A 70,109-nucleotide genomic window follows, 5' to 3' on the forward strand; every position below is an offset into this window, starting at 1 on the left:
TCGGTTTTAACAGTAGGAATGATAATGTGTTTGTTCGTATACCAATTATTGTGCGGGAATTCGGTTTTAACAGTAGGAATGATAATGTGTTTCTACAATTAAAAGTCCAATGCATGCTGTCTGTGTTTAGTATTTTGGGCCTCTGCTTTGTTTCTCATCCTTCATTGTCTCTGTGATCCTGTGATTGTTCAAAGATCCATTGGTTTCTTTCCTTTTTTTTGGGGTTTCAATATTGTCTCTATAATTCCGTAATTATTCAAAGGTTCCTTGCTGTCTCTGTGATTCTGGTTTAACCTAGTGATCTTGATTCTTTATCAAATGTTGTTAGACATTCGACATGTTTTTTTGTCGGTTGCTTTCTTTCTTTTTTACGTTTTCAATTTCCCAAATGGTGTTTTCATTAGGTTTTTCTGGGAGTGGACTCTCTCATCCTCCCCAAAGTGCTTTAATGAGCGTTGTTGATAAGTGCGCTCTATTAGCGAACCGGAAATATTTCACGAAAAATCGCAACTTACATATTTAAGAAAATGAGTCGGCTTTTAACAATACATGCACAGCTTACATATTCAGAAAAATTCAGGAATATTTACATTCAACCTGTTAGAGTTTTTAAGATTTTTGACAATATTGTTGCTCGGCCTGCAATCTAAAAAGGATTTTTTTTTAAAACATAAATATTGACGCTATATTTAATATTTGATCTGTGTGTTGCTTTTGTTTTCTTCTGTTTCTTGGGGAAACAAAATATATTTGCCGCCACATTTTTTGTAATTAGGAACGTGCAACTTCATTCTGTTAATTGTACAATGTGTTTTTATGTCAGCTGAATTTAATGTATATAAAAGCTAAACTGCTTATTTTACCAACTCCATTCACCCATCTATCCTTGTGTTCATTCATGATTGTGTTGAATTTACGCCACATTATTTCTTTCGTTGCTATCGAGTAGCCTGGTGTTCTAGGAGGAACTGGCATTCACCTTCTGTGTACATTGTCTTTATACCACTTGAATATTGGGGATAGACTACACTTTTCAAACACCATAGTATCACAAAAAAATTGTCATATGGGTTTTTCAGTTACTGGTTTCTGGTTGTTTATTCTAAAAACAGGGAATAATTTTGGGAGTTAATTTTTTGAGACGTAGCTCTAAATTTGTGGTTTTCTTTTTGCTGATTTTCGAAGTAGTTGCGGGAAGCGGTTCTTTTGAACCAGTTCCACACACACACACCCCACTTCCCCGTGTTTCCCCTTTCCCCAATCTCTCGAACCTTCTCCCTCATTTCTCTTCTTTGTTTCTTCTCCCCCCATCTCTGCAACTCTCCTTCCCGGAGCACAAACGCACCACACCCACACCCCACCGAAAAATGATATGCTGCCGCCGCCTCACAAATTATTCCCCCGACGAACGATGCATGGATTGGCTCTTCTGCCTTAACTCCTCCACACACCCTCTGTTTCTTCAACCTTTATTCTTCTTCTTCTTCAACCTCAAGATCTTTGCTTTTCCTGCAAACCCGACCCGAATCTTCGAAACCCATTTTCAGATATGCCTCGAAACCCGTAACCAGCTTCTCAAATTTGAACCATAGACGACGACGTTTTGCTACCATTTTGAGAGCGAGTCACAGAAAGTCTCCTTACCAGGTTCTGGGCGTGTCTTCTTCTACAACTGATGTCGAGATTAAAGGGGCTTATCGCAAACTTGCTCTTAAGTATCACCCCGATGTTAACAAAGAGGTAATTAACAGGTTACAGATTCAAACCCATAATTTATTTTTTGTGTGGATGTGGAATTGCTAGTGCTTTAGCTGCAAATTGAAGGTTTTTAATTTCTGGTTAGTTTGTTTTCCTAATTTATTTGTCTGTTTTATGCCCATAATTTAATTTATGTTTTATGTCCTGATTCGATTTGATTTCGAACTCGAATCCGAACTCGATCGAGTGCAAATTCTACTGGGAATTTGGGTTCTGGGATATTGAAAATTAGAAGGAGATAAAAAAAAAAAATAGGATACTTGTTGGACCCGTAGGAACCGGCCCGTTTTATACGGGCCGAGTTAGGTCTGGTTTTCAGTTTGAAAATAGTAAAATCAGCCCCTGCCCATTGTATTTTCAAGTAGGTCCGATCTGGTCCCTTCAATCTTGGGCCCGGCCTAGCCCATGCCCACCCCTAGTGTTCTCTTATTTACATCTAAATTTGAATAGTTTATTATATCATAAAGGAAAAATGAAAAGAGAATATAAGATGATATTGAAGAAGGCCTAGAAGGCCTAGCAAAGCATCTGCCTGCTAGCTTGATTCAAATACCACAACCTCGGTTAATTGTTTAGGTGAGGTGTTCTATTTATATGAAAATCTTTGAGTCTTGAATATTTTAGGCATTGCGTCAGCAACTTGAGATGATTGTAAAGCAGTACATATAGCGTTGATGCCTTTTACTTGACACGCGTATTTGTTTCGTTGGAATTAAACTTGCAATGTACATATTTATGCCAATGAAAAGTCAAGGCCTTTGGAGCCTGATATTCTTTGTTAGGGTTTCTTTACAAAATTAGGGAGCTATCATGTCCATTTATGCTTCTATTTAGTAAGATTGGGTTAAGAAAGATTTCTAATGTGTTTTCTAAGTTTTTTTGGAGTTGCATTCATTTCTTGGAAGACCACGTTAAGAAGCATTTTGTCAATTGATGCCTTATGGAAAATTTTCATTATTTAATCCTCCTTTTGTTTTAGTTTCGTGTTAGCACATGGCGTATTTTGCTTTACTTGCTGGTTATTTGATGTGCCATCAAATTTGAGTATTATGTGGAAATGATTCATAGTTGTTGCAGATTATAGCAGTACTTCGTTTTGATTTGTAACCAAACTTTATACTTTATCTTTGTCTTGGGTTGCAGTATGACATTTAACGTTGAATTTGTAAGACAATTTAGCAAGTTTTTCAGAAACTTACTATTCCTGCCAAGTGCTCAAGTATTATGTCTTCTGCTTTTCTACTTTCCATTTTATGTGTTTTTCCTTCATGTAGGTTGATTACTTGAAACTATGATATTGATGACACAATACAATCTACAAATAAATGTTTCTTATAGCATGCATATCTATATAACAAGCAAAGTTCTATATATAACAAGCAAAGTTTGACTTCATTAGTTCTCAAGTACTACAACATCTTTTTAGTTGCTTTATGTGGAAACTATTCATTCCTGTTATGACTAATACATTCAATGTAAGCTTGGACACATTTTATAGTTAAAAACTATAAAATTGCATTGTTTGTGGACTTCAAGAGAAGAAAAAAAAACTTGTATTTGGTAAGAATAAGAAAAGGATAATGCTAGGGAGACTCTCAAATTGGCTTTATGGACTTTGTACCACCTTATGTCTCATAGTTAAACGTCAATTTATGTGTCAACATTATAAAATATTGCACATTCAGGTGGCAAACTATGATGCACAGACACAGATACGGTGACATGCGACACAACGACATGAGGACACGGCAAATCTCAAAAAACAAGAGCATGGACACGGCGATTAAAATGTAATATTTTTTTTTGGATATATTACATGTATTAAAAACCATACTAATATTCCTCTATTATCTTTATCAAAATTTCAAAATATGCCCAATCCAAATACACAATACCCAATTAAATTTTCAAGAGAACTCAATTTATTTTTGGAAGAGAAATCAGAGCTTGGTGGGCAACGGATGTGGTTAGAAAGTTGAGAGATTTTGGAGAGTAAAGCAGGCTATCCTTTAATTTTTTTTTTTTTTTTAGAGTACATCAACTAAGGAGAGGGGGAGTTCGGCTAAGCCACATAATGGGCAGCCTAATTTGGTATCGAATTTGCCATCCAAATTCAATGTGGATGACGAATTCGATATTAAATTGGTTTACACTAAGAAGAAGGGGATTATTTTATTTATTTTTTAGATGACTTGGCTCAAAGTTAATCGTTTTGGCTAAGTTTTTAAAAAATAAAGGGAATTTTCATGAAAATGGCTTGAGCTAAGTTTATTTTAATAAAAAAAAAACATGCTATAACCTTATTTAAATGAAAAGGACTTAAAATTTTAATGAAATACCCTTAGAATTTAATAAAAATGACAAAAGAATTTAAATTTTAATGAAAAAGACATAATTTTAATATTAAATTTTTTTTTTAAAAAAATTCTAACATGCGGACCTACGAGTCCTCACACAAGCTATTTATGAAACTTACAACATTGTTTGTGAAACTTTATGACATTGTTTATGAAACTTAATATACTATTTATGAAAACTTACGACACTATTTATGAAACTTATTACACTGTTTATGAAACTTAATGGTACTACATTCTTCCCTTTCATCTTCTTGAATTTTCTTGGCACATTCTCACCTTCCAAACGTAATTTCTTCTTCTAATTTTCTTTGATACTCATCAGATTTTCTTTGTATCTCTTCAATTTCTTAATTTTCTACACCAATTACTTAATTTTCTTATATTGTCCATCCATCTACGGCTTCCTTTTCTCCTCCACTTACAATCTTAACTTTCTACATCACGTATTATTATGTAAGTGGTGAAATTTTTTATTTTTTAACACAAGAATCTCACAATTTGTATAAAAACGTGGTGTATCATCTCATGTTTTAGGCATATTGAAAAATCTTTCGTCATCTTGATTGCCATTGAAAAACAACCCCACAAAAATAAAACTGAAAAATTTAATTCAATTTGAAGTCTTTCACTTATTCTAAACAAAAAATAAATAAAAATAATAATAATAATGTCTTATTGATAGCGGACAATGGAGAAAAAAGAATGGAAAGGAAGTGTGGTGCGCGCCAACTCATGTGGTTTTTTATGTTTTTTATTTATTTATTATTTTATCCTTATCCTCAAATAAAAGTCACTGGATGGTTGTTGTTGTTGTTTTTTTTAATTATATTTTATTTATTTATTTATTAAAATGTAAAGATTTAAGGTTCTTTTTATTAGTTTAGAAGGACAATACTTGGGTACTGATTAGTCAGTACCCAATTTTACTGATTACCAATAAAAATTTGACACCTATCCATTTTGTGTTATTTCGAACTACTACAATTTCTGTAACCAAACGCCTCTTATCCTCCTAAGGTTCTGCAATGGAGATTTGGAGAAATTCCAGACTCTTCCAACCTCTGCCTCCGTCGACCACATCCACGTATCCTCCTCCTTCGTCTCTCTTCCGTCAAATCCGCGACCATCTTTTTCTCGATGCAACCATGGTGGCAAGGAGAGGAAGCGGCGCCGAGTCACGACCAAAGAGTGAGCAGGTGCGTAAGTGCTGCCATGGCGAAGGAGGTTGGGTATGAGTGGGCAGGGTTTAGTTCGACGGAGGAGAGATTGATTGAGAAATTTGGGTTGGATTTGATGCAATGGGATCTGCGGCATGGCCTGAGTAGGACAGAGGAGAGAAACTGGTTGTTTGGTTACAGGAGCAATATTCTTAGAGTTGTTGTTTGGTTATAGGTTTAGAGGGAGCTTTAAATGAAACATGGCTTTATTTGATTGGGGTAATTTCAGTATATTGGGTCCTCCCCGGTGAGGACCCAAGTATTTTCCTTTCACCGTGTCCAACCCGGGAGTGTCTTGACCGTTGATAAATATTTCAAGAGTAAAGCAGGTCAATGTGTAATATTATAATATACAATTCAAGTAGTATGATCAAAGCCTTAGAACCTTGGACAGAAATATATGCATATGTTAATTGTCGATGTATGATTAAAATCTAATGGTCTTCTTTTTATATGCATGATTCAGTCAGTCGAAATATAAGTGTCGGCCGTTTAAGTTCACGCCGTCGAGGAGGGCAAGTTCTGGCACATGTACAATATGAAGATGAAGTTGATGATGAGGATACTATTACTCTGCTTCCTCAGCTGCTTCTGGTTTCAGCTGTCCTTTGCTCAAAATGCTACCACTGATCCATCTGAAGGTTCTCTCTCTCTCTCTCTCCCCCCCTACACACACACACTTTGCCACTGATCCGTCTGAAGGTTCTCTTCCTTCCACCACACCCCCCCCCCCCCCCCCCTCCTCCTCCTCCTCTCTTACACACACCTACTTCGCCACATTTAAGTGTTCTTGACCAGGAGCTGGCCTTTTTTCCCTCAACAAAATGCTACCACTGATCTATCTGAAGGTTCTCTCTCTCTCTCTCTCTCTCTCTCTCCCCCTCCCTCCCTCCCTATACGCATACACACTTTGCCCCATATAAGTGTTTTTGACCAGGAACTGGGCTTCTTTCCCTCAACAAAATGATATTTTTAGTGTTTTTCGACTATATGAAATGAAGTTTCAAGGAACTTATTTGTAAAGCCTTTTTTTCTTCCCATACACAAAACATCCATATTAAGGGTAATTTTCCTTTGTAATAATCAATTTGATGGTGTGATATAATATAATACACACAAGGACTGAATTAACTGAGAGTGCAGTGAGGGCGTTGAACTCAATATTTGAACAATGGGACACACAAGCAGTGCCGGGGCTGTGGAATATCAGTGGAGAACCCTGCAGTGGATCTGCCATCAACGGCACCGGCTTTGAGAGCGAAATTAACAACCCAGCCATCGCTTGCGACTGTACTTACGACAATGGTACTACATGCCACATCACCAAACTGTATGTTAAACTAATCTCTTTATGAACAGGATTTCTATGCCAATGCTAATTTTCCGCTAGCTATACCTATATGTATATATACACACACACACACCTATACATATATATATATATATGTATATATATATATATATATATTAGTCAATAATTTGATTGCGCCCACTCCATTTTATAAAGTTCTAAATGTTCAATCTTTTTGCTTTCCAGGAGAGTGCAAGCTCAGTACAAAAGAGGGGTGTTTCCTGAAGAATTTTTGGCTCTCAGATATCTCGCAGTTTTGTATGATTTTTTTCAAACTCCCTTCTCTGTTTTTGGTTCATCAAAATTATCAATTGGAAATTAAAAATATGGTGATGTCGTAAGATTAAGAGTTAATGATTACATTTTGTTTCAATTTTTGTAGGAAAATCGATCAGAATTATTTCAAAGGTCCCCTACCGGCATTCATTGGCAATATGTCTGCATTGATTACATTGTAAGCAGTGAGAGAAAATTTGTTTAAGTACTCATACTTCGGATGAGACTCGTCGCAATTTGTATACTTCATTTTAAATATCATAATCTACAGTTATGTTCTTTACACCTTTTCTCTATTATTTACACAGTAATCTACACAAAACCATTATGTTTTTATTGAATAATGCAGTACTAGTTTCTTGTAATGTAATGTAATGGTGCTTATCTTTAGTTAACTGATATCTCTATTCAGGTCAATTGCCCACAATTCATTCTCTGGGCCCATCCCCAAGGAGCTTGGAAACCTTACGGAGCTAAATATACTGTAAGCCATGAAAAATTAGAAAGCGTACAGTAAAATTTTGTGTCATAAACATTAGATACAGAACCTTCTATCACTCTTCAATAATTGCTTTCGAGTAATTGTTAGCTTGTTCAACATGACTTGCAGGGCCATCGGATCAAATAATTTCTCCGGAACACTCCCTCTAGAACTTGGTAATTTAGTCAAGCTCCAGGAAATGTAAGTGGTTCGTTAAATCATCAAATTTGAATTGCATGTTAGTTCCTTATGCATAAGCAACATTTGCCAAGCTCACCAGTACGCAAATCTTGTAAGAACGGCTCTTAAATCGTATTTTAGATTTGTTTGTTTATCTAGTACTTTGAGATTGCTTTTCTTGGATGAGCTTATTATAAGTCAACTTTGTGAATTTTAGTTGGGCATCGGACAGTCTTTTCTCAGGAAAGATACCTGATTTCATAGGGAATTGGACACAACTCACTTCTTTGTAAGCACAGAAAAATTTGATCTTATGCAGTTTATGGAAGCAGACCTGAGATGGATAATTTGTTCACAAGCTTCTTATATGTTTCTGTAGGCGATTTCGAGGGAACTCTTTCGAAGGCCCAATTCCAACCAGCTTTTCTCAACTGACCTCATTGAACTCTCTGTAAGTACAAATGTTTCATAAATTTTAATTCTCTCTCTTTCTCCGAAGACGGGATTTCAGTTATTTTGCATATAATGATGTAGGCAAATCAGTGATATATACAACGGGAGCTCCTCTCTTGATTTCATAAAAAAAATGAAGAACTTGACTGATTTGTAAGTGAAGATTCTTGTCGATCCATATACTTTCATCCAACTTTTTCCTTTTTCCTTTTGATATCTTACTCCATCTACTTTTTATCAAATTTTATGTGAATAACAGAAAACTACGAAACGCATTAATCACTGGTACCGTCCCTTCTGATATTGTACGTACCACCGCATAAGAGCTTGAGTCCCAACGAGGCCAATTAGTTTTCTTTCATCCTGATTGCTCTGCTCAACTTATCGTTGGTGTTGCAGGGATCTGAGTTTCAACAATTTGACAGGCCAACTCCCAAGTTCTTTGTACAACTTGAATTCTCTTACATCCTTGTAATCCCCGTCCTTATTATTATATTTTGCTTGCCTTATCATACATAAGTTATCAAATCTGTAACATTCCCTACTTTGATTGAAGGTCTGGACTAATCCTTCTAGATTTTGTGCACAGATGACCTTTTTCTTGCTCATCTCTTTTTCTTTTCTGGGTGCCTTCTACTATAATCGAAATGGCCAGGTTTCTTGGAAACAATAGTCTGTCCGGACCTCTTCCGAGCCAAAAAAGCAATCTACTTCAGACTATGTAAGTCCTCGTTTCTTAAAAGTAGTCATATAGAATGTACTGAGTCTACTAACACTAAAACCAGTACTTTGTACGTGTGTGTGCACGTGCATGTATGTGTATGTGCATTTTGTAAGCATTCTAATCCTTTGTCTTACACAAGTTCTTATAACTTTCATGCATTTTGTGTCTTCTGATTCTATTTTGTTATTTGCAGAGATTTGTCTTACAATTTTTTATCAGGAAGCTTTCCCCAATGGGTGACAACAATATCACAATTGTATGTCTTTTTATCTTTCACCTTCATTTTATAGTTTAAATCCCAAGAATATGTTCGAACAAAAAATATCACTGCGATTAGTTCTCACAGTGCTACTTGCCTATTAAGTTTTGATCTTGTACATGGAATTTTCATTTGAAAGAGATATATTTCTTCACATGTTGATTGATTAATGATTTTATGCAGGAACTTAGTGGTCAACAACTTCACATTTGACAGTTCAAACATAACGTGAGTTGAAGTTTCTGTCGCCGGTTTTTCGACAAGCAATACTATCACTACTCTTCCACTATATGTTTCTATCTGGATAATTAATAATTGTTCTCTGTGTTTGCAGTACTCTTCCTGGATTGAATTGCCTCCAGAGAAATTTTCCATGCAATCGAGATACCCCACGATGTAATCTGCTTTTATGTCACCCAACATTAACTGTTTTAACGCAACGTCATGTTAGAGGAGAAGGCATTGCTTCTCTAGTTATGCATGCATATGGATATAGATTGCAAGCATGTTTTCATAAGTTCAGTAATAAGCATAACTGGTCAGAAATATGTTACTGAAAAACATTAGTATGAGTCTTCAATTTGAAGTTTCATCGCTAATCATGGGTAGATTCTGGTATTACATGAAACTTACAGATGCAAACTTCTCAATCAACTGTGGTGGATCGCAAATGATGGGACGTGATGGCATATTGTATGAGGCTGAAGACTCACTCTTGGTCCAGCAACATTCATTGTAACCAGTACAGAGAAATGGGCTGTCAGCAATGTCGGTATGTTTTCTGACGGAGTGTACCGATTGTTTCTGGAAAAGACCGTTGAACAAGTCACCGGAACAGATGTGACCCCGGAGCTTTTCCAGACTTCAAGATTGTCCCCAGGATCACTGAGATACTTTGGCCTGGGTCTTGAGAATGGACCTTACACTATAACATTGCACTTTGCAGAGACGGTTTTTGATAGGGACATTCAGCAAACTTGGGAAAGTCTAGGATGGCGTGTATTTGATATCTATATTCAGGTAAGGCTGCTTATGAAAAAAAAAAAAATCTGACTTATTTGAAGTGAAGACTCATTGGGTAGGTTTTCGATATTTTAAGCTACTTTAAACTTATAAAGGGCACATTTTATTTTGTTGATTTGAAAATGTATCCATGTCTAGTTTAATGAAAGAAATTTAATATGTTAGTAAGCCTAATATCTTTTTTATTTTTTTGAAAAATGTACCCATGTTTTGGTACAATAACTTTTTGGTTAGTTTTGATGAACGTACCCATGTATTTATGTATGTTTGTATACACACAATATATTAGAGAGTATACTTTATCCTTTAATGTTTTTAATCTATAAATTATGGTTTTTTATTTAAAATCTCATTAAGATAAACAACTACAAATATCAATTTTTAATTTAAAATAAAATAACCTACATAAAAATATATTATCACATTGATGTCAGAGACTTTAATAAAAAACTAAAAACTACCAAGGTTTCAGTCAAAGATCATTGGTAGTTAGAGACTGCATCCAAAGTCTTCCATGATTTAAAGGAGACTAGAATTATTACCTAGCTCTTCATTTGGTTGCTAGGGTACCCGCAAGATAAAGGACTTTGACATATCCAAGGAGGTAGGTGGGGTTAACGTAGGAATTATGAAAAGATTCAATGTTAGCGTGTCAGAGAATTATCTCGAAATTCATCTGTTCTGGGCTGGTAAAGGGACTTGTTGCATACCAGGTCATTACGGCTCACTAATAGCAGCCGTCCATTCTGCTTCAGGTATAATTTGTGTTAACTAGTAGAGACTTCCTGTGAATTGTTTAAATGTATTTTTCTGCTGTTAATTGACACTGAAGAATTGGTCTGTTTCATTGCTCATATTTTATACCAACAGTTTCCGGGCTTCCACCAACTACTCCAGGAAAGAAGAGCAGGACTGGGTTGATAGTTGGTATTGCAGTTCCTCTTGGAGTTGTGAGCTTGCTATTAATATTTGCGATCCTATATATGAGGAGGAAAAAATCAGAAAAAGAGGACCACGAAGGTAAACGACCATATTATTAGTGGTATCCAATTCAGGTTTCCCTGCTTTGACATTAACACACACAAGTAAGAATGCTTTCACGAAAGTAAAACTTATGTCACACTGTTTCGTGAATGTGCAGATATTCTAGGATTAGGCCCTCGACCAAATACTTTTAGTTATGCTGAGTTGAGAGCTGCAACCGAATATTTTAATCCTTCAAATAAGTTAGGAGAGGGAGGATATGGCCCTGTTTATAAGGTGAAATCCGTATTACATCAGTATCATATACTTGAAGAAATGACAAGAGAAAGGGAGAGAGCGAGCGAGTGAGCGAGAGAAGAAAATAAAGCTTCCTTTTTATTTCTTTCATGTCACTAAATTGTGTTTCTGTGTACATTGTAGGGTACACTTTTTGATGGGAGAGTTGTGGCTGTGAAGCAACTTTCAGTAGCATCTCACCAAGGGAAGAGTCAATTTGTATCTGAAATTGCTACCATATCTACTGTGCAACATCGGAATCTAGTGAAACTGTATGGATGCTGCATCGAAGGCAGCCACCGCATTTTGGTTTATGAGTATCTTGAAAACAAGAGCCTTGATCAAGCACTTTTTGGTACAAACCTATCTACTTTTAGGTTGCATAGAAACAACATTGTCTGCAGTTTCAAGCACTCTAAAATTGTTAAGAAATATTTTTGATTGGATGTGTTCACTAATATTTCAGGAACAAGTAACTTGCACCTTGACTGGCCTACTCGATTCAATATATTGTTGGGAACAGCAAGGGGACTTGCTTACCTTCATGAGGAGTCAAGGCCAAGGGTTGTACACCGAGATGTCAAAGCGAGTAATATTTTGCTCGATGCAGAACTCTCCCCAAAAATATCAGATTTTGGACTGGCAAAGCTTTATGATGACGAGAAAACCCACATCAGCACCCGGGTTGCAGGGACAATGTAAGCCATCCTTTATTGTTTTTCTAGAGGATACATACATTATGGCCACACACATTTATACTTGCATGAAATTTTAACACGCATGTTAATAATGCCTCTAATGATCTCAAGCAACATTGTGCAACCATTTGATTATCTTGCATTACAGAGGCTATTTGGCATCGGAGTATGCATTGTTTGGACATTTGACAGAGAAGGCCGATGTGTTTGGTTTTGGAGTCGTTGTTTTGGAGATCCTCAGCGGGAGACCAAACTCTTACAATAACTTGGATCAAGAAAAGATTTATCTTCTTGAATGGGTAGGAATTGCATTCGCCTAGCTTCGTTTAGGCATTGTTGTGAAAAACTTATTTATACTTTCCTTTGACCGTGGCATAATGTTTTTCAGGTATGGACTCTACATGAAAACGACCAAACTCTAGGGCTGGTGGATCCGAGATTGACAGAGTTTGATGAAATTAAAGCAACTAGATTGATAAAAGTAGCTCTCGTGTGCACGCAGGGATCACCGATGGCGAGGCCATCTATGTCACGTGTGGTTGCAATGCTCTCTGGAGACATTGACATAGGCACTGTCATGTCGAAGCCAAGCTATTTGACAGATTATGATTTTAAAGATGTAACAACATTGTCAACAGGTAGATTTTTGGTGGAGGATGATACCCCATCAACTGCATCCAAGGATAGTAATGTTCACCTCAACTATCAGCCGGGAGGCAGCAATGCAAGTGGTACTAACACTCCTTGGATTGACCCTGCGTCATCTGTAAACGTCACTCAATCACTGCTCGCTGGCGTTAGAGGAGAAGGAAGGTGATAAATATTGGGAAATGATTTCCACATGCTTCTTTTATCCCTTTGTGCGCCCTTGTACTTGTTTTGGACCCTTTCCTTTTATATAATACACATTTTAATAATTAATTGTAATTGTACTTTAACTTTGGCTTTTGGTTGTGGGCAGGGGACTGGCATGCCAGATTTGAACATATCTTAGATGGATGTATATTCTACTTATTCATACAAAATGTTTACAGATATGTTCATGAACCACCACCACTCAATGGAGATCCCACCACTAAAATTTAAGAATGTGTTCAGAGAATTCAGATAATTTAATAAGGCCTTTTTGGGTCTATAAATTGAGCCTTGATGTTGATGATCCAGTTGCAGAATACAAAAGAAAAGGCAAATTTTTTATTTGTCACCTAAACTTTTTTTCAAATTTCAATTTGTTACATTTTTTTTAAAAATAATTTATAAGGGGAGAATTCCGAACCTCATGTGGAAACTCAATAACCTATTTATTAGAATATAGAACCACATGCAATACAAAAACAATCTCAAAATTATAAGTATATTTGTTATAGAGTGTTACAATCTTTTCATGATTTAGGTCTAACATCCATAACATTTTGTACTCTCGGATCCAAATATGAGCTTTCCTCCCTGAAAAATTAGGCAACAATTGAAATGATTTGGAGCCTAAGTTTTTAGGAGGGGAAAGTTCATGTTTGGAGTTAAAAGGAGAACAATGTCGTGTATGTTAAGCTTGATCATGAAGGGACTAAAACAGCTTTATATAAGAGGCATGTGCAAGTGTAATACTCTGTATTTTAAAAAGTGGATATATAGAGGGAGATTTTGGATGCGGTCTTTAGCTATGAATATTTTTTGATTGAAACCTTGTTTGTTTTTAATTTTTGATCAAGGTCCCTGAAATTAATGTGATAATGTATTTCTATGTACGTAACTATATTTTTTAAATTAAAAATTAGAAATTTTAGTTGTTTATATAAATGAGATTTTAAATAAAAAACCATAATTTGTGGGAATAAAAATATTAAAATATAAATATACTATTGTGTGTGTTTATATATATAAACATGGGTACATTCATCAAAATTAACCAAAAAAATTATTGTATCAAAACATGGGTACATTGTGACATCCCACATCGCCCAGGGGAGTGATCCTTAAATGTATATTCTCATCCCTACCTAGCACGAGGCCTTTTGGGAGCTCACTGGCTTCGGGTTCCATGGGAACTCTGAAGTTAAGCGAGTAGCGCGCGAGAGCATTCCCAGGATGAGTGACCCATCGGGAAGTTCTCGTGTGAGTTCCCAGAAACAAAATCGTGAGGGCGTGGTCGGAGCCCAAAGCGGACAATATCGTGCTACGATGGTGGAGCGGGCCCAGGAAGTGATCCGCCCCGGGCCGAGATGTGACAACATTCTTCAAAATCACGAAAAAAAAAAAAGTATTAGGCTTAATAACGTTAGTAAATTTCTTCGATTAAACTTGACATGGATACATTTTAAAATTAAAGAAAAAAGAATGTACCCATATAAGTGTCAAGGTACTTTTAATTTGTGTCTTACGCTAAAGTTTGATCTACCAAGTTCTTTTTTTTCATTAGTTAACAAATACATATATGTTTCACTTTATTTGTAGATTGATTTATTAGGCTTTGTATTTCTCATTTGCGTGCCACTAGCAACTAAATACTTTGCTACTCTTTTAGTTTTAGTTTGAGGTGTGATTATAACCATGGGTTTTGGAGCTTTTAATTCACCATCATCTGGATATCCTACCAATTTGTAGAGTTACCATATGTTTTGTTCCAACAAGCTTACCATAAGATAAACTTTAACGTGGCCTTAGACATGCATCCACCTTACATGATAATTTTTGTTCATGATTAGCTCAACACATGTTGCTTTGCTATTGGAACACATATCATTATTAATGATTAGTTTAACAAATGTTGTCTTGCTATTCGAACACATATTATGGCTAAGAGCATCTTCAAAGGAGATGTCAAATTTTAAACATAAATTTTGAATTTGACGGCATATATGACATTTTGACATCTTTCAAAATTTTGCTCTCCACCCGGTATGTCAAATTAAATATTATTTTATTACACTATTTTCTTTTCTTTTATTTATTAAACTATTATTTTATCACCCATTTTGACATCTTTCAAAACCCCCGGATTTCTTCACTTCACACCTTCAGTCATGGAAGCTCTGCAAGCTTCCCTCCCGCAAGTCCCTCACACCCAATTTGAACCCAACGCTGATAAAATCAAATGCAACCTCACCAAGAAAGGCTTCCCTCCCGCAAGTCCCTCACACCCAATGCGAACCCGACACTAATACAATCAATATTGAATGAATTGATGCCCATTGCAAGCTTCTCTCGGAGATGCCCGACTGTTTCTCCGGCGAAGGCCATCGTCCAGTCGATGCCGATTGAGCCAAGTCGACGTCCTGCTGCTTCTCCAGAAACCGTGCCGAATTGAGATCCATCGAACCAAGTCAAAGCCCAAGCCTAGATTGATATCTGTTTCTCCGACAGCTGGGAAGATGGGGAACGAAGCGACAACTTAAGTTTGCAGCGGGGCTGCTGCTTTCTGGTTGATCCACAGGGATCTGGACTATTAAGATCCGGCCCATCTTCGTTTGCCTTCAGTTTCAGTGTTTCCCATAAAAAAATTAATAAAAAAATATTTGAAGCTGCTATCAAATTTGACAGCAACCTCTTTGCTACCAATCCATGTCAGCACCACATAGGAATTGGCATTTCGGTTGGACAATATTAGTGTAGTCCTTTATTACTGTTATAGCTTATGTGGACATTTTGACATCTCCTTTAGAGATGCTCTAATAATTTGCACAATACTTGGTGGATTTCTATTAGGACACTAGGGAGCTTTTATCCTCAAGTTTGATTGTACATGTTGTGAGAAGGAAGATCTCATATGATCCCTATAAAGGAAGGGGCAAGAACTAGAAGAAGGACATGAGGAAAAAAAGGGAGAACACCACACCAGCAAGAACACACTAGCAAAAGGAATGTTCTCTTTCTCATACCATTCCTCTTTCATCATCCATTTCTTTTACCTTATGTAAACGCTTTAAGTCATCTTTCATTGTATTTGTAAGTCTCTTGTATATAGTGAAATACAAATGAAAGCAAACCCCAATGTATGTAGTCACTTTGGCGAACCACTCCAATATTGTGTGTTTATGTGAAAGTGTTATCAAGTTCTAGTGAAACACCATTATCCAACTCCGTGAAGCACCACCAAATATCCCTCTATTTTGCAACGAGAATCCTGAGAAAGAAATCACATACAAATCCCAGAAAATGCATAAGAGCTTACCCAACAAATCTCTCCACTAAACTCATCATCACTTTCTTCTAGTTATCAAGTGAAAGAATTTCAAGAACGAGAAATTCGTCATATCTGTTTTGCAGATCAAATTACCATTTTCTATAGTTCAAATAAAAAAGCCGTCTTCAAGAAAGTTGTTCGTTAACTCGTTATATACAACATATCTAAATATGAGATCCATTGGAGCCGTATAACTTCAGAAACTCAGGTATAATCAGTGACTGCTCAGCACTCGTCTATCAACCAGTCAGGCCTGTTGTGAGCTTCGAAACTACATTTTCTCTTGCTCATATCAAAATACTTTCTTCATAGAAATTGTTCCTTATCCTCTCTACCTTAACATATCAAAGTCTCAGAAAGATCTAACGGTCCATTCATTCCAGATTATCAAAATACTATTACAGCCTTGAAAATCCGCAGAAAACCTTGGAGTCATGTTTGGAGCTTAAAAATTCAACTTACTGTGATCAAATAAAAACACTTCCTTCACAAAAATTGTTCCTTATCATCTCTTCTATAAAATATCCAAAAAGCTCGACAACCTAATCTTTATGTTGGCCTATACATCAGTTTAAGCAGCTTATATACGTTTGAGCAGGCCTTCTCAGCCAGCCACTTTGGCCTACATCTCCATTTTATGTTGCTCACCAATTATACTCCTGTTACATATGCACATTTTCAGCTATATTATAGAAGATAAGGGGTTGAAGAAAAACATAAAAGAAGAAAAGAGAAAGAGAGGTGTCGGGGGAGTTGTGAGAGGCAAGGAAAAGAAAAGAAAAGAGTGAGCAACAAGTGAATAAAAATGAAAACAACTGAGAGAGAGAGAGAGAGAGAGAGAGAGAGAAGAGTGTTGTTTTGTAGTTTGTCATCTGTGATAAGAGAAAGAAGGGGGTGTTTGTGGGAAGTGAAGGTGTGAGAATAGCCTACCGGAAGGTAAAGAACTGGAAGAAAAGAAGGAAAATAAAGAGGTTTTGGAAGGTTGGGAGAGAGTTGAAAAGAAAGAAAGTGGTGAGAGGAAGTTGATTAATGAGAAAAAAAATGTGAGTAGGTGTGGGTAAAAGGGTTTTGAATCTGATCCACACTATAAATAAAGAACATGAAAGGAGAAATATACGAAAGAGTTCAAATTGAAATAATGAAATTTTAAGGAAAACAACATGATGGTAAGATAATCTTTTACCTACTTAGCTTTAATCCTTACTCTTATCATTTTATTTGACGTGAATGACGCGGTGTGTTTGGATTGCTAAATGAATTATTGTTTTACACTTTACATTTGCATGATTATAGCATGAGAATATTGGCTTTGATATGGTGCTTTACATATGCATAAGCATTCATGCAAAGCAAGACAAAGAGTGGAAAGATCTCATCTATAAATATCCAAGCTAGGGTTCCCTCTAAGGAGATATAACTCATATATGATATCTCATCTAACGCGTACATGCTCATGCAACTCATGCATGGAACTACACGGGATTTGATTCTCCCTCTTTGACGAGGAAATATGTAGGCAATCATTTTCGAATTTAGTTACATCCCCCAAACAATTCTCCTATTTATCAGTGTTCAAGAGATTCCAACAATTATTCCTTCACCATTGATATTGGAATAATTACACGTTTTACATAAGTAACGCTCACAAAACCACACATTTACACAATTATCTCCAAATGAAAGAAAAAACAAGAGATAGGTGAATTGATCCATAAAATAAGCAGTTCAATTTACATTGCTACTCTCTTGTAACTTATTAGAGCTTCTTTGCAGATCAATCATAGTGATTTCTTCATTGCTTTCATCAGATATTTCTAAAGTTCTACTATAGTAGTCCAGTTGACAGAACAAATAGCAAGTGCGATTTTATTCGTTGCCTTGAATGTGTTGTAAAGATAATACCACCAACTAAGGATGGCAATTGATTCTTGTAATAACATACTATAAAAGTAAAGGTATGGATAAAAAAGAAAATGCGTCCTTTGAAAGATATAAAACAAACCTGAAATTCAACGAATTGTTCTTTTACAAAGCGCAACACCAGACTTGATTTCCCAGCTCCAACATCCCCAAGAAGCACCTGAAGAAGAACATCAAACATCACTGTGGTGATCACGACATGCAATACCCGAAGAAAAATAATTTATGAAAAAATAAACCTATTCATCACATAATGCTACAATACATATGCCTGCATATCCATAATTCCTATGTTTACGGAACATCTTTCGATAAATCACAACCTTCATTTTAAAATGGACTTTTGTATTTGTATTTTGCTTGTGAGTATGGTCTTGGTTAAAATTTAGCATTCTAGCATTTACTTCTATGATATCATATAGCAAGAAAGCTATGAGACCTGAGTCACAGTATATTGTATTCTCGGAGACCCTCAAAATACCAGAGCTAGACCGAGATAAACAACACGAAAGAGTAAAACTTCTGCTTTACATGTACACTAACATTTGCATGTGCAAAGCTCTCTATCCTCCTTTCCCTTCTTTTCTTCTTCACCTTTCGGTTCTTTCTCCTTAATCTAAGGAGATTGTTGTTTTGTTGTTAGTGGTTGCCATCATCATCACATTCAAATCAACTTTAGTTAAAATAATTAACTTTAATAATTGTAATAGGAAGGTCCGACCTTTGGGTCAACATTTGTAGGCTATATCTACGAAAAAAGTACTAAAAAAGTTTAAACACAAAACCCCCAAAATTATAAAATCAAAATATAATGTACTACCCCTTTTCTCCCGTTTTTCTCTCACCCTCCATTTCTGCAAATCACCTACCTCCCTCTCGCCCTATATACTCCCTACCTCTCTCATAATATCAAAACTCTCAAACCCAATTCAGTGCCCCATTACCTAGTTTTTTTTTTTTTTGTATATCTTTTTCAACTAAACCCTAAACCCTAAACCCTAAACCCTAAACCCTAAACCCTAAACAATCTCCTGCTGCAAGCAACATAACGTCCACTTTGCAGATTTTTGTGGAACCACTTTGCAGGTTTTGTGGAACCACTTTGGTAGTTTTGGGGAACCACTTTAAAAATTCAAATCTTAAAGCACCTGATGATCAGATTTACTGGAAATTCAAAACTTCAATAGGTATCCCTCCTTACCACAGATATGTAGTTTTAAAAATAAAACCAAAAGGAATAATTCCAATTAACATATACTTGAAAACTACCATAGTAATATTGATTATTTAAACTACTTTTTAAATATACCCAGCAAGGTAACTTTTCGGTTTGACAAAAATTTAAAACCTACGAATGGATATATCAAAATCAATTTGTAAGTATGATAAAAGTCCCTATGACAGTATCAAAGCAACTATAATCACAAAGAAGTTGGGAGATTACTTTCTGATTATCAAAACCACTATTGGATTTATGCAGACATAAAATCTCACAATATTATTACCACAACCTTATGCATAATAGGAACAACACTATAATCATCTGCCTACCAGAAATTAACTCTTCTACAGCAGCAAGTTTAACTCTTATACGGACAGAAAGAAGCAGGATACATAAGGAGCAAAACAATTTTCTTACTTCTACATCAAAGCAAAAGAACAACGCAAAAGAACAACCATTATATAGGTATGCCATTATCATCTGGGGAACAAATCCAATTGGCAGCTTTTACGTACCTACAAGTATAAGCAAAGTTTGGAATTCACAAAAAATACTGGGCAAATACTAAGGCTGCCATTTGAAAAAGCTAAACAACAACAAACTTTGACAAAATAACTACAACTAAATTCAGATGACATTCGATATATGAAGACAATCTGAGAAATCAAAGGCTCTAAAATCAATACCATATTTCATGAGCCTTTTATTGATAGTGAACCCAGCAGTAGAACCAGGATAAAAATTTGATTTAGAACCTTGCTATCTTTGTCCTTGTAAATATGATATTTTGGCATCGGCAATATATCACCCAAAAAAAAAACAAATATATCTGAACTCAAAGAAAATTTAGAACGAAAATGAAAAAGCAAATTATGAACGTTTAGAAGCTAATTTCATTTGCAATTAAAGCAACCAAGCTCTCTCAACATCAAGATTCAGAACCCCCCAAGAACCCAGAAATTTGATGAAAATTCTTCTAATCACTCAATTGGATTAGACAAAATCATGAATTTTTCTAAAGGCCAATATATTAAATCACAAATTTGAAGCAGATTTTGACATGCAATAAGTCAATAAGATAGGAATCGCTTCAGACTAACCTCGATGGCAGGGCCTCCGGAATCGCCTGATCTGAACCAACCAAAAAAAAATCTATTAACATGATCTTCAACCTAACTATAAAGAGGAGCTTTATAACATCAACATGCCAAAACAACCAAGCCCAACAAATTAACGAACTAATTTTTCTTATCCAATAATAGCATACATATTATCAAATTATCAATCAATAATTCACATATCGTTAAGGGTTAAACAAATATATGAAGACTGAAAATTTACTCACACATCTAATATATCCTTGCATTTCTATTTGAATTCAGAGTACGTGGAAATCACGTCAACAAATCAAAGCCCTAAATTTTTATCATCCTGAACTGGAAAAATCTGTAAAATCTAAAATTTTTGACTAAAAATGCTAACTTAGGAATATGAGGAAATTTGCAAATTAGCTAAACAACGCTATTATTTATCCAATCAAAGGCAAATTGGAATGGTGCAGAACTAACACTACAAAATTCGTTAAACTAAACAATGGGTAGAATGTTTATAAGATTTATATTTTTTACAAAATTAATCTTCTAAAAAGGCAAAAAACACAACTTTTTTGTTAAGCAATGGCATGGATTATAAATGCCAAAGATTAGATGCTGGTAGGCGTCAGATTACCACTTTCACCGAAGATGCGAAACCCCTCATTGCCGACGTGGCGGGGTGGATCCTCCGCCCCAAAATCTGAACCAACACAAAGATTAGGCAGTAAATCACATAATAGTAAATTAATCAAGTGTTTTATATAATGAAAGTTCATAAATTGCAGAAGTAGAGGGTGTATCATAGCTGATGAGCTTCCAGCTCCCACTTTTGCCTTAAAATTCCCAACATCTTTGATTCTTTCACACAAAATCACACTGAACGCAAACTAAAATCAGAAACAAAATAGGATCTAAGCACTGAAAATTTCAGTGAAAGCACTGAGAGAGATGAGGAGGAATAACAAATGATTTACTGGAAATATGGAAAAAAAAAAAATCAGATCAAAATTCGGACAGAAATAAACAATACGAATTAGGGCTTTGGGAGGGGGGACGAGCCTGTTTGGCGGATTGGAGCGGGGATCGGATCGACGATGCGATGTGTAAAAAATGAGCGTTGAGGGAGCGGAGCAGCAGCAGCCAACACTTTTATGCAGAACTTACTTGGAAACCAGATCAAACCAACCCTTAAAAAGTGTCATCTCTAACCGAATGGTCCAGAGGTCGAAAATAGCTCGAAAATTATCTCTAACCGAACGCTAGGTCAGAGGGTTCTGGAATCTGAGAGAGTCTCCCAGAATCGGAGAGGGCTAGAGGATTGGAGGGCTGGCTGGTCAGAAATACTGGAATCCTGTCGATTATAACCAACAGGAATGCTTAAGGACAAAAAAAATTCAAATGCAACGGCTAGCTGACGTCAGCTAGCCGTTGCATTTGAATTTTTTTTCTTTTATAGTTTTATTATTATTTTTTATTTACAAAATTTTTCCTATAACTTCTATTTTTAATATTTTTTTTAAATTATATTTTTTCCTATAACTTTTATTTTACAAAATTTGTTTCATTTTTTTTTTTAATTCTATTTTTTCCTATAACTTCTATTTCACATAATTGCTTTATTTTATTTTAAATTCTATTTTTATCCTATAACTTCTATTTCACAAAATTTGTTTTATATTTTTTTCCAATAACTTCCTAAGCCATTATACAACATTAAATTAAATTAAATAACATGAAACAACATTAAACAATATGAAATAATATTAAATAACATTAACCAACATACAAATTATACAACATAAAAAAAAAATTTAACAACATGAAACTTAAACAACATTTTAAAAAACATTTAATAACATAAATTTAAACGCCTACTCCATGCTTTTTTTGGCCCAAAGATGTGCAACAAGATCATGTTGTAGGTACTTGTTTGTGGCACGATAACGTATCATTCTATAGCGCCTCATGTACTCATTCATAGAGATACTACCAATTCTTGGATTGAAAAGCCAATTAGGCCCATCATATATTTTTGCATGAGCCCTTCTTGACCCATTTGGATCTTCTTGGTCTTCATCGGACTCTCCATCAATATACTCATCTCGATCATCCTTCACTATCATATTGTGTAATATGATGCAAGACATCATGATGGAGTCCAAATTTTCTTGACTCCACCCTCTTGCCGGTTCGCTAATAATCTTCCACCGTGCTTGTAGAATACCGAAAGCTCTCTCAACATCTTTCCGGTATGCCTCTTGGTGTAAGATAAACAACTTTTCTGCGTCATTCCTAGGGTTTGGAATTGCTTAGACAAGTCTCGCCCACTTTGGGTAGATGTCATCTACCAACTAATACCTCATATTGTATTAACGGTTGTTGATGTAGTAGTGAAGTTGAGGTGCTTTACCTTCCATCAAGTTATTGAAGAGGGGTGAACGCCTAAGAATTGTAATGTCATTTTGGGATCCAGGGACTCCAAAGAAAGCATGTCAAATCCATGTGTCATATGAGGCAACCGCCTCTAACACAACAGTTGGCTTTCTCGACCTTCCGCTAAAGCCTCATTGCCATCCGGTGGGACAGTTCTTCCAATCCCAATGCATGCAGTCTAATGACCCTATCATGCCTGGAAACACACGGTCTTCAGCTTTGCGAAGGAGCCGATTCAAATCTTTTTGATTTGGCTCGTGGAGGTACTCGTCTTTGTGAACCTGAACAATTGTGTCACAGAATTGTTGAAGAGTATCAAGGCATGTAGACTCAGACATACCATGGGTTTCATCCATCGAATCAGCTGGGGAGCCATAGGCCATCATTCGAAGTGCAATAGTATCCTTCTGATGAGGTGAGAAACTAGGGCGGCCTGCTCTGTCCAGCTTCTGTCGAAAGTATGGATTGACTTGCTGGACATCACGAAGTAAACGCTCGAAGACATGACGCCTCATCCAGAAGCGACGTCTGAAATCCTCTTCTGTGTACACCGAGTTGGGGTTGAAGTAGTTGTTCATCAGATTGGCATGCGACATCGCTCTGTTTTGTGGTTTGTAAGAGCGACCAGCAATAGAGCCACCCCATTGAGGTTGTTCCTCAGTTGGTTGACACACCATGGCCACAGCCATGACTATTGTCATGTTTTGTTTGTTGCGCCTTACTTGAACTTCTTCATCACACTCCTCATCTTCTCGTCTCATTTGCGCCCATTTTGCTTCCAATTTGGCATTAGATGAGGACCCCTAGTTGGAATTCATTGCAAACTTGAATTGAAAGAGATTGAATTGAAATAGATTGAATTCAAAGTTGTGTGAATTATAGCCCAATATCCACCCTATTTATAGCAAAAGAAAAATTCAAATCCAACGGCTAGCTGATGTCATGCTGACGTCACTTAGCCGTTTTTTTTAATTTAAGTTGTAGTTTTTAAATAATAAATTATGTTTGGCCCTCGGTTGGAGACCGTTTTTTGTGGCAGGGCTAAAACGAGTCATCTGGCCCTCTGGCCCTCGGTTGGAGACGGAGGCAAATATGACCATGTACTGTTCATTAAAATATTAATATCTAGGAGAATCTTGAAGGACCAGAGGGCTAAAATGAGCCCTCTGGCCAACCATCGGTTGTAGATGGCCTAAGTTTCAAGGTTTTTACCCTGGAATCCAGGCAAAACCCAGATCATATTCTAAATGGGTTTATCAAAAATAATAATTTAATTAGAAATGCTTATTCTTGTAAATTGTCGTTGCAATAATACAATAATACTCAAAATGATGTAGTGGGTGTACGGATTAAAGAAGGTTTTAGGTGAACGTGATCAGCCCACCCATGTGTCTAATAGATTTAAATAATAAAATGGTATTTGATGTGGTATGTGATGTGATGTGACATGTGTCTAATCCAATTCCTTTCCAGACAGTGAGATGGTGGGTATATATTACACTCTGTATTTGCACCCTGCCATGAATGGTTAAAGTTTCAATCTAACATTTAAATAATGAATGTAGTGGTTAGGAATTATTAAAGATAGAGTAATTACCCTTCTAAGGTGAAATCAAGCCTAAATCTGATGGGTTTTTTTTGTAAATAAGGTGAAATCAAGGGCCAATCTGTCCCATACCCTACAGACAAAATTACCCTTCCAACCCAGCGCAAATTTCATGAGTTTCTTGTAAATAAGGTAAAATTGAGGGGCAAAAATTTAACTGTAGCTGAATAAACAGTAAATCCTACCTCAATTTTAGAATAGATAACTAGAAAGTGTAGTCCGCGCATTGCTGCAGGAAATGTGATTCACACATTATTGCGGGATTGAAAATTGGATGACATATTTTGATGAACTAAGTTAGAAAACGACTACGTGTGCAAACAATGCAAACAACTAAATTAGACACAAGCCAACTAATTTTGAATTTAACCAAATCAGAAAAACAATCACGATCGAACTAATCTCTACTTCCCATATGAAGTAGAAGATGTCCTTTGTTTCGCATCTGTGAACAGCGCAGTTTTCACCCTCTACAAACAAAAAGATGGAAGTAAAACTGTTTAACAACATTATAAAAAATATACATACAGGATTATATATGTATTTGCACATAAAGTATAAAGATTTACTAACAGATTAGAGGTTAAATTTAACAAAATAAGTAATTATGAATTGAAATCAAACTATATCATAGTTGTTAAAAAATACTTTTGGCTAAATCTTACAAATGGAAAGAAAATGTCGCTTTCTTATCAACTAATCAATTGTCTCAGCTGTAGAAAAAAAAATTGATTTCAAAGTGTCCTTTACCACTAATTGTTCAAAATGCCCACCAATTGTTTCGGGAAAAACTGAACAAAAAAAAAACACCGAAAAAAATTTGAAATTTCGGTTCGGTTTCGACAAAAAACCGAACCGTTTCAAACCCAACCCAACCCTAGTGGAAAGGATGAACAATGAGTTGAGGAGAGAGAGAGGGAAGAAGCAGTGAAAACCCATGCGTCCCATTTTGTTCTCCGTTTGACGGCAAAGCAAACTTGCAAAATTGAAATAACATCAAAATAGGCGGAGGTAAAATCGGATCTACACTGTAGAAGTAACAATTATTTGAGTCTAAAAGGACATAACGGAAATTAAAACGAAAGTTACTCTTTTAGTATATATATAATTTGTGTCCTCTGTAGAATTGTGGCAACCATTTGTTGTTTGTGTACCAAACCCTTTATGACTAAACATAATTACAAAAATCATGTTGTAAATATATAACTTTGCAAACTAAAGTTAAAAACGAAATGACGACTGAAAATATTATATTATTTCAAAGGATCCTTCATTTTAACAATTTTTTTCATAAATTACAAGCCGTTTACAAATTGAACATTTTAAAGTTAAATTTTGATTTCTTTCTTAAACGAAATTTTGATTTCTTTCTTAAACGAGCCCGGAAGTTTACCTCCCAATTCGTCAACTTTGTCCATTGACTCGTTGTCTTTTGATTACGAGATAATTTAATGCCATCCACATTATTAAATATCATGTCGTCGAGAAAAATTAAATAATTATTTTGAGAATTGACAAGAAAAGTGGTCCAGCCCAAAGCAAATGCATGTTAACGTGAACCAGCCCAAAGCAAATGCATATTGACAAGAAAATTTAAAAAGTTACTTTGAGAATGGAGAAGAAAAGTTATGCAAACGGTGCGAACCACCTTGCTAATGTTGAATTATAATCCTGATTTGGTCAAGAGAAGTAGTCCAAAGTAAAGGCATATTGAAAGTTGTAAAATTGTGTGGACATTAGGCAAAGCCTAAGTTGGTGTGCATTAATGCGTAAGACTATATATGTAATGGTGTGAACAATTCATGCTAATGTTGAATTATAAACCTGGTTTAGTCAAGAAAAATGATCCAGCCCAAAGCAAATGCATGTTGAAAGTTGTAAAATTGTGTGGACATTAGGCAAAGCCTAAGTTGGTGTGCATTAACGCGTAAGACTATATATGTAATGGTGTGAACAATTCATGCTAATGTTGAATTATAAACCTGGTTTAGTCAAGAAAAATGATCCAGCCCAAAGCAAATGCATGTTGAAAGTTGTAAAATTGTGTGGACATTAGGCAAAGCCTAAGTAGATAAAATTGTTAATTGTTGAAGGAAAGAAATCAGTGGAAGCAAAAGAATAATGTTAGCGACACTAAATTTGTAGGCAAATTTTAGAAATTAAAGGACATAGAAATTTATGATTAGTTTATTACTTAAACGTTGATAAACATGTTCATTCTTATTGGTGACACATTATTTAATTTTAAATTTTGTCTCTAAATTTAATTTATTTAACATTACTCACGTCAAAATACATAAACAAACTTTTCGTCCTTATAGAAAAACGTCGTCTGCATTTTAATTATCCTAGTTGCTGAATAAACAAATTGCTGGTTTCAAGAATAAACAGACTGTCATCGACTCAGACCAATTATACCACTAGGCTCTTAGTAGGAGAGAAAGAGAGAGGGGATGAATTTCAGAACTAGTGGGCGAGGCAGCCGCCATCTCTGATCTCTTCCTTCCAGTTTTCTGCTTGCTTCTGCTTCTGCTCCTCCTTCTGCTTCAACAGCAGGTCGGCTCCCTCTCTCCTCTCTCTCTCTCTCTCCATATGATATGCACCTATAAAATACAGGAGATCAACTGCTAGCTAGCTGGCTCTCTCTTTCGAAATGTTAAAGTTCATCCTTAACTGTGATCAACAGATGCATTCGAAAGCAGTATATTTCCCTATCCTTTTTCTTGCTTAAAAAAAATAAAAAATAAAAAAAATATTGCGTGGTTTGTCAATGTCTAATAATTATTTGCATATTTTATATAAGAATTACTCTCAGTTTATTATCTTAAAGTTTTTTGGTTTTTAATATTTGGTGTATAAAATTTTTTTTATCCCAGAATTATACCTCAGTTCTTAATTTTCAAGCAGTCTTATACATTTGTTAAGTTGTCTGTTAAGTCATCTTTTAACTGGTAACGTGATGACCATATGAACAATGATTGAGCGTATCATTAAAGATCCACGTCGAAATTACAAAAAACTAAAATTAAAAAAACATTAAAAAAAAAATTAAAAATAGAAAAAGGTGGGGATAATTGCTTCCTCTCCCCCGTCCCTTTTTCTCTCTTCTGCAATTAGTTCTTCTGTGGATCTGGGTGCGACGAAGGTGCAACTTTGGTGGTTATGGCGGGTTGCAGCAGGTGGTCAGGCAAGCGCGAGGTTGCGACGGGTCGAGCAGCAACAGGTGTGGGTCTTGGTGGTTCGGGGTTGGCTGGGTGGTTCAGGCAGAAAAGAAATGGTTGGGATCTGGGTTGGTGAGTCTGGCGTGCCTTCGGCTTTGTCCTGCTCCGCCGCGGCTTGGATTAAGGAAGAAGTGATGAAAACCCAATGAGTGGGATTTGGCCCTGGAGTGAAGAGATGAGCGGGATTTCTCTGGCCTTCACCTTCGTTCCCAAATTTCTGCAATTTTTTTTAAGGGCAACGGAAAACGCACGATGGAAATTGGTTTTGGAAAAAATAAAGTGGGCAAAATCCATGGACAAAGAATTCTAATTCTTCGGAGCAAATCGGATCGATAGGTTTATCATCAGGCACGCTTTATTTTCCCTTTCAATTCCTCCGTTGGTGGCCGAATTGATCTCCGCCCACCCATTGCTAGTGGCAGCTAGACGAAGGGTGACGGTTACGAGGTCCGAAAACCTTTGTTGAGGGTTATGAGGTCGCGAGGGCAAGGGTTGCTGGGGATACGGGATTTTAGGGAGAGAAGAGAAAGAAAGATAGCAGGCTGCTGCATCATTGCTCAATTTTTTCTTTTTTTGGGTTTTAATTTATTTTTAATATTCACGTGGACCTTTATTGATGCGTAATGTCTAGTTATTGTTCTTATAGGTATCATGTCACTAGTTAAAGGCTGACTTAACAATCAGTTTAACGAATGTATGAGACTGCTAAAAAATTAAGACTTAAGGTATAATTATGGGATAAAAAAAAAATTCATATACTAAATGTTAAAAATCACAAAATTTTAAAATAGTAAACCGAGATCATCCATTTATATAATATCTTATCCGTGATTAAACTTATTGAACATTTTGGAAAACTCATCAACTCTGACCGCAAGTTGATCGCGTTGCATGTGCAACCTACGTGTCATACACCAAAGGTCACTTACGCCCAACGTCACTCTTTGGATTTTTTTTTATGTTTGAAAATCTGTGAACTGTGTTTGTTCATCGTACATTATACGGTCAATTTTCGTTAAGTACTGATTGTATTTCATTTTAAATAAAAAATAAAAAATAATTTTTGACCGCATGAAATACGATGAACGAACACGATTTATGAATTTCCAGGAGAATCCGAATTCCACTTAAGCAGTATATGTGTCTCCCTTGCCTTTCCTACCCAATGCGTATTACTGGTTAATAAAACCTGTCAATTTTATTTTATGCTAAGAGAGATGAGCTTATTGATACGATTGCGAGGATGAGTATGAGTCTTTGATATGAACAATTTTTTTTTCTTTTCCTAACATTGAAAAGGAGAAAATTAAAGTACTAGGCTAGTTTGTGAATTATGACTTGATTGTAGTTTTAGTATACAAATTTAAGATCTATTATAAGTAGTATTTAAGTTCGACAAATGTTAAGCATTAGTCTTTCGTGCTAAGAATTTTGGCCAAAGTTCCGAGGAATACCTTTAAGAAGAATAAATTAGAGAATTGCACGTATGCTGCTTTTAATAAAAATTCTCATAGAATTAACGTCAATAACCAGTGTTTCATATTTTGTTGAATACATGCATAGGTATAATGAATTTTTAGATTATCGACTAAAGCTACAATTTAGGGCGAGCCTTGGCACAATGCAAAATTTGCTTCTTTGTGATCGAAAGGTTACAGGTTCGAATCGTAAAAATAGTTTATTTGCTTATAATCGACGTTCTTTTCCCATCCTCCCAAATCAAGAATCCTTTTTGGCTTAGAGTCGCCCATTTTAGACCAAAGTTACAATTCGATTTTGTCATACATAATAATGTGATTAGTTTAAGATATTGTCACGATGACATCCTCGTTAGATTTCATATCAAGATCACCAACTAACAAGGAATTAATCCTTTGTTCTTTCGCTATGGATAAAAATCCCTCTCCGTAATTAGTAGTTGACCGAGTAAGAATGTTGATCCGTAAGTCAATCCCTTGATATTTCAACCAGAAAAATATTAACAATCTAGAATTGTACATGAATATTTCAACTTAATGTCTAATACTACAATATACAATTCAACTAATACGGTCAAAGCCTTAGCCAACTCCAGGTGGGAAATTAAAAAGGTGTTGGCCGCCATTTGATCATACAACTTGGACAAAATTTAAGTATATACGCACACGTTGTCAATATATGACTAAAATCTAATGGTCTTCTTTTTACATGCAAGACTCAGCCAGTTGGAATATAAGGGTTGGCCGTTTAGTTTCAATCCGTCGAGGAGAGCAAGTTCTTCACATGTACAATATGAAGATGAAGTTGATGAGGATACTATTACTCTGCTTCCTCAGCTGCTTCTGTTTTCAGCTGTCCTTTGTTCAAAATGCTACCACTGACCCATCTGAAGGTTCTCTCTATCTTTCTCTCTCTCTCTCTCTCTCTCTCTCTCCCTCCCTAAAAAATGATATTTAAGTGTTTTTCGACTATATGAAATGAAGTTTCTGAGGAAGTTATTTGCAAAGCCATTTTTCTTCCCATATACAAAACATCCAATTTAAGGGTAATTTTCCTTTGTAATAATCAGTTTGATCTCTCATTTGATTCGAGATAGTCTGGTAAGTGGTAACACAAGTCAAATCATGGTGTGATATAATATAATACACACAAGGACTGAATTAACTGAGAGTGCAGTGAGGGCGTTGAACTCAATATTGGAACAATGGGACACACAAGCAATGTCGGGGCTGTGGAATATCAGCGGAGAACCCTGCAGTGGATCTGCCTTCAACGGCACCGATTTTGAGAACCCCAATAACAACCCAGCCATCGTTTGCAACTGTACTTACGACAACAATGCTACATGCCACATCACCAAACTGTATGTTAAACTACTTTCTCTTTATGAACAAGATTTCTCTGACAATGCTGATTTTTCGCTAGCTATACCTATATATATATTCGTCAATAATTTGACTGTGCCACTCCATTTTATAAAGTTCTAAATGGTCAATCTTTTTGCTTTCCAGGAGAGTGCAAGCCCTGTACAAACGAGGGGAGTTTCATGAAGAACTTTTGGCTCTAAGATATCTCGCGGTTTTGTATGAATTTTTTCCAACTCCCTTCTCTGTTTTTGGTTCATCAAAATTATCAATTGGAAATTAAAAATATGGTGACGTCGTAAGATTAAGAGTTAATGATTACATTTCGTTACAATTTTTGTAGGAAAATTGATAAGAATTATTTCAAAGGTCCCCTACCGGCATTTGTTGGCAATATGTCTGCATTGATTGAATTGTAAGTAGTGAGAGAAAATTTGTTTTAAGTATCATACTTCTGACTCGTCGCAATTTGTATACTTCATTTTGAATATCATAATCTACAGTTATGTTCTTTACACCTTTTCTCTATTGTTTACACCGTAATCTCACAAACCATTATGTTTTTATTGAATAATGCAGTACTAGTTTCTTGTGTAATGTAATGGTGCTTATCTTTAGTTGACTGATATCTCCATTCAGGCAAATTGGCCACAATTCATTCTCTGGGCCCATCCCCAAGGAGCTTGGAAACCTTAAGGAGCTAAGTATACTGTAAGCCATGAAAAATGAGAAAGCGTACAGTAAAATTTTGTGTCATAAATATTAGATACAGAACCTTCTGTCACTCTTCAATAATTGCTTTCAAGTAATTGTTTGCCTGTTCAACATGACTTGCAGGGGCTTCGGATCAAATAATTTCTCCGGAACACTCCCTCCAGAACTTGGTAATTTAGTCAAGCTCCAGCAAATGTAAGTGGTTCGTTAAATCATCATATTTGAATTACATGTTAGTTCCTTATGCATAAGCAAAAATTGCACATTATGTATAAGATGGGTATTAATCAGTTGCCTTATGATTTTCACAGTTACATGGACAGCTGTGGAGTCAGTGGTGAAATTCCTTCAACATTTGCCAAGCTAACCAGTATGCAAATCTTGTAAGAACGGCTCTTAAATCGTATTTTAGATTTGTTCGTTTATCTAGTACTTTGAGATTGCTTTTCTTGGATGAGCTTATTATAAGTCAACTTTGTGAATTTTAGTTGGACATCGGACAGTCTTTTCTCAGGAAAGATACCTGATTTCATAGGGAATTGGACACAACTCATTTCCTTGTAAGCACAGAAAATTTTGATCTTATGCAGTTTATGAAAGCAGACCTGAGATGGATAACTTGTTCACAAGCTTCTTATATGTTGTAGGCGATTTCAAGGGAACTCTTTGGAAGGCCCAATACCAACCAGCTTTTCTCAACTGACCTCATTGAAATCTCTGTAAGTACAAATGCTTCATAAATTGTAATCTTTCTCTTTCTCCGAAGACGGGATTTCAGTTATTTTGCATATAATGATGTAGGCATATCAGTGATATATACGATGGGAGCTCCTCTCTTGATTTCATAAAAAAAATGAAGAACTTGACTGAATTGTAAGTGAAGATTCTTGTTGATCCATATACTTTCATCCAACTTTTTCCTTTTTCCTTTTGATATCTTACTCCATCTACTTTTTATCAAATTTGATGTGAATAACAGAAAACTACGAAATGCATTAATCACTGGTACCATCCCATCTGATATTGGAGAATATCAAAGTCTACAGATACTGTACGTACCAGCGCATATAAGCTTGAGCCCTAACGAGCCAATTAGTTTTCTTTCATTCTGATTGCTCCTCTCAACTTATCGGTGGTGTTGCAGGGATCTGAGTTTCAACAATTTGACAGGCCAACTCCCAAGTTCTTTGTTCACCATGAGTTCTCTTACATCCTTGTAATCCCCGTTCTTATTATTATATTTTGCTTGCCTCATCATACATAAGTTATCAAATCTTTAACATTCCCTACTTTGATTGAAGATCTGGACTAATCCTTATAGATTTTGTGCACATCTGACCTTTTTCTTGCTCATCTCTCTTTCTTTTCTGGGTGCCTTCTACTATAATCGAAATGGCCAGGTTTCTTGGAAACAATAGTCTGTCTGGACCTCTTCCGAGCCAAAAGAGCAATCCACTTCAGACTATGTAAGTCCTCATTTCTTAAAAGTAGTCCTATAGAATGTACTGAGTCTACTGACACTGAAACCAATACTTTGTACATGTGTGCGCACGTGCATGTATGTGTCTGTGCATTTTGTAAGCATTCTAATCCTTTATCTTACACAAGTTGAAGTTCTTATAACTTTCATGTATTTTGTGTCTTCTGATTCTATTTTGTTATTAGCAGAGATTTGTCTTACAATTTTTTATCAGGAAGCTTTCCCCAGTGGGTGACCACAATATCGCAACTGTACGTCTCCTTTTATCTTTCATCTTCATTTTACAGTTTAAATCCCCAGAATATGTTCGGACAAAAAATATCACTACGATTCGTTCTCACAGTGCTACTTGCCTATTAAGTTTTGATCATGTACGTGGAATGTTCATTTGACAGAGATATATTTCTTCACATGTTAATTGATTAATGATTTTATGCAGGAACTTAGTGGTCAACAACTTCACATTTGACAAAAAAAACATAACGTGAGTTGAAGTTTCTGTTGCCGGTTTTTAGACAAGCAATACTATCACTACTCTTCCACTATATGTTTCTATCTGGATAACTAATAATTGTTCTCTATGTTCGCAGTACTCTTCCTGGATTGAATTGCCTCCAGAGAAATTTTCCATGCAATCGAAATACCCCACGATGTAATCTGCTTTTATGTCACCCAACATTTACTGTTTTAACTCAACGTCATGTTGGAGGAGAAGGCATTGCTTCTCTAGTTATGTATACATATGGATATAGATTGCCATCATGTTTTCATAAGTTCAGTAATAAGCATAACTGGTCAGAAATGTGACTGAAAAACATTAGTATGAGTCTTCAATTTGAAGTTTCATCGCTAATCATGGATAGATTCTGGTATTACATGAAACTTACAGATGCAAACTTCTCAATCAATTGTGGTGGACCGCAAATGAAGGGACGTGATGGCATATTGTATGAGGCTGAAGACTCTGCTCTTGGTCCAGCAACATTCAATGTAACCAGTATAGAGAAATGGGCCGTCAGCAATGTCGGTATGTTTTCTGATGGAGTGAACCGATCGTTTCTGAAAAATACCCTTGAAGAAGTAACCGGAACAGATGTGACCCCCGAGCTTTTCAAGACTTCAAGATTGTCCCCAGGATCACTGAGATACTATGGCCTGGGTCTTGAGAATGGACCTTACAATGTAACATTGCACTTTGCAGAGACGGTTTTTGAGAGGCGCATTCAGCAAACTTGGGCAAGTCTAGGACGGCGTGTGTTTGATATTTATATTCAGGTAAGGCTGCTTATGGGAAAAGAAAAAAAAAAAAAATCTAACTTATTTGAAGTAAAGAGTAAAGACTCATTGGGCAGGTTTTCGATATTTTAAGCTACTTTAACTAAAGATAATGATTTAAGGAAAAATTTGGATGCGGTTTCTAGTTACTAATGTTTATTAACTGAGACCTTATTAGTTTTTAGATTTTGATCAAAGTTTCTAGCATTAATTTATTAATGAATTTGCATGTTAGTTACATAACATTTTAAAATAAAAATTAATAATTGATTTAGGGTTTTAATACTCACACCCTTATTAAACTCCTGATTATTTTCAATTCAAAAAAGTTCCAAAATAAAAATTAGAATAAGTCTGTACCCATTAACTTTTTATAAAAATATTTTAAACATTTTAATCTTAAATGTACCCATTTATATATTTTTCAATTTTTTCTAATCTTAAATGTACCTATTCTTAGATATATCAATTTGTTACATATAAATGTACCCTTTTTTAATATAAAAATGTACCCCTTTTCATATAAAATCCATTCAATTTTTTTCTAATCCATTTTTAAAATCTATAAATTTTGTTGATTTGAAAATGTATCCATGTGTAGTTTAATAGAAGAAATTTAATATGTTATTAAGCCAAATTTTTTTTTTTCCTGAAAAATGTACCCATGTTTTGGTACAATAATTTTTTGGTTAGTTTTGATGAATGTACCCAAGTATGTATGTATGTATGTATGTATGTATGTATGTGTATATATATAAACACAATATATTAGAGAATATACTTTATCATGTATTGTTTTTAATCGCATAAATTATGGTTTTTATTTAAAATCTCATTAATATAAACAACTACAAATATCAATTTAAGCCACTAGGAATAGCCTAGTGGTAATGGTGTGGGTAAGGGGTGGGATAGAATAAGTCCCAGGTTCGAGGCCTGGTGTGGGTGGGGTGGATAAAAAAAAAAACTAAATTAAAAAAGCAATTTTTAATTTAAAATATAATAACCTACATAAAAATATATTATTACTTAATAGCAGAGATTTTATTCAAAAACTGAAAATCATCAAGATTTCAATTAAATGACATTGGTAATTAGGAGTTGCATTCAAAATGTCCCATAATTTAAAGGAGACTAGAATTATTACCTAGCTCTTCATTTGGTTGCTAGGGTACCCGCATGATGAAGGACTTTGACATATCCAAGGAGGCAGGTGGGGCTGAAATAGGAATTATGAAAAGATTCAATGTTAGCGTGTCAGAGAATTATCTTGAAATTCATTTGTTGTGGGCTGGTAAAGGGACTTGTTGCATACCTTCAGCAGGTGATTACGGCCCACTAATAGCAGCCGTCCATGCTGCTTCAGGTACAATTTGTGTTAACTAGTAGAGATTTCCTATGAATGGTTTAAATGTAAATTTCTGCTGTTAATTGACATTGAAGAATTCGTCTACTTTATCGCTCAGATTTTACACCAACGGTTTCTGGGCTTCCACCAACTACTCCAAGAAAGAAGAGCAGGAATGGGTTGATAATTGGTATTGCAGTTCCTGTTGGAGTTGGGAGCTTGCTATTAATATTTGCGACTTTATATATGTGGAGGAAAAAATCAGAAAAAGAGGACGATGAAGGTAAACGATCATATTATTAGTGGTATCCAATTCAGGTTTCTCTGTTCTGGCATTAACACACACAAGTAAGAATGCTTTCACGAAAGTAAAACTTATGTCACACTGTTTCGTGAATGTGCAGATATTCTAGGATTAGGCCCTCGGCCAAATACTTTCAGTTATGCTGAGTTGAGAGCTGCAACCGAAGATTTTAATCCTTCAAATAAGTTAGGAGAGGGAGGATATGGCCCTGTTTATAAGGTGAAATCTGTGTTACATCAATATCATGTACTTGAAGTAATGACAAGAGAAAGGGAGGGAGAGCGAGCGAGTGAGAGAAGAAAATTAAGCTTCTTTTTTCTTTTCTTTCATGTCACTAAATTGTGTTTATGTGTACATTGTAGGGTACACTTTCTGATGGTAGAGTAGTGGCTGTGAAGCAACTTTCAGTAGCATCTCACCAAGGGAAGAGTCAATTTGTATCTGAAATTGCTACCATATCTGCTGTACAACATCGGAATCTAGTGAAATTGTACGGATGCTGCATTGAAGGCAGCCACCGCATTTTGGTTTATGAGTATCTTGAAAACAAGAGCCTTGATCAGGCACTTTTTGGTACAAACCTATCTACTTTTAGGTTGCATAGAAACAACATTGTCTGTAGTTCCAAGCACTATAAAATTGTTAAGAAATGTTTTTGATTGAATGTGTTCACTAATATTTCAGGAACAAGTAACTTGCACCTTGACTGGCCTACTCGATTCAATATATTGTTGGGAACAGCAAGAGGACTTGCTTACCTTCATGAGGAGTCAAGGCCAAGGGTTGTACATCGAGATGTCAAAGCAAGTAATATTTTGCTCGATGCAGAACTCTCCCCAAAAATATCAGATTTTGGACTGGCAAAGCTTTATGATGACGAGAAAACCCACATTAGCACCCGGGTTGCAGGGACAATGTAAGCCATCCTTTATTGTTTTTTCTAGAGGATACATACATTATGGTCACACACATTTATACTTGCATGAAATTTTAACACACATGTTAATAATGCCGCTAATGATCTCAAGCAACATTGTGCAACCATTTGATTATCTTGCATTGCAGAGGCTATTTGGCACCGGAGTATGCATTGTTTGGACATTTGACAGAGAAGGTCGATGTGTTTGGTTTTGGAGTTGTTGTTTTGGAAATCCTCAGCGGGAGACCAAACTCTTACAATAACTTGGATCCAAAAAAGATTTATCTTCTTGAATGGGTAGGAATTGCATCCCCTAGCTTCATTTTGGCATTGTTATGAAAAACTTGTTTATACTTTCCTTTGACCGTGGCATAATGTTTTTCAGGTATGGACTCTACATGAAAACGACCAAACTCTAGGGCTGGTGGATCCAAGATTGACAGAGTTTGATGAAACTGAAGCAACTAGATTGATACGAGCAGCTCTTCTGTGCACGCAGGGATCACCGATGGCGAGGCCATCTATGTCACGTGTGGTTGCAATGCTCTCTGGAGACATTGACTTAGGCACTGTCATGTCGAAGCCAAGCTATTTGACAGATTATGATTTTAAAGATGTAACAACATTGTCAACAGGTAGTTTTTTGGTGGAGGATGATACCCCATCAACTGCATCCAAGGATAATAATGTTCGCCTCAACCATCAGCCGGGAGGCAGCAATGCAAGTGGTGCTAACACTCCCTGGATTGACCCTGCGCCTTCTCCTGTAAATGTCACTCAATCACTGCTCACTGGCATTAGAGTAGAAGGAAGGTGATAAATGTCGGGAAATGATTTATGCATGCTCCTTTTATCTATTTGTGCACCCTTGTACTTGTTTTGGACCCTTTCCTTTTATATAATACACATTTTAATAATTAATTGTGATTGTACTTTAGCTTTGGCTTTTGGTAGTGGGCAGGGAAAGCATGCCAGATTTGAACATATCTTAGCAGATGGATGTATATTGTACTTATTCATACAAAATGTTTATAGATATGTTCATGAACCACCACCATCATTGGATGGAGATCCCACCACTAAAATTTAAGAATGTATTAAGGGAATTCAGATAATTTAATAAGGCCTTTTTGGGTCTATAAATTGAGCCTTGATGTTGGTGGTCCAGTTGCAGAATAGAGAAGAAAAGGCAAATTTTTTATCTGTCACCTTAACTTTTATTCAAATTTCAATCTATTACCTTTTTTTTAATAATTTATGAGGGGAGAATCTTGAACCTGTGACACATGGGTGGAAACTCAATGACCTATTTACTTTTAATAATTTATGAGGGGAGAATCTTGAACCTGTGACACATGGGTGGAAACTTAATGACCTATTCACTAGAATATTAAACCACATGCAATACAAAAACAAACTCAAAATTATAAGTATATTTGTTATAGAGTGTTACGATCTTTTCACTATTCAGGTCTAACATCCATGACATTTTCTACTTTTGGATCCAAATATGAGCTTTCCTCCCTAAAAAATTAGGCAACAATTGAAATGATTTGGAGCCTAAGTTTTTAGGAGGGGAAAGTTCATGTTTGGAGTTAAAAGGAGAACAATGTCGTGTATGTTAAACTTGAACGTGAAAGGACTAAAACAACTACTTTATATAAGAGGCATGTGCAAGTGTAATACTCCGTATTTTAAGAAGTAGATATATATATATATATATATATATATATATAATGGAATATAGATGGTTTGTCAGAACAAGAACTCCTAAACAAACTCCAACATATCTCTATGGTTGCTAATAGTTATATTACCAATCATAATCTCAGCCAAACACAAGTTGTCGACCTTTTGGTCACTGGATTTACATGAATGCTCTATTCCTGGTGGATTCCTGGTTGGAGAAACATCTCACTGAACAATCCAGAAATGAAATAAAAAACACTGTTAAAAAAGATGAAGAAGGAATACCCATCTTTGATGAGCAAATTGGACAAGGAGTCCACTTGGAATGATTGAGTCAAGTCTATACAATGGACCCATCCATTTTGATTGTTTTCCAGACCTTACCATAAGTCTTTCAGACCCCCACATGTTGAAAGCACTCACACTCAACATCAAAACTTCAGGATATATATATATATATATATATATATATATATATATATATATATATATATATATATAAGTGTCAAAGTACTTTTAATTTGTGTTTTATGCTAAAGTTTGATATACCAAGTACTTTTTTTCATTAGTTAACAAATACATATATGTTTCACTTTATTTGTTGATTGATTTGTTAGGCTTTGTATTTCTCATTGGCGTGCCACCAGCAACTAAATACTTTGCTACTCTTTTGGTTTTAGTTTGAGGTGTGATTATAACCATGGGTTTTGGAGCTTTTAATTCACCATCCGGATATCCTACCAATTTGTAGAGTTACCATATGTTTTGTTCCAACAAGCTTACCATAAGATAAACTTTAACGTGGCCTTAGACATGCATCCATTTTACATGATATTTTTTTGTTCAGGATTAGCTCAACACATGTTGCTTTGTTATTGGAACAAATATCATTATTAATGATTAGTTTGACACATGTTGCCTTGCTATTCGAACACATATTATGGCTAATAATTTGCACAATACTTGGTGTCTTTCTATTGGGACACTAGGGAGCTTTCATCCTCAAGCTAGATTGTACACGTTGTGAGAAGGAAGATCTCATATGATCCCTATAAAGGAAGGAGCAAGAACTAGAAGGACACGAGGAAAAAAAGGGAGAACACCACACCAGCAAGAACACACTAGCAAAAAGAATGTTCTCTTTCTCAGACCATTCCTCTTTCATCAACCATTTCTTTTACCTTATGCAAACGCTTTAAATCATCTTTCAATGTATTTATAAGTCTCTCATATATAGTGAAATACAAATGAAAGCAAACCCCAGTGGATGTACACTTTGACGAACCACTCCTATACTGTGTGTTTATGTGAATGTTTGTGTTATCAAGTTCTAGTGAAACACCATTATCCAACTCCGTGAAGCACCACCAAATCTCCCTCTATTTTTCAACGAGAATCCGGAGAAAGAAATCACATACAAATCCCAAAAAATGCATAAGAGCTTACCCAACAAATCTCTCTACCAAACTCATCATCATTTTCTTCTAGTTATCAAGAGAAAGAATTTCAAGAACCAGAAATTCGTCATATCTGTTTTGCAGATCAAATTACCATTTTCTATAGTTCAAATAGAAAAGCCGTCTTCAAGAAAGTTGTTCGTTAACTCGTTAAATACAACATATCCAAATATGAGATCCATAGGAGCTGTATAACTTCAGAAACTCAGGTATAATCAGTGACTGCTCAGCACTCGTCTATCAACCAGTCAGGCCTGTTGTGAGCTTCGAAACTACATTTTCTCTTACTCATATCAAAATACTTTCTTCATAGAAATTGTTCCTTATTTTCTCTACCTTAACATATCAAAGTCTCAGAAAGATCTAACGGTCCATTCATTCCAGATTATCAAAATACTATTACAGCCTTGAAAATCCGCAGAAAACCTTACAGTCATGTTTGGAGCTTAAAAATTCAACTTAATGTGATCAAACAAAAACACTTCCTTCATAAAAATTGTTCCTTATCATCTCTTCTATAAAATATCCAAAAAGCTCGGCAACCTAATCTGTATGTTGGCCTATACATCAGTTTGAGCAGCTTATGTAAGGTTAAGCTGGCCTTCTCATCCAGCCTCTTTGGCCTACATCTCCATTTTATCTTGCTCACCAATTCTACTCCTGTTACATATGCAAAGTTTCAGCTGTATTAAAGAAGATAAGGGGTTGAAGAAAAGCATAAAAGGAGGAAAGAGAAAGAGAGGTGTCGAGGGAGTTGTGAAAGGCAAGGAAAAGAAAAGAAAAGAGTGTGAGCAACAACTGAACAAAAATGAAAACAACTGAGAGAGAGAGAGAGAGAGAGAGAGAGAGAGAGAGAGAGAGAGAGAGAGAGAGAGAAGAGTGTTGTTTTGTAGTTTGTCATCTGTGACAAGAGAAAGAAGGGGTTGTTTGTGGGAAGTGAAGGTGTGAGAATAGCCTACCGGAAGGGAAAGAACTGGAAGAAAAGAAGGAAAATAAAGAGGTTTTGGAAGGTTGGGAGAGAGTTGAAAAGAAAGAAAGTGGTAAGAGGGAGTCGGTTAATGAGAAAAAAAAAAGTGAGCGCTGTTGATAAGTGCGCTCTCTGAGCGAACCATAAATATTTCACAAAAAATCGCAACTTACATATTTAAGAAAATGAATGGCCTATTAACAATACATGAACGCAGCTTACATATTAAAAAAAAAATTCAGAAATATTTACATTCAACCTGTTAAGAGTTTTTAAGATTTTTGACAATGTTGCTGTTCGGCCTGCAAGCTAAAAAGGATTTTTTTTTTAAAACATAAATATTGACGCTATGTTTAATATGTGAACTGCATGTTGCTTCTGTTTCTTCTGTTCCCTATGGAAACAAAATATTTTTTGCCGCCACATCTTTTGTAATCAGGAACGTTCAACTTCATCCTGTTAATTGTACAGTGTGTTTTCATGTCAGTTGAATTGAAAGTATATAAAAGCCAAGATGCTTATCTTACCAACTCCATTCACCCATCTATCCTAGTGTTTATTCATGATTGTGTTGAATTTACGCCACATTAGTTCTTTCGTTGCTATCGAGTAGCTTGGTGTTCTAGGAGGAACTGGCATTCAGCTTCAGTGTACATTATCTTTATACCACTTGAATATTAGGGATAGACTACACTTTTCAAACACTAGCGTATCACAAAAAAATTGTCAATATGGATTTTTCAGTAATTGGCTTCTGGTTGTTTATTCTAAGAACAGGGAATAATTTTGGGAGTTAATTTTTTGAGACATAGCTCTAAATTTGTTTTCTTTTTGCTGATTTTCGAAGTAGTTGCGAGAAGTGGTTCTTTTGAACCAGTTGAATTGATTTCTGTGATTGCATGTGGAGTGTGTTTTTAAATTTTGGTAGTCGATCTCAGAATGTGGTGGCCTTTTGGGGAATTCAGGGTTTCTCCAAATCTAAAATTGGTGTGTGTGTGTGTGTGTGTGTGTGTGTGTGTGTGTTTAGCTGAGGTTGAATTTGAATTTTGCGGACAGTTTGGTTTTTTGAAAATTTAGGTTTGGATAAGAAAATGACGATGAGCAAAGGAGAAGTGCCAGACTTGCAATAGGCCTTAAAAGTGTAAGTCATCTGTTCAACTCTATTTTTTTTAATTTGTCATCTGAGTTTCATAGAAAGCTCGCATCTCGGTTAATTTTTTTATTAGGGGTTTGACATTTTATTTGTATGGCTCGTTGAGGTGGTTTTTGCAACCAGGCTTGCATTATTGTTCAAGACTAACTACTGTGATAGTAGAGTGTGGCGAATTCTCTTATTTACGTCTAAATTTGAACAATTTATTGTATCATAAAGGAAAAATGAATATGAGATGATATTGAAGAAGGCCTAGCAAAGCATCTGCCTGCTAGCTTGATTCAAATACCGCAACCTCAGTTATTGTTTAGGTGAGGTGTTCTATATATATGAAAATCTTTGAGTCTTGAATATTTTAGGCATTACGTCAGCAACTTGAGATAATTGTAAAGCAGTACATATAGCGTTGATGCCTTTTACTTCACACGCGTATTTGTTTCGTTGGAATTAAACTTGCAATGTACAGATTTATGCCAAGGAAAAGTCAGGGCCTTTGGAGCTTGATATTCTTTGTTAGAGTTTCTATTACAAAATTAGGGAGCTATCCTGTCCATTTATGCTTCCGTTTAGTAAGATTGGGGTAATAAAGATTTCTAAGGTGTTTTCTAAGTTGTTTTGGAGTTGCATTCAGTTCTCGGAAAACCACATTAAGAAGCATTTTGTCAATTGATGCCTTATGGAAAATTTTCGTTTTTTAATCCTCCTTTTGTTTTAGTTTCGTGTTAGCACATGGCATATTTTGTTTTGGTTGCTGGTTATTCGATGTGCCGTTCAATTTGAGTATCATTATGTGAAAATGATTCATAGCTGTTGCGGATTATAGCAGCACTTCGTTTTGATTTGTAAAATACTTAATCTTTGTCTTGGGTTGCAGTATGACGTTTAACGATTGAATTTGTAAGATGGTGTAGCAATTTTTTAAGAAACTTATTATTTCTGCCAAGTGCTCAAGTATTATGTCTTCTACTTTTTTACTTTTCCTTTTTTGTGTTTTTCTTCCATGTAGTAGGCTGATTACTTGGAATTATGATATTGATGACACAATACAATCTACAAATGAATGTTTCTTATAGCATGCATATCCATATATAGCAAGCAAAGTTTGACTTCATTAGTTCTCAGGTACCAAATCTTTTTAGTTCCTTTGTGTGGAAACTATTCATGCCTGTTACGACTAATACATTAAATGCCTGCAGCAAAGCGCATACATTTTCTAGTTAAAAACTATAAAATTGCATTGTTTGTGGACTTCAAGAGAAGAAGAAAAAACTTGGATTTGGTAAGTATAAGAAAGGATAATGCTTGGGAGACCCTCTCAAATAGGTTTTATGGACCTCTCTACCACTTCATACCTTATGGTTTAACGTCAATTCTTGTGTCAGTATTATAAAATATTGCACCTTAAGACAGCAAAGAGTCCATAAGGCTGCAAAAGAAGAAAAAAAATATTGCATCTTAAGACGGCAAAGAGTATAAAAAGTCTCACCTTTGAAAATCTCCTTAACATTTCTTCTTTTAACTTTCTCGTACATCATTGAACTCAGACAAATTTTTCATCCCGATCGAATTTTCAGTGCAGCCACAAATATTGAAAAAGTCTCACCTTATTTTTCCTTTGAAAATGTCCACGTCTACTTTTCTAAACTTTATTGTACTGTCACGATATATTTTATACACAAAATTATCAATGATATGGTATTCTTTGACCGGACAAACTTACGACATAGATGCAAATGTTCCAATGTTTTAAGTTAAATCGCATAGTATGTCATGTATTTTGCCACACATAATAATGTAATTTGTTTAAATATTCTCACAATGATATTCTCGTTATATGCCGTATCAAAATCACTAACTAACAAAAAAAAAAACGTTAATCCATCTCCATAATTACAAGATTTGACCATCTGCTGAGCAAAAATGTTAATCCACTAGTCAATCCGTTGATATTTTCAACAAGAACCGTAGGTAAACATTTCAAGACTAAGTCATTAAAGCAGGTCAATCTGTAATATTATAATATACAATTCAAGTAATATGATCAAAGCCTTAGAACCTTGGACAGCAATATGTGCACATATAAATGGTCGATATATGACTAACATCTAGTGGTCTTGTTTTTACATGCATGATTCAGTCAGTGGGAGAGAAAACGGGTCGCCCGTAATAAGAAAAAGAAGAGAGACTTGTTCTGCTCTCCCAATTCACGAAGACGGAAGTCACTGGTTGGGCTGGTCCAACCAAGAAAGGCATGGGGCATTGCTTGTTCTGTTAGGTTCTTAGTAGGAGTCGTCTACCTTTTCTTCTTTTACTTCACGGTTTCCTTGATAGCTGGAAGTTCTCCAAAAGTACGAAGGCTGGAGGACTTTGTACCATCCATTCCAGTGTCGTTGAATTCTGTTCAACAGCCCAAGGATTTGGAGCGCATCTTTTGTATAGAAGTGTCGGCCGTTTAATTTCACTCCGTCGAGGAGAGCAAGTTCTGCACATGTACAATATGAAGATGAAATTGATGATGAGGATACTATTACTCTGCTTCCTCAGCTGTTTCTGGTTTCAGCTGTCCTTTGCTCAAAATGCTACCACTGATCCATCTGAAGGTTCTCTCTCTCTCTCTCTCTCTCTCTCTCTCTCTCTCTCTCTCTCTCTCTCTCTCTCTCTCTCTCTCTCCCCCTATACTCATACACACTTTGCCCCATATAAGTGTTTTTGACCAGGAACTGGGCTTCTTTCCCTCAACAAAATGACATTTTAAGTGTTCTTCGACAATATGAAATGAAGTTTCGAAGAAATTATTGTAAAGCCCTTTTTCTTCCCATATACAAAACATCCAAAAATTAAGGGTAACTTTCCTTTGTAATAATCAATTTGATCTCTCATTTGATTCAAGATGGTCTGGTAAGTGGTAACACAAGTCAAATTATGATGTGATATAATCTAATACACACAAGGACTGAATTAACTGAGAATGCAGTGAGGGCGTTGAACTCAATATTTGAACAATGGGACACACAAGCAGTGCCGGGGCTGTGGAATATCAGTGGAGAACCCTGCAGTGGAACCGCCATCAACGGCACCGAATTTGAGATCCCCGATAACAACCCAGCCATCGCTTGCGACTGTACTTACGACAACGGTACTACATGCCACATCACCAAACTGTATGTTAAACTACTCTCTCTTTATGAACAAGATTTCTATGCCAATGCTGATTTTTCGCTAGCTATACCTATATATATTAGTCAATAATTTGACTGTGCCACTCCATTTTATAAAGTTCTAAATGTTCAATCTTTTTGCTTTCCAGGAGAGTGCATGCTCTGTACAAACGAGGGGTGTTTCCAGAAGAATTCTTGGATCTAAGATATCTCGCAGTTTTGTATGAATTTTTTCCAACTCCCTTCTCTGTTTTTGGTTCATCAAAATTATCAATTGGAAATAAAAAATATAGTGATGTCGTAAGATTAAGGATTACATTTTGTTTCAATTTCTGTAGGAAAATTGATATGAATTATTTCAAAGGTCCCCTACCGGCATTCATTGGCAATATGTCTGCATTGATTATATTGTAAGTAGTGACAGAAAATTTGTTTAAGTACTCATACTTCTGATGAGAGTCTCGCAATTTGTATACTTCATTTTGAATATCATAATCTACAGTTATGTTCTTTACACCTTTTCTCTATTATTTACACCGTAATCTACACAAAACCATTATGATTTTATTGAATAATGCAGTACTAGTTTCTTGTAATGTAATGGTGCTTATCTTTAGTGAACTGATATCTCCATTCAGGTCAATTGGCCACAATTCATTCTCTGGGCCCATCCCCAAGGAGCTTGGAAATCTTACGGAGCTAAATATGCTGTAAGCCAAGAAAAATGAGAAAGCGTTCAGTAAAATTTTGTGTCATAAACATTAGATGCAGAACCTTCTATCACTCTTCAATAATTGCTTTCAAGTAATTGTTTGCCTATTCAACATGACTTGTAGGGCCATCGGATCAAATAATTTCTCCGGAACACTCCCTCCAGAACTTGGTAATTTAGTCAAGCTCCAGCAAATGTAAGTGGTTCGTTAAATCATCAAATTTGAATTACATGTTAGTTCCTTGTGCATAAGCAAAAATTGCACCTTATCGTATAAAATGGGTATTAATCAGTTGCCTTAAGATTTTCACAGTTACATGGACAGCTGTGGACTCAGTGGTGAAATTCCTTCAACATTTGCCAAGCTCACCAGTACGCAAATCTTGTAAGAACGTGTAAACTTTTGGATTCTCATTATTCTTCTCTACAAGGTTACAAGGATTTATATATACATGACTTCAAGTATCAAGATCAAATCACCCTAAATTAAGGGATACAAGTGTGTAGGTAGGACGGCTTATACTTTGTGGGTAGGACGGCTTATACTTTGTAGGTAGGACGGCTTATAGGACGGCTTGTACTTTGTAGGTAGGACGACTTATGACTACTAACAACCTTATCAACATCCCCCCGCAAACTTGACTCCGGGGAGGAGACAAAGTTTGAACACAGAGATCGAAAACGCGCCGTAGACAGCCCCTTCGTAAAGACATCTGCAAGCTGCAATGTGGAAGGCAGAAACTGAACTCGATGAGTACCAGAAGCAACTCGTTCACGAACGAAATGATAGTCAAGGGCAATATGCTTAGTGCGAGCATGAAACACGGGGTTAGCAGCCATGTACGTTGCACTTAAGTTGTCACAATGCATCAAAACAGGAAGACGAACAGGCACCCGTAGTTCATGTAGTAAACTGAGGATCCAAATGGTATCGGCACAAGCAAAGGCAAGAGCCCTATACTCCGCTTCAGCACTAGAGCGAGACACTGTCCGTTGCTTCTTGGCACACCAAGAAATTAAATTATTCCCCAAGTAAACACAAAAACCAGTTGTAGAACGGCGGGTGTCTGGACACCCCGCCCAATCCGCATCCGAATAGGCAGCAAGCTGAAATGGTTGAGCAGAGGGTGTGAACGTAATTCCCATGCCCAAAGTCGCTTTAAGATATCGCAAGATACGTTTAACAGCATCCATATGGTCAGTGGTAGGACGTCCCATAAATTGAGCGACAGTTTGCACCGCAAAGGAGATGTCAGGACGCGTTAACGTGAGATACTGAAGTGAGCCCACAATTTGTCTATAAAGGGATGCATCTGGAAGAGGTGAACCTGAGGTAGCAGATAAAGAAGTCTTGGCAGCAACTGGAGTAGGGCATGGTTTACACTCAAGCATATTACTACGTTTCAAAATATCAAGAGTATATTTGTTTTGTGTCAACCGGAGGCCAGAAGATAGATGGGAGACTTCGACACCCAAGAAATAGTGTAAACGCCCAAGGTCTTTAAGTTCAAACTCCTTACCCAAAACTGCAATAAAGGTTTGAAGTGGAGAAGAAGCATTACCCGTCAACACTATGTCATCAACATAGAGAAGAAAAATCAAAATTGTAGAACCCTGATGAAAAGTGAACATAGAGCTATCCGCCCTACTTTGAACAAAGCCAGAATGGACAAGGAAAGCACTGAGGCGTTGAAACCAAGCACGTGGTGCTTGTTTAAGACCATAGAGTGCCTTGTGCAATTTACACACATAATTAGGGCGAGTGGGATCAACGAAACCTGGCGGCTGCTGCATATAAACCTCCTCCATAAGAGAGCCATGAAGAAAAGCATTCTTCATATCAAGTTGATGAAGAGGCCACCCAAAGTGCACTGCTAAACTCAAAACTGTGCGAATCGTCGTAGGTTTAACCACGGGACTAAAAGTTTCTGAATAATCAACACCGGCTTGTTGGTGAAACCCCTTGGCGACAAGACGCGCCTTATGACGTTCAATCGAGCCATCCGAATTCTGTTTCAACTTAAACACCCATTTACAACCGACGATGTTGGCACGAGGAATCGGAGGAACCAAAGACCACGTACGTTGTTTTAATAGAGCATTGAATTCATCTGACATCGCCTGTCTCCATTCAGGGGACTTAGATGCTTGGCTATAACATGTAGGTTCAGAATCTTCCCCAACCAAAGCAATGAAGGCGTGAGGAATGGGATGGCGCGATGCAAAGTAAGACCGAGCTTTGGGTTTAAAGATACCCGATTTGGAGCGAGTTTGAGGTCCAATATATGGAACTGGGGCAGTAACAATAACGTGAGATGGCTCGCTAGCTGACGGGAGTAAGCTACCAGATGCAGGTGGAGCTATGACGCCAGGACCAGAGGGAGGCACAACACCTTGTCCAGTACCAGAATCTGAAGCAGCTGCTGCAGAGAGAGGAGCAACAGGTGGTTGCAGAGAACTAGTAGATGGCGGTGTAGGCAGAGTTTGCGTCTCAGAGGGCAGCGAGTAAGGTGCATGAATAATTGGCACAAATGCAAAGTCTGATGGTGGCATCGTGGAAGAAGCAGCAAGAGCACCATAAGGATAGGAGTCCTCATTAAAAATAACATGACGAGAGAGATATACTCGGCCAGTCGGAGGGTGAAGACATCGATAACCCTTGTATTGGTCACTGTAGCCAAGAAAAACACAAGCCAAAGATCTAGGTTGTAGTTTATTAGTCATATAATCACCAAGATACGGAAAGCAAGCACAACCAAAAGTTCGGAAAGCCATATAATCTGGAGACCGTCCAAATAGCATTTGGAATGAAGAGGCCCACTTAAGAACATGAGAGGGTAACCGATTCAAAACATAAACAGCGGTGCAAAGTGCCTCAGCCCAAAATGTAGGAGGAAGATTGGCAGCAAGTAACAATGTGCGTCCCATTTCAGAAATATGACGGTGTTTGCGTTCAGCAAGGCCGTTTTGCTGCGGGGTATGCGGACAAGAAAATCTGTGGTGAATCCCTTTTTGCGCACACAAGGTCCGAAACGATAAATTATCATACTACTTACCCCCATCACTTTGGAAGATTTTAACCATGGTCGAAAATTGATTATAAATAAGAGTGAGAAAAATATTAAAGTGAGTAAAAACCTCTGACTTATTACGCATAGGATAAATCCATGTATACCGTGTGTAGTCATCGGTAAACAAGACATAATAACGAAAATCGGAGACTGACAAAATAGGCGACATCCAAACATCAGAATGAATTAATTCAAAAGGAGACTTAGCATAATGTTCAGAAGAATGAAATGACAGACGATGGGATTTAGCCAACGCACAATGATTACAAAAATTTTTATTTGAAACTGAAAAGGACGAGCCTAATACATCACTAGAGGCTAATACACTAAGAACTTGACGAGATGGATGCCCAAGACGACGATGCCAAAGTGATGACGACGCTAAAACAGAAACAAAAGCACGTTTGGGAGCTGACCAATTCCTAGAGGCAAGACCAAGCTTAATGGGATAAAGGTCATCCTCACATGGGCCCTGAAAAAGAACAACACCGGTTTTTAAATCACGGATGACAAAACCCCAAGGAAAGAACGTTAAACTAACAAGATTATCACGTGTAAACTTAGCAACCGACAATAAATTCTTTTTAATTGCTGGAACATGTAAAACTTGGGATAATCGAAAAATAAACGACCCAGACTCAAATGAAATATTACCAGTGTGCGCAATAGGGAGGGCCTCACCACTACCAACAACCACCTTGTCATGAGAACCATACCCAGTAGCCAAAGTCATTGTTCGAGCATCACTCGTCATATGATGAGTAGCCCCAGTATCGGGATACCATGTTGGATCAGAGGGAGAAGCAAGATGCATACCAGCAAAGGCACGAGAGATATCATCATTTGAACGAGTAGCTTGAGGACACAATGCAGCAATGTGACCAAATTGGTTGCAGGCCCAACACTGAGGACCACGATTGACAGGAGCAGGTCCAAGAATACCAAGGCGTTGTTGTACAGCACCACGTTGACCATATCGCCCAACACCTCCATGTTGATTCGATCGGCCACCACTAGGGGTACGGGGAAACCGATTGCCACCAGAAGCACCATTGGGGCGAGAAGAAGAGTGACCACCGCGTCCATTAGACGAACCACCAACCGTATGACGGGCAGAATAGAAAGCAGAATGAGATGATGCAGCAACCTGTTTCATGGCGTGCTTGGACTCAAAGACTAGGAGACGGGTACGCAGATCATTAAAGGATGGCAGAGGTGGAAAATTGGTCAGGGCCAAGACAAGCATTTCATATTCAGGCCCCAAGCCGTTAAGCACATACGTAACCAAATCATCATTCTGAACAGGTTGACCAATGGAGGCCAATTGATCTGCCAAATGCTTGGCCAGACCCAAGTATTCTGCAATTGTTTGGTTCCCTTTCTGAAGAGAAAGCAACTGAAACCGATGATGGGTAGAATTGGCAAGGGATTGTTGAGAAAAATTCTGACGAAGATGCTCTCATATCTCACGAGAAGTGGACAGCCCAACAGTCAAAGAAAGAACGGGCTCAGTAAGCGTAGCACGTAGCAGGCTCACAAGTGTCTGATCAGTCTGGTACCACACAAGGTACTCGGGATTAGGAGTCGTAGTGACCACAGGAGGAACCACCGTAGAAGTAACATCAGAATCAACAGAAGCAGTGGGGGAGGCAGCAGGCGCAGGGGTGGTGAGAAAGAGAGGAGGACAGGGGTGAGTTCCATCAACAAAACGCCAAAGATTTTGGCCAATCAGAAAAGGCTTAACCTGACTTTCCCAAGGAAGATAGTTGGTTTCAGAAAGCTTAACGGAAACGAGGGTAGAGATATTGGGGATGGAAAAGGTGGAAGATGAAGTTGCGGAAGCCATGAAAAAAAAAAGGAGGATCAGAGGCTCAATACCATGTAAACTTTTGGATTCTCATTATTCTTCTCTACAAGGTTACAAGGATTTATATATACATGACTTCAAGTATCAAGATCAAATCACGCTAAATTAAGGGATACAAGTGTGTAGGTAGGACGGCTTATAGGACGGCTTATACTTTGTGGGTAGGACGGCTTATAGAACGGCTTATACTTTGTAGGTAGGACGGCTTATAGGACGGCTTGTACTTTGTAGGTAGGACGGCTTATGACTACTAACAACCTTATCAACAGAACGGCTCTTAAATCGTATTTTAGATTTGTTTGTTTATCTAGTACTTTGAGATTGCTTTTCTTGGATGAGCTTATTATAAGTCAACTTTTTGAATTTTAGTTGGGCATCGGACAGTCTTTTCTCAGGAAAGATACCTGATTTCATAGGGAATTGGACACAACTCACTTCTTTGTAAGCACAGAAAATTTTGATCTTATGCAGTTTATGAAAGCAGACCTGAGATGGATAATTTGTTCACAAGCTTCTTATATGTTTCTGTAGGCGATTTCAAGGGAACTCTTTCGAAGGGCCAATACCAACCGGCTTTTCTCAATTGACCTCATTGAAGTCTCTGTAAGTATAAATGTTTCATAAATTGTAATTCTTTCTCTTTCTCTGAAGACGGGATTTCAGTTATTTTGCATATAATTATGTAGGCAAATCAGTGATATATACGATGGGAGCTCCTCTCTTGATTTCATAAAAAATATGAAGAACTTGACTGAGTTGTAAGTGAAGATTCTTGTCGATCCATATACTTTCATCCAACTTTTTCCTTTTGAATTTTGATATCTTACTCCATCTACTTTTTATCAAATTTGATGTGAATAACAGAAAACTACGAAACGCATTAATCACTGGTATCATCCCATCTGATATTGGAGAATATCAAAGTCTACAGATACTGTACGTACCAGCGCATATAAGCGTGAGTCCCAACGAGGCCAATTAGTTTTCTTTCATTCTGATTGCTCCTCTCAACTTATCGTTGGTGTTGCAGGGATCTGAGTTTCAACAATTTGACAGGCCAACTCCCAAGTTCTTTGTTCACCATGAGTTCTCTTACATCCTTGTAATCCCCGTCATTATTATATTTTGCTTGCCTCATCATACATAAGTTATCAAATCTTTAACATTCCCTACTTTGATTGAAGATCTGGACTAATCCTTATAGATTTTGTGCACATCTGACCTTTTTCTTGCTCATCTCTTTTTCTTTTCTGGGTGCCTTCTACCATAATCGAAATGGCCAGGTTTCTTGGAAACAATAGTCTGTCTGGACCTCTTCCGAGCCAAAAGAGCAATCGACTTCAGACTATGTAAGTCCTCGTTTCTAAAAAGTAGTCCTATAGAATGTACTGAGTCTACTGACACTGAAACTAGAACTTTGTACGTGCGTGTGCACGTGCATGTATGTGTTTGTGCATTTTGTAAGCATTCTAATCCTTTATCTTACACAAGTTCTTATAACTTTCATGCATTTTGTGTCTTCTGATTCTATTTTGTTATTTGCAGAGATTTGTCTTACAATTATTTATCAGGAAGCTTTCCCCAGTGGGTGATCACAACATCGCAACTGTACGTCTCCTTTTATCTTTCATCTTCATTTTACAGTTTAAATACCCAGAATATGTTCGGACAAAAAATAGCACTGCGATTCGTTCTCACACTACTTGCCTATTAAGTTTTGATCTTGTACGTGGAATTTTCATTTGACAGAGATATATTTCTTCACATGTTAATTGATTAATGATTTTATGCAGGAACTTAGTGGTCAACAACTTCACATTTGACAAAAAAGACATAACGTGAGTTGAAGTTTCTGTTGCCGGTTTTTAGACAAGCAATACTATCACTACTCTTCCACTATATGTTTCTATCTAGATAACTAATAATTGTTCTTTGTGTTCGCAGTACTCTTCCTGGATTGAATTGCCTCCAGAGAAACTTTCCATGCAATCGAAATACCCCACGATGTAATTTGCTTTTATGTCACCCAACATTTATTGTTTTAACGCAATGTCATGTTAGAGGAAAAGGCATTGCTTCTCTAGTTATGTATACACATGGATCTAGATAGCAAGCATGTTTTCATAAGTTCAGTAATAAGCATAACTGGTCAGAAATATGTGACTCAAAAACATTAGTATGAGTCTTCAATTTGAAGTTTCATCGCTAATCATGGGTAGATTATGGTATTACATGAAACTTACAGATGCAAACTTCTCAATCAACTGTGGTGGACCGCAAATGATGGGACGTGATGGCATATTGTATGAGGCTGAAGACTCAGATCTTGGTCCAGCAACATTCAATGTAACCAGTATAAAGCAATGGGCCGTCAGCAATGTCGGTATGTTTTCTGACGGAGTGAACCGACCGTTTCTGGTAAATACCCTTGCACAAGTCACCGGAACAGATGTGACCCCAGAGCTTTTCCAGACTTCAAGATTGTCCCCAGGATCACTGAGATACTATGGCCTGGGTCTTGAGAATGGACCTTACACTGTAACATTGCACTTTGCAGAGACGGTTTTTGATAGGCGCATTCAGCAAACTTGGGAAAGTCTAGGACGGCGTGTATTTGATATCTATATTCAGATACGGCTGCTTATGGAAAATAAAAAATAAAAATTCTAACTTATTTGAAGTAAAGACTCATTGGGTAGGTTTTCGATAGTTTAAGCTACTTTAATCAAAAACAAAAAATCATCAAGGTTTCAGTAAAAAAACATTGGTAGTTAGAGACCGCATCCAAAGTCTTCCATGATTTAAAGGAGACTAGACTTATTACCTAGCTCTTCATTTGGTTGCTAGGGTACCCGCAGGATAAAGGACTTTGACATATCCAAGGAGGCAGGTGGGGTTAACGTAGGAATTATGAAAAGATTCAATGTTAACGTGTCAGAGAATTATCTTGAAATTCATTTGTTCTGGGCTGGTAAAGGGACTTGTTGCATACCCAATCAAGGTGATTACGGCTCACTAATAGCAGCCATCCATGCTGCTTCAGGTATAATTTGTGTTAACTAGTAGAGATTTCCTATGAATGGTTTAAATGTATTTTTCTACTGCTAATTGACACTGAAGAATTCGTCTGTTTTATTGCTCAGATTTTACACCAACAGTTTCAGGGATTCCACCAACTACTTCAGGAAAGAAGAGCAGAACTGGGTTGATAGTTGGTATTGCAGTTCCTGTTGGAGTTGTGAGCTTGCTATTAATATTTGCGATTCTATATACGAGAAGGAAAAAATCAGAAAAAGAGGACGACGAAGGTAAACGACCATATTATTAGTGGTATCCAATTCAGGTTTCTCTGCTTTGACATTAACACACAGAAGTAGGAATGCTTTCACGAAAGTAAAACTTATGTCACAATGTTTCGTGAATGTGCAGATATTCTAGGATTAGGCCCTCGACCAAATACTTTCAGTTATTCTGAGTTGAGAGCTGCAACCGAAGATTTTAATCCTTCAAATAAGTTAGGAGAGGGAGGATATGGCCCTGTTTACAAGGTGAAATCCGTATTACATCAGTATCATGTCCTTGAAGTAATGACAAGAGAAAGGGAGAGAGAGCAAACGAGCGAGCAAGAGAAGAAAATAAAGCTTCTTTTTTCTTTCCCTTCATGTCAATAAATTGTGTTTCTATGTACATTGTAGGGTACACTTTCTGATGGGAGAGTAGTGGCTGTGAAGCAACTTTCAGTAGCATCTCACCAAGGGAAGAGTCAATTTGTATCTGAAATTGCTACCATATCTGTTGTGCAACATCGGAATCTAGTGAAATTGTATGGATGCTGCATTGAAGGCAGCCACCGCATTTTGGTTTATGAGTATCTTGAAAACAAGAGCCTTGATCAGGCACTTTTTGGTACAAACCTATCTACTTTTAGGTTGCATAGAAACGGCATTGTCTGCAGTTTCAAGCACTCTAAAATTGTTAAGAAATGTTTTTGATTGGATGTGTTCACTCATATTTCAGGAACAAGTAACTTGCACCTTGACTGGCCTACTCGATTCAATATATTGTTGGGAACAGCAAGAGGACTTGCTTACCTTCATGAGGAGTCAAGGCCAAGGATTGTACATCGAGATGTCAAAGCGAGTAATATTTTGCTCAGTGCAGAACTCTCCCCAAAAATATCAGATTTTGGATTGGCAAAGCTTTATGATGACGAGAAAACCCACATCAGCACCCGGGTTGCAGGGACAATGTTAGCCATCCTTTATTGTTTTTCCAGAGGATATATACATTACGGCCACACATTTATACTTGCATGAAATTTTAACACATCATGTTAATAATGCCTTTAATGATCTCAAGCAACATTGTGCAACCATTTTGATTATCTTGCATTGCAGAGGCTATTTGGCACCGGAGTATGCATTGTTTGGACATTTGACAGAGAAGGCCGATGTGTTTGGTTTTGGAGTCGTTGTTTTGGAGATCCTCAGCGGGAGACCAAACTCTTACAATAACTTGGATTCAGAAAAGATTTATCTTCTTGAATGGGTAGGAATTGCATTCGCCTAGCTTCATTTTGGCATTGTTGTGAAAAACTTATTTATACTTTCCTATGACCGTGGCATAATGTTTTTCAGGTATGGACTCTACATGAAAATGACCAAACTTTGGGGCTGGTGGATCCGAGATTGATAGAGTTTGATGAAACTAAAGCAACTAGATTGATAAGAGCAGCTCTCATGTGCACGCAGGGATCACCGATGGCGAGGCCATCTATGTCACGCGTGGTTGCAATGCTCTCTGGAGACATTGACATAGGCACTGTCATGTCGAAGCCAAGCTATTTGACAGACTATGATTTTAAAGATGTAACAACGGTGTCAACAAGTCGATTTTTAGTGGGGGATGATACCCCATCAACTGCATCCAAGGATAGTAATGTTCACCTCAACTATCAGCCGGGAGGCAGCAATGCAAGTGGCGCTAACACTCCCTGGATTGACCCTGCGCCTTCTCCTGTAAACGTCACTCAATCACTGCTAGCTGGCATTAGAGGAGAAGGAAGGTGATAAATATGGAGAAATGATTTCCGCATACTCCCTTTATCTCTTTGCGCACCATTGTACTTGTTTTGGACCCTTTCCTTCTATATAATACACATTTAAATAATTAATTGTAATTGTACATTAGCTTTGGCTTTTGGTAGTGGGCAGGGGACTGGCATGCCAGATTTGAATATATCTTTGGCAAATGGAGATATGTTCACGAAATGTTTATAGATATGTTCACGAAATGCCAGATTTGAATATATCTACTTATTCTTACAAAATGTTTATAGATATGTTCACGAACCACCACTGGATGGAGATCCCACTACTAAAATTTGAGAAAAACTAATGAAAATAGCTTGAAAACTTTGAGTTTTAACAATAAGGACAAAATAAAGGGTTAAGTGAATAGTACCAGGATTAACTTTTTAGTGTAAAAATATGATTTTTCGTTAAAATGAACAGTACCACGAGTTTTTCGTTAAAGTTCCCTAAAAGTTAAGAATGTGTTCAGGGTATTCAGATAAGTTAATAAGGCCTTTCTGGGTCTATAAATGTAGCCTAGATGTTGATGGTCCAGTTGCAGAATAGAGGAGAAGGCAAATTTTTTATTTGTCACCTTAACTTGTATTCAAATTTCAATTTGTTACCTTTTTTTGAAATAATTTATGAGGAGAGAATTTTGAACGTGGGACACTTGGGTGGAAACGCAATAGCATATTCATTACAATATTGACTGCAATACAAAAACAAACTCAAAATTATGAGTATATTTGTTATAGAGTGTTACAATCTTTTCACGATTCAGGTCTAACATCAACAACATTTTCTACTTTTGGATTCAAATATGAGCTTTCCTCCCTAAAAAATTAGGCAACAATTGAAATGATTTGGAGCCTAAGTTTTTAGGAGCGGAAAGTTCATGTTTGGAGTTAAAAGGAGAACAATGTCGTGTATGTTAAGCTTGATCGTGAACTAAAACAACTTTATATAAGAGGCATGTGCAAGTGTAATACTCCGTATTTTAAAAAGTGGACATATATATATATATATATATATATATATATATATATATATATATATATATATATATAAGTGTCAAAGTGTCAAAGTACTTTTAATTTGTGTTTTACGCTAAAGTTTGATAAACCAAGTTCTTTTTTTTTTCATTAGTTAACAAATACATATATGTTTCACCAATACTTTGCTACTCTTTTGGTTTTAGTTTGAGGTGTGATTATAACCATGGGTTTTGGAGCTTTTAATTCACCATCATCTGGATATCCCACCAATTTGTAGAGTTACCATATGTTTTGTTCCAACAAGCTTACCATAAGATAAACCTTAACGTGGCCTTAGACATGCATCCACCTTACATGATATTTTTTTGTTCATGATTAGCTTAACACATGTTGCTTTGCTATTGGAACATATTTCATTATTAATGATTAGTTTAACGAATTGTCTTGCTCTTCGAACACATATTATGGCTAATAATTTGCCCACTACTTGGCGTCTTTCTATTGGAACACTGGGAAGCTTTTATCCTCAAGTTAGATTGTACATGTTGTGAGAAGGAAGATCTCATACGATCCCTATAAAGGAAGGAGCAAGAACTAGAAGAAGGACACGAGGAAAAAAAAGGAGAACACCACACCAGCAAGAACACACTACCAAAAAGAATGTAAACGCTTTAAGTCATCTTTCATACTGTGTATTTGTAAGTCTCTCATATATAGTGAAATACAAATGAAAGCAAACCCCAGTGGATATAATCAATTTGGTGAACCACTCCAATACTGTGTGTTTATGTGAATGTTTGTGTTATCAAGTTCTAGTGAAGCACCATTATCCAACTCCGTGTAGCACCACCAAATCTCCCTCTATTTTTCAACGAGAATCCTGAGAAAGAAATCACATACAAATCCCAGAAAATGCATAAGAGCTTACCCAACAAATCTCTACACCAAACTCATCATCATTTTCTCCTAGTTATCAAAAGAAAGAATTTCGAGAACCAGAAATTCGTCATATCTGTTTTGCAGATCAAATTACCATTTTCTTTAGTTCAAATCAAAAAGCCGTCTTCAAGAAAGTTGTTCGTTAACTCGTTAAATACAATATATCCAAATATGAGATCCATAGGAGCTGTATAACTTCAGAAACTCAGGTATAATCAGTGACTGCTCAGCACTCGTCTGTCAACCAGTCAGGTCTGTTGTGAGCTTCGAAACTACGTTTTCTCTTACTCATATCAAAATACTTTCTTCATAAAAATTGTTCCTTATTCTCTCTACCTTAACATATCAAAGTCTCAGAAAGATCTAACTGTCCATTCATTACAGAAAGTCTCAGAAAATCCTCAGAAAACCTTACAGTCATGTTTGGAGCTTAAAAATCCAACTTACTGTGATCAAACAAAAACACTTCCTTCACAAAAATTATTCCTTATCATCTCTTCTATAAATTATCCAAAAAGCTCGACTACCTAATCTGTATGTTGGCCTATACATCAGTTTGAGCAGCTTATGTAAGGTTTGTTTGGAAATTATATTTGTATTTCACAAATGAATAAGTTTACAATATGAGTATATATACTAGTTGTGAGCCAAAAGCAAGTCACAACACTTTCTAACTAAGAGAAAACAAACCTATAACAAACTAACAGTTTTACTTAGTCTCTAAGTATTATCTCTTGAGGATGAATTTACAATAGTATCCTTAATATCCCCCCTCAAACGAAACTGGAGAGGTCGAAGTGGAAGTTTGGCACGGAGGAACAGAAATCTGGGCTTGGACAGAGACTTAGTACAGATATCAGCAACTTGGTCCTGGGAGCATATGAAATGAAGAGAGACCTGCTGAGCCAGAACCTGTTCACGGATATAATGATAGTGATCTCGACATGTTTGGTGTGAGCATGGAAAACAGGATTCTTAGCAAGAGACAGGGCAGAGATATTGTCACACCAGAGGTGAGGAGAGCAAGGTAAACAATACCCAATATCAGTAAGCAGTTTACAAATCCAAGTGATTTCAGAGGCAGTGTTAGCAAGGGAACGATACTCAGCCTCGGTGGAAGAACGAGCAACAGTGAGTTGCTTCTTAGCACTCCAACTAATAAGAGAATTGCCCAGATAAATGCAATAACCTCCAGTAGAGCGCCTGTCTAACGAACAACCTGCCCAGTCAGCATCGGAGAAGGCCGTGAGAGAGAGAGGAGAGGAGGATTTAGTAAACCATAGGCCAAGATCAAGAGTGCCCTTAAGATAGCGAAGAATACGCTTGACAGCTTGAAAATGGGACACTCGTGGAAGATGCATGAACTGACAGACAAGATTAACAGCAAAACTAAGATCAGGCCGTGTCCAGGTTAAGTATTGGAGAGCACCTACCAAGGATCGATACTCGGTAACATTTTCAAGAGGAGGAGAGTCATGATCAAGTTTGGAGGTGCTAAGGGGTGTTGCACAGGGCTTGGCACCAACCATGTTTGCTTTAGTAAGCAAATCAAGAATGTATTTAGTTTGAGATAAGAAAATGCCAGTAGAGGAACGTTTGACCTCAATGCCAAGAAAGTAGTGTAAAGCTCCAAGGTCCTTGATGGGAAACATAGCACTGAGTTTGTGAATCACAGCTTGACAGGCAGCAGAGGAAGGACCAGTAACCAAAATATCGTCCACATAAACCAGGATGAAGATTAAGGAAGGATCCGTTTTGACGAAGAGAGAGTGGTCACTCTGAGAACCAACAAATCCAAGTGAATGAAGAGCAGCATGCAGTTTATCATACCAGGCTCGAGGAGCCTGTTTCAGACCATATAAGGATTTATGGAGCTGACAGACATGATTCGGTTTAGAGGGATCTTGAAAACCAGGTGGTTGCTGCATAAAGACCGATTCAGAAAGAGTACCATGCAAGAAGGCGTTGCTGACATCAAGTTGATTCAAGAACCAGTCAAATTGAACAGCAAAAGTAAGGAGAAGACGAATTGTCACAGGTTTAGCCACAGGGCTAAAGGTCTCAGTGTAGTCAAGACCTTCTTGTTGATGAAATCCCTTAGCAACCAGCCTGGCTTTATAACGATCAATAGAGCCATCGGGCTTCCTTTTAATCCGAAAGACCCATTTACAACCCACTAGGTTTTGAGAGGGATGGGAAGGAACCAATGACCAGGTTCGAGTGTGTAAGAGAGCAGTAAATTCCTCCTGCATTGCAGTGCGCCAATGGTGATGTTTGGAAGCTTGAAGATAAGTGGTGGGAAGATAATCTGGTAACAATTGAGAAGGTAGAGGATGTTTAGTGGCAGTGAGGGCTCGAGGCCTGTATATACCAGATTTTGAGCGAGTTTGCATAGGATGAGTGTTTAACAGTGGGGAGGAAGAGGCAGGGGGTGGGGAAGCTGAGAAAGAAACAGGGTGAAGAGGAGGGTGAGTGGAAAGGATAGGTTGAGGGGAAGGGACAGGTTGAGGGGAAGGGACAGGAGGAGAAGAAGGAGGAGGGATTGAGGTAAAAGTAAGAGAAGATGGTATAGGAGAGGTGGAGAGGGTAGAGGGAGGGTGGGAAGAGAGAGGAGGAGGAGGAAGAGTATGAAATGGAAATTGAACCTCATCAAAGACCACATGCCGAGAGATGTACAGTCTCCCTGTACCAGGATCAAGACATTTGTAACCTTTATGGTGAAGGCTGTACCCCAGGAAAACACAATGCTTGCTCTTAGCATCCAGCTTGGAAGAAATATAAGGCTTCAACCATGGGAAGCATAAGCAGCCAAAAACTCGCAGTGTACTATAATTAGGAGCTTTCTGGAAAAGAGACTCCCAAGGAGAAGGGCGAGATAGAGTAGGCAACCGATTTATGAGATAAATGGCAGTAGTAAACGCATCAACCCAATAGATATGAGGGACTTTAGAGGCTGCCAAGAGAGTTCTTGCAGTTTCCACAAGATGGCGATGTTTACGTTCTGCACATCCGTTTTGTTCAGGAGTGTGAGCACAGGACAATTGACGTTGAATGCCATGTTGAGCCAGGAAATTGGAAAATTGAGTGCTCAAGAATTCACCACCAGAATCAGATCTTAGAGCAATTATTTTAGTACACAAAACATTCTCAACCAATGACTTATATTGCATGAAACACGAGAGTACATCAGATTTGTAACGCAGAGGGTAGAACCAGCAATATCTAGTAAAGTCATCCACAAATATGACATAGAACCGAAAACCTTCCTTAGAAGCAATAGGAGAGGGGCCCCAAACATCCGTATGAATTAGTTCTAGGGGTTTCTTTGTAGTACTAGTAGTAGAAACAAATGGCAACCGAGAACTTTTGCCTAATACACAAGAGGAGCAAAGAGAAGTGCTCTTATTCTGTAACATAGAGATACGAGAGCTGGAAGCTAGCTTATTAAGAACTGCAACAGAAGGATGGCCCAATCGTCCATGCCAAAGAGTCCTGGAAGCTTTGGGAGCAGCAGTGAGAGCGAGATGCCTGGCAGTAGTACAAGAATGTGGAGGAAACTGATAGAATCCATGCTGAACAGGACCTTTAAAACGCATCCTCCCCGAAGAAAGATCCTTCACAACGAAGTGAGATGGATAAAGATGCATGGAGACTTGATTATCAATTAAAAAACGATTGGCAGACAGAAGATTGTGTTTCAGAGCAGGCACATACAACACAGATTTGAGTGCAAAATTACTAGGTGAAGCAGTAAGAAGAGAAGAGCCAGAATGAGTGAAAGGCAAACCTTTGCCATCACCAATATACACTTGTTCAGGGCCTGTGTAAGCTTCAGGATTCTGGAGCGTGGCATAGTTGTTGGTCATGTGAGAGGTGGCACCGGAGTCGACAATCCACGGAGAAGAAGAAGGATTGGAGGTGCTAGCAGCCAAAGCCGATTGAGAGGACTTGGTATTATAGTGAGGATCCATGCGATGAGGACAGGCGCAGGCCTCATGATCAGATTGGCGACAGATTTAACACGAGAGTTTCCGGGTGGATGAAAAATTCGGGCGAGCACCACGATTGAACCTCTGATTATTGCCTCGATGAAAGTGGGAAAACCTCTGAGAATTAGATTGCCTGAAATTACCTCGATTATACTGATTGCTCCGATTAGAATTACGATCCAGTCCACGACTGGAATAAGTTTACAATATGAGTATATATACTAGTTGTGAGCCAAAAGCAAGTCACAACACTTTCTAACTAAGAGAAAACAAACCTATAACAAACTAACAGTTTTACTTAGTCTCTAAGTATTATCTCTTGAGGATGAATTTACAATAGTATCCTTAATAAGGTTGAGCTGGCCTTCTCAGCCAGCCTCTTTGGCCTACATCTCCATTTTATCTTGCTCACCAATTCTACTCTTGTTACATATGCAAATTTTCAGCTATATTAAAGAAGATAAGGGTTTGAAGAAAAGCATAAAAGGAGGAAAGAGAAAGAGAGGTGTCGAGGGAGTTGTGAAAGGCAAGGAAAAGAAAAGAAAAGAAAAGAGTATGAGCAACAAGTTAATAAAAATGAAAACAACAGAGAGAGAGAGAGAGAGAGAGAGAAGAGTGTTGTTTTGTAGTTTGTCATCTGTGATAAGAGAAAGAAGGGGGTGTTTGTGGGAAGTGAAGGTGTGAGAATAGCCTACCGGAAGGGAAAGAACTGGAAGAAAAGAAGGAAAATAATGAGGTTTTGGAAGGTTGGGAGAGAGTTGAAAAGAAAGAAAGTGGTAAGAGGGAGTCGGTTAATGAGAAGAAAAAAAATGTGAGTTGGTGTGGGTAAAAGGGTTTTGAATCTGATCCACACTAAAAATAAAGAACAAGAATTAATGAAAGGCGAAATATACGAAAGTGTTAAAATTGAAATAATGAAATTTTAAGGAGAACAACAACATGATGGTAATATAATCTTTTACCTATTTAACTTTAATTCTTGCTGATATCATTTTATTTGACGTTAATGATGCTTTATGTGTTTGGATTGATAAATGAATTATTGTTTTACACTTTACATTTGGATAATCATGAGAATATTGGCTTTCATATGTTGCTTTAAATATGCATAAGCATTCATGCAAAGCAAGACAAAGAGTTGAAAGATCTCATCTATAAATATCCAAGCTAGGGTTCCCTCTAAGGAGATATAACGCATATCTGATATCTCATCTAACATGTACATGTTCAAACACATCTCTACATGCTCATCCAACTCATGCATGGAATTACATGCGATTTGATTCTCCCTTTTTGACGAGGAGATATGTAGGCAATCATTTTCGAATTTAGTTACATCCCCCCAAACAATTCTCCTATTTATCGATGTTCAAGAGATTCCAACGATTATTCGTATATCAACGATTATGCGCGAATTTGATTCCAACAGTAGGAATAGTAATGTATTTCTACAATGTAAGATGTAATTCATGCCGTTTGTGTTTACCACATGGTTTTGTTTACCAAAAACAAAACAAAGCAAAACAAAAAAAAAAAAAAAAAAAAAACAACAACATGATTTTCAGATTGGGCTGAGTTTTTCTGATTTCTTGATTAATTTTTCCTACTATTTTGGGCCTAGCCCAGTAGATTTTGAGCTTTTAGTCAGTGATTACCTTTTTTTCATTAAAATAAAAAGAAAATGAAACTAGAACCAGATCTAACCTCTAACATCTAACTTACTTACTTTATTGTTTGATTCACAGAACCAAAACTGGACTGATTTGATTTGATTTGAACAAGAGAACAGCATGGTTGGGTTCCACCATTCCAGTTCTAAAGGGGAAACTGAACTAGGTCGGTTCGTTTGGTCGCCGACATTACTGTCGATATAAATTCTAGTTCCAAGAAAACTGGAAAACCCAAGACCTAAAATTACATAAAATTCAAAAGAACCGAGAGTCTACAAAAGAAGGCGGCAAGTTTCAATGTCAACTGCGGTTGGCGATGTCTCAGAAAGCCTCTCAGATATCGACGACTCCGAGGTATGCAGATAAAGCAGGCATTGCTTTCTTATTATTTTCTTTCAATTTTCTGAAATGTTTTCGTCGAATGGTGTCTGCCCATTCTCCATAAGTTGATGAATTTTAGGTAGGTGCTCAAATATTTCGATGATAATAAGAATTTTTAGTTTGCATGCGACGTTGTTGGAATTTTATTTCGTAGTTATTGTGAAAAGTTCAGTTCTTGGTTCATGACAATCGACCACATTTTCCATGTCTGATAATTAAGGGGATAAATTTAATCAAACGCAAAAGCAGAGATCCTGAAAGTTACACCCACCAGCCCATCAGAGAACACTTCCAGCATAGCCCACTCGGTAGTCCGTATGGCGATTTGGATTCCTATGTGATTGTTGCTTCTATTTTTCGTTTGTGAATTTCGATATGGAAGAACTCATGCTTCTGTTTTTTAGGTTGCTGGGTACCTTAACAGCAAGGAGGCGGCGCGGTTTAAAAGATTCATTTGGGAAGTACTTAACAAGGACTATGATCAGGTAATGCCTTTGCAAGTTTGTAAGTTTTGGCACATTTGTTTTCACAAGGATTTGGTGCAATGTTAGGCAATTTCGTAGTTTCTGTTTATTCGATGGTTTTGTTCTTATTTTTCATCTATGTTTTTTATGGCCACGACTGTTCAGAGTGAACGATTGAGCGGATTTTGCATTTGATCATGACCGTACTAGTATACATTTTCCTTGTATGGGTTTCTGGTTTTCTTCCTTCCACTCTTTGCCTCTGCATTCTTCCTTTACTCTTTAGCTCTGTGATTTTTTGGAAGTTCTTAACTCAATTCTTTCTTTGTAGTACTTCTGTACTCTCTCTTTTCGTACTTGATTCAAAAACCCTAATCTTTGACCTCTCTTTGCTTTCTGGTTTCTCTAACTTTTAACCCCCAAATTCAAAAAGCATGCTGCTAACTAAAATTTGCAACAAACAGTTTGTCTTCCAGACAATTAACTTGTTTTTAGTCCTAATCTTTGAAACTATGGCTAATCTACAAACAATACTTCTTTTAAGATCCTAAGCACATAAAACAACAAATTCTGAATCCTTAAGCCCCACTAAATAGGCAATTTCAGTTATGATAGAGCACATGTCTTGGAAATGGTGTCTTGCTTGCACTTTTTATGCATTTCGTTGCAGTAAAATCATTCCTTTCAAAGAAGGACCTTCTAACCAAAACCTTGAATTTATTCATTATATCACTGGATATGGCTAGCTTAGCTATGTGGTTTATCCCAATATTGACTTCATTTGAGTTTATCTTTGCATTTTTCTACTGTCATGTATGCATTGTTCTCTAAAGTGTATGCTTGGAAGATTCATTCAGCTTATTCACCATTCTTCGCCGTTTGTGCCTAAATTCTCAACTGTTATTGGAGTCACACCTGCTTACAAATTAGTATTTTTTTAATCTTATCTGCATTTGATTTATTTTTTAGTTTTTCCCTTTTGTTTATCTGTCTTTGTTTTACTGCCAGCATTGAGCCTTACTTATCGATTTCTAATTTTCTACATACAATGGATAAATTTGGCAGGGAAAGAGTAGAAAACGAGCCAGAAAAGCCAAGAAAGCTGCACCTGCAGAAAAAACCGCTAAAGTTTCTACTGTGATAAATAACAAGGAGGTAAGGGAATTAGCTGATGGATATGCTTCGTTTAAGTATTATTCCTCCAGCATGATGCAACTTATATCTTATCCAACAATTATTTACATGGCATTCTTTTTTCGCAGAGGCTGAGTTCGAAAATCGACTTTGATGCTTTGAAGAAATTAAATGAAAAGCTTGTAAGTATCTTTTTACTGGCTTATTTTAGAATCATTCTTGCGGTACTCATAGCTCTGCAATTTGCGTATTATGTTGTCAAACATTATATGTCTCGTTGCCTGTGAACCTAATGCAGATTGCAAAAGACTAAAAGAGCCAAACAAACCTGGTAGACTAATAGTATGTCAAACTTTGACAGTCGTCACAAGTTACTTGTTTATGTCTGGTCAGTCGGCAGACACCAATTTTTGTATAGTGGAATAAAGGTCTATTGAAGTTGTACAAGCTATGGCAGGATAAAACCTAAATATGTGAAACCATGATCTTTATACAGGTTGTTTGCTAATCGAGCAGCTAATGGAAGACTTTAGGAAATAGGAAATGTTATATCTTGTTATATGGTTGATAGTTTTTTGGCCATATATGATAATTTTGCAATTGTAATTCCTTGTTAGGAATCCTAAGAGGTTTTAGAATGTCTGTTTTTACGAGCATCGGCCAGAACTTGTCAATGTATCCTGAATTTGCTTAATCTGACCTTTTTCTCCGTCTGTTTTTCAGCGACCTGGATTTGAAGAATGCAAAGAGTCTAATTGCGGCAGCGGTAAGCGGCTGTCAAATCAGAAAAAGATTCATTTTGAAGTTAGTCATGATGAGGAGCTCGAACATGAAAATATGTACAGTGAAGAGGCTGAAGCCGGAGAAGGCTACGACGATGATACACATGTTGCAAATGACGAATATAATGGATACAATTATGATGAAGAATACAATTACGATGAGGGATATAATAACGACGATGGATATGATTTTGACGAATTGTGATTCAAATGGTCAATGTTGTTTTCTTGATTTTGGTTAACTTTTCGTGATTCAGTGAATTCATGTTGTGATCGAAGGGTTAACTGATTATCTGTCCTGTTTTTTGAGAATTTTTTGAGAAGCATTTACTGGTTCTTAACAATTGTATCTGTCTGAGGAATACAAATTTGAGGATTGGATCATGTTATGATCTAAAAGCTTAAGCAGTTAACTGTTCTGGTTTTCGCCAACTCTTTGCAAAATATTGTATTGTTCTTTAGCTATTTGTATCAGTAAGAGAGAAATTTAACTGAGCGTTGCTTGTATTACATTCACTCCAGAAAAAATTATTCGATGTCGAAAAATCTTGACATAACACTGACTGAATAGCATGTCTTGGTTCAAATTCCTAGCTGTTCAGAGTTTGCTAGAAACAGCAAGGTACTTTGTATGCCGGCCCTGAGCAACAATCTTCCCAGTCTTCTTCTTCCTGATCTCAACACTGGCAACACCAACAGTCTTCCCGACACGTAACGTCCTGGACTCGATCTCAACTTCCTCGCCAGGATAAGCCGAATCCAAGTACGACACATTGATCTCCACCAAAACTCCGGAACTGATAGCTCCAGAGGAGAGGATTGCAGCTGATCCTATCAAATCCACAAGGGTTGCGGTGGCTCCACCGTGCAAGAAATTGCCCCCGTTCACCAAACGCGGGGGTACTGTGAAGGAGCAAACAATGTGTCCGGGTTCAAGGAGATCGACGTTAATGCCTTTCAGGATGAAGGGCTCAAAGAACTTGTCGGGCAGACCATCCATGGCGATTGCCATTTCACCTTCTTTCTCCAAAAACTTCTTCACTATCTCCATACTTGTTTCCTCGGCTCCTTCTTTCTTCATTTCAACTACCGCCTTCGATTCGAACTTCTGTTGCCGATTTGATGCCTACGAGCGTTTCTTCTTTCGGAATTTTAATCTGCAAAAGGATTTTTTTTGGGTCTCAATCCCAATAAAAATAATAGTTCTTGATCAAAATTATGCAACTCTGGGAAAAAAAAACAGAAAAAGATCATAAGGGAACAAGTTATATATCCATATTCTACCATATTACCAAAACGAGGGCAAGCCTTAGCGCAACAGAAAGATCGCTCATTGGAGCCTTGTTGGCTTGGAGTCACCCTTTATGATATTACTAGAGCATGAGAAGATCTCAATCATACCAAATTGAGAAATCAATTTAATCATATGAAAAATTATACGATTCATTTTCATTTCATCCATTCCAATCCGATCCTAGAGACCAAACAAGGCCTTAGGTTCTAACCAAACACACAGAAATTCACAAATAGAAAGAGTTGAATTATATTTTGCATTGCATTTTCTATCATTTTCCTTCCAAAGTTTCCTGGGAATCAAGCAGTACACCCTTAAATTACATCCATGGAGGGGAAAAAATGAGAACTTGCATACAAACAGATCAACCCAGAGACGGTAACATAAACCAAAATTTCATAAATATTTTCCGAGAATCAAAACAACCATATTCTTCACAAATTCAGGAGCAGTTTATACAAATTCCCATGTTATTCACAAATTCAGAAACAGACGCATAAATCAAGGATAATCTGATAAAAAAATTAAAAAAAAAGAAAAAAAAAGAAAGAGAAACAGAGCTCTTAATTGAATTAATTAATTAGAGAAAGCTATAACAGAGAGATCTGAACCTTGAGGGCTGTCAGCTGCGTCCTTTCTCTGAGTCAGTTCGTCTGCAGAAATGCGAGTGAGACAGAAGATAGACGTGAGATGTGGAAGAGGGGTGTTTTGACCAACAAATGAAAAAGCAAACAGAGGTCAAATTTGAAGTTTGGCATCCCAACTCATTCAATTGACAATAAATTTTTTTTTTTTTTATCTTTTAATTAAACACAATTACCAATACCTTAGGGAATTTCAATAGCTAGCAACTCACTCTTTTCGCTATAGAGATTTCAGTTTGCTCAGAATACGAAGCGAAACATTATATATTTTATTTTATAATTTTAAATTTTTTTATGTGTCTAAGTTGTAGTAATGATTTCTTAACTTTAATTCAATTGAAGTAATAATTCATAAATTAAAAATTCATTATCATTAAGCTTCTAGCTTATCAAAACGTGAAACTGTGTTCCCTCAACTAAAAATTTATTACCCTTTGTCCCTCAACTTTAATCTAACTGGAAAAATGATCTCTCAACTTTAACCCAATTGGAGCAATGATCCCTCAACTTTAACCCAATTGTAGCAATGGTCATTCAAACATAACTCATTTTGACAAAATTCTGACGAAGTTGATGAACAAGATCATAGCTAGAAGTTTTGATGAGTTGAGGGATCCCAATTGTAGCAATGGTCCTTTCAACATAACTCATTTTGACAAAATTCTGACAAAATTAACGAAAATAATCATAGCTACACGCTTTGATGAGTTACGAGACTAATGATAATAGATTTTTAGTTAATGGATCATTGCTCCAATTTGATTAAAGTTAAAGAATCATAGGATGTTTAGCTTTAATGGATGCATATAAACAAAATGTATAACATGTCACGTATTCCATTCATTTTTCACGAATTAGTAGAATCTCGACGAAGTGAAGTCAAAATTGAGTTAAAGGGGCAAAGTTACGATTTTTTTTTAAAGAGAAACATGAAGGGCTAAATGAAATTAGCAGAATCTCAACAAAGTAAAGGGAAAATTGGATTAAAGGGCAGGAACTTGTTTAGGTTCTAAGGTTTAATAGCTTTTACATCTAGTTAAAAATATGAAGGAAAAAAAAATTAATTACTTCATTTTTTTTCTTTTTTAATAAAAAGTAGCATTATTGAATTAAGTTTTAGAAAAAAAAAAGAAGACATGAGATCAAACCAATAATAAAATGCATAAATATCATATTACTTTTCGTGGTTCTACATTTTAATTATTCTATAGTTGTTGAATAAACAAATTGCTGGTTTGAAGAATACAGAGACTGACATTGGCTAAGACTAATCATGCCACTATATATAATTATATATACTACTCCCATGAGGCCATATATATTTTGGTTTATGCAAGTGGGAATTGTCATTTTCATTCTCGTACACTCATAGTAGAATAAAGAGAGAGGAGAGAGGGGATGAATTTCAGAGCTAGTGGGCGAAGAAGCCACCATCGCTGATATCTTCCTACCAGTTTGCTGCTTGCTTCTGCTTCAGCTCCTCCATCTTCTGCTTCAACAGCAGGTCGGGTATCTCTCTCTCTCTCTCTCTCTCTCTCTCTCTCTCTCTCTCTCTTCATATGATATGCACATATAAAATACAGGAGATCAACCGCTAACCAGCTATCTTTCTCTTTCGAAATGTTGAAGTTCATCCTCAACTGTAACCAACAGATGCAATCAAAAGCAGTATATTTCCCTATGGTCATTTTGGTTTTCATCCCAAATCAATCTAATTGATAGACTAAAATTTTATTTGTTTAAATAATTTGATTGAGATTCTTAGCATCATTTAAGATATTTAACTCATGTATTTATACATTTAATGTTCCACAAATTATGAAATTTAAACAAATTTAAATAATATTTTAAAAATATAATAAATACTTAAAAATCAATTTTAGAGTAATATTGTTTTTCACAAAAATTATAGCAAAAAATAATGTACCCACATAATTATTAACTTATTTTGAAAAATAATTATTGATTTATTTTAAAACATAAAATAAATACATATAATTAGCATGGGTACATGTAGCAAAACAAAAAATTATGGATACATATACAAATAAAAGTTTAAAAATTATGGG

The 70,109-nt window shown here is 36.7% G+C and overlaps 5 protein-coding genes, 1 long non-coding RNA gene and 2 pseudogenes across 31 annotated transcripts in view; 6 read left to right on the top strand and 2 right to left on the bottom strand.

Annotated features, from left to right (window-relative positions):
- The first annotated feature begins 970 nt into the window (after positions 1–970).
- LOC148696625 (uncharacterized) lies at positions 971–3,628 on the top strand. Its single transcript, XR_015962371.1, has 2 exons — positions 971–1,740; positions 3,444–3,628. It is a non-coding gene; the product is annotated as an uncharacterized LOC148696625 (long non-coding RNA).
- Positions 3,629–5,067: 1,439 nt separating this feature from the next.
- Positions 5,068–13,087, top strand: LOC137726502 (putative LRR receptor-like serine/threonine-protein kinase At1g56140; annotated as a pseudogene). The gene is made up of 24 exons (XR_015962370.1): positions 5,068–5,664; positions 5,802–5,976; positions 6,479–6,665; positions 6,873–6,944; positions 7,069–7,140; positions 7,375–7,446; positions 7,573–7,735; positions 7,841–7,912; positions 8,003–8,074; positions 8,158–8,229; positions 8,336–8,407; positions 8,476–8,547; positions 8,732–8,797; positions 8,994–9,056; positions 9,243–9,287; positions 9,394–9,455; positions 9,695–10,079; positions 10,648–10,837; positions 10,953–11,102; positions 11,224–11,342; positions 11,487–11,697; positions 11,809–12,040; positions 12,189–12,339; positions 12,429–13,087. The product of XR_015962370.1 is annotated as a putative LRR receptor-like serine/threonine-protein kinase At1g56140 (transcript).
- Positions 13,088–15,891: 2,804 nt separating this feature from the next.
- LOC137726505 (uncharacterized) lies at positions 15,892–21,789 on the bottom strand. 18 transcript variants are annotated; one of them, XR_015962368.1, is made up of 6 exons: positions 21,091–21,789; positions 20,463–20,493; positions 19,780–19,877; positions 18,580–18,756; positions 18,223–18,300; positions 15,892–16,160 (listed from the first exon to the last, which is right to left on the bottom strand). XR_015962368.1 is itself a non-coding variant. In XM_088693958.1 (5 exons), exons 1-5 carry the CDS (start codon positions 21,257–21,259, stop codon positions 16,107–16,109), a joined length of 405 nt encoding a protein of 134 aa, XP_088550084.1. In that variant the 5' UTR covers positions 21,260–21,789; the 3' UTR covers positions 15,892–16,106. The 18 variants fall into 18 exon arrangements, 2 of the variants coding, with proteins under 2 accessions (XP_088550084.1, XP_068321541.1); XR_015962369.1 differs by lacking the exons at positions 15,892–16,160; positions 19,780–19,877 and adding an exon at positions 16,580–16,879 and having other exon boundaries at positions 21,091–21,156; positions 21,516–21,789; XR_015962363.1 differs by lacking the exon at positions 15,892–16,160 and adding an exon at positions 16,580–16,879 and having other exon boundaries at positions 19,818–19,877.
- Positions 21,790–26,827: 5,038 nt separating this feature from the next.
- On the top strand, positions 26,828–37,650 carry LOC137726498 (putative LRR receptor-like serine/threonine-protein kinase At1g56130). Of its 3 annotated transcripts, none has more exons than XM_088693956.1 (25): positions 26,828–27,051; positions 29,911–30,087; positions 30,372–30,558; positions 30,707–30,778; positions 30,903–30,974; positions 31,199–31,270; positions 31,397–31,468; positions 31,585–31,656; positions 31,762–31,833; positions 31,921–31,992; positions 32,075–32,146; positions 32,253–32,324; positions 32,418–32,489; positions 32,674–32,739; positions 32,942–33,004; positions 33,193–33,237; positions 33,344–33,405; positions 33,643–34,028; positions 35,199–35,394; positions 35,495–35,659; positions 35,781–35,899; positions 36,043–36,253; positions 36,365–36,596; positions 36,746–36,896; positions 36,985–37,650. In XM_088693956.1, the coding sequence occupies exons 2-25, from the start codon at positions 29,979–29,981 to the stop codon at positions 37,414–37,416; spliced, it is 3,144 nt and encodes a 1,047-aa protein (XP_088550082.1). In that variant the 5' UTR covers positions 26,828–27,051; positions 29,911–29,978; the 3' UTR covers positions 37,417–37,650. The 3 variants fall into 3 exon arrangements, with proteins under 3 accessions (XP_088550082.1, XP_068321534.1, XP_088550083.1); XM_068465433.2 differs by having other exon boundaries at positions 29,917–30,087; XM_088693957.1 differs by having other exon boundaries at positions 26,910–27,051; positions 29,921–30,087.
- Positions 37,651–42,871: 5,221 nt separating this feature from the next.
- Positions 42,872–55,842, top strand: LOC137726500 (putative LRR receptor-like serine/threonine-protein kinase At1g56140). Its single transcript, XM_088693955.1, has 25 exons — positions 42,872–42,987; positions 44,003–44,465; positions 44,840–45,026; positions 45,173–45,244; positions 45,362–45,433; positions 45,662–45,733; positions 45,860–45,931; positions 46,049–46,120; positions 51,043–51,114; positions 51,205–51,276; positions 51,360–51,431; positions 51,538–51,609; positions 51,704–51,775; positions 51,957–52,022; positions 52,219–52,281; positions 52,467–52,511; positions 52,618–52,679; positions 52,919–53,302; positions 53,519–53,716; positions 53,817–53,981; positions 54,103–54,221; positions 54,369–54,579; positions 54,691–54,922; positions 55,071–55,221; positions 55,311–55,842. The coding sequence occupies exons 2-25, from the start codon at positions 44,354–44,356 to the stop codon at positions 55,740–55,742; spliced, it is 3,147 nt and encodes a 1,048-aa protein (XP_088550081.1). The 5' UTR covers positions 42,872–42,987; positions 44,003–44,353; the 3' UTR covers positions 55,743–55,842.
- Positions 55,843–63,359: 7,517 nt separating this feature from the next.
- Positions 63,360–66,534, top strand: LOC137726503 (uncharacterized). Of its 2 annotated transcripts, XM_068465437.2 has the most exons (5): positions 63,361–63,695; positions 64,127–64,207; positions 65,252–65,341; positions 65,449–65,502; positions 66,044–66,534. In XM_068465437.2, exons 1-5 carry the CDS (start codon positions 63,639–63,641, stop codon positions 66,305–66,307), a joined length of 546 nt encoding a protein of 181 aa, XP_068321538.1. In that variant the 5' UTR covers positions 63,361–63,638; the 3' UTR covers positions 66,308–66,534. The 2 variants fall into 2 exon arrangements, with proteins under 2 accessions (XP_068321539.1, XP_068321538.1); XM_068465438.2 differs by lacking the exon at positions 65,449–65,502 and having other exon boundaries at positions 63,360–63,695.
- Positions 66,535–66,537: 3 nt separating this feature from the next.
- LOC137726504 (uncharacterized) lies at positions 66,538–68,166 on the bottom strand (annotated as a pseudogene). Of its 2 annotated transcripts, none has more exons than XR_015962360.1 (2): positions 68,008–68,166; positions 66,538–67,259 (listed from the first exon to the last, which is right to left on the bottom strand). The product of XR_015962360.1 is annotated as an uncharacterized LOC137726504, transcript variant X1 (transcript). The 2 variants fall into 2 exon arrangements; XR_015962361.1 differs by having other exon boundaries at positions 66,538–67,328; positions 68,008–68,136.
- Positions 68,167–69,189: 1,023 nt separating this feature from the next.
- LOC137726501 (putative LRR receptor-like serine/threonine-protein kinase At1g56130) overlaps positions 69,190–70,109 on the top strand; it is a 10,471-nt gene continuing 9,551 nt past the window's right edge. Inside the window, exon 1 of one of the 3 annotated variants that reach the window (XM_068465435.2) lies at positions 69,190–69,544. The gene's annotated coding sequence lies outside the window, so the exon portion shown is untranslated. Of the gene's footprint in view, positions 69,550–70,109 lie in introns of all 3 variants that reach the window. The other 2 variants (XM_088693953.1, XM_088693954.1) reach the window with 2 other exon arrangements.

This window comes from Pyrus communis, chromosome 5 (assembly GCF_041283825.1).
Source record: "Pyrus communis isolate YQ-2024b chromosome 5, ASM4128382v1, whole genome shotgun sequence".
Lineage (NCBI taxonomy): Eukaryota > Viridiplantae > Streptophyta > Magnoliopsida > Rosales > Rosaceae > Pyrus > Pyrus communis.

Bases quoted from the DNA above. Each gene is read 5' to 3' on its own strand.
- LOC137726503 (XM_068465437.2), top strand. From the start codon at position 63,639: ATGTCAACTGCGGTTGGCGATGTCTCAGAAAGCCTCTCAGATATCGAC. The intron at 65,342-65,448 runs GTAAGGGAATTA...CTTTTTTCGCAG, and splicing joins CTGTGATAAATAACAAGGAG to AGGCTGAGTTCGAAAATCGA. The intron at 65,503-66,043 runs GTAAGTATCTTT...TCTGTTTTTCAG, and splicing joins AGAAATTAAATGAAAAGCTT to CGACCTGGATTTGAAGAATG.
- LOC137726500 (XM_088693955.1), top strand. From the start codon at position 44,354: ATGTACAATATGAAGATGAAATTGATGATGAGGATACTATTACTCTGC. The intron at 45,932-46,048 runs GTAAGTGGTTCG...AGATTTTCACAG, and splicing joins TTAGTCAAGCTCCAGCAAAT to TTACATGGACAGCTGTGGAC. The intron at 51,610-51,703 runs GTACGTACCAGC...TTGGTGTTGCAG, and splicing joins TATCAAAGTCTACAGATACT to GGATCTGAGTTTCAACAATT.
- LOC137726498 (XM_088693956.1), top strand. From the start codon at position 29,979: ATGTACAATATGAAGATGAAGTTGATGAGGATACTATTACTCTGCTTC. The intron at 30,559-30,706 runs GTATGTTAAACT...TTTGCTTTCCAG, and splicing joins ACATGCCACATCACCAAACT to GAGAGTGCAAGCCCTGTACA. The intron at 35,395-35,494 runs GTACAATTTGTG...TTTATCGCTCAG, and splicing joins AGCCGTCCATGCTGCTTCAG to ATTTTACACCAACGGTTTCT.
- LOC137726505 (XM_088693958.1), bottom strand. From the start codon at position 21,259: ATGATACACCCTCTACTTCTGCAATTTATGAACTTTCATTATATAAAA. The intron at 18,757-20,462 runs GTTAGTCTGAAG...CAATCTCCTTAG, and splicing joins CCGGAGGCCCTGCCATCGAG to ATTAAGGAGAAAGAACCGAA. The intron at 18,301-18,683 runs GTTAGTGTACAT...GTTCTTCTTCAG, and splicing joins AGAGCTTTGCACATGCAAAT to GTGCTTCTTGGGGATGTTGG.